At 42.3% G+C, this 72,089-nt stretch overlaps 2 non-coding genes across 2 annotated transcripts; one reads left to right on the top strand and one right to left on the bottom strand.

Moving 5' to 3' along the window:
- The first annotated feature begins 57,069 nt into the window (after window positions 1-57,069).
- Trnal-caa (transfer RNA leucine (anticodon CAA)) lies at window positions 57,070-57,144 on the top strand. Its single transcript has one exon. It is a non-coding gene; the product is annotated as a tRNA-Leu (tRNA).
- Window positions 57,145-66,727: 9,583 nt separating this feature from the next.
- Trnas-cga (transfer RNA serine (anticodon CGA)) lies at window positions 66,728-66,802 on the bottom strand. The gene has a single exon. It is a non-coding gene; the product is annotated as a tRNA-Ser (tRNA).
- Between the last annotated feature and the right edge of the window lie 5,287 nt (window positions 66,803-72,089).

Below are 72,089 nucleotides of genomic sequence, written 5' to 3'. Positions count from 1 at the left end.
CCACTGTCTTTTTTTCTGTGGACGAAATATAGTTTCAAGACTCAAAAAATTTGGTTTTTCAAGTTATATTCTTAATTTTTGTTTAAGGCGATAACATATATTGAAGAGAAACGGTACAGCTGAAATTATACATATCTGACTAAGTTTAAGATCATACGATGCATTTTTATCATGAATACACCTCGTACAGAGGAAAAATATGAGAAGTTCATAATCTACTGTATGCAGCTACAAGATTTCAAAGACTTTGCATTTATTTAAATTTTTATTCTAACAAATTATCTAATGTAGTCTTCTAATAATACACTATGAAATATTCTCTCCTGTTTCAGTGGGTGGGACTAATGCCGAAGAAATTCGAACTGCACTTGTACTTCACTACGGCAAAATCTTTTCAAGTCCTGCAAATGTCTGTATTTCTCAGTAGACATTTTAAATAAATAATCAGAAAACCTAAATTCAAATACTTGTATGCCTAATACTAAAAAAATAACCTACTTTAAAAAATAAAATAACTTCAAAATATGTTGTTAATAACGAATTACCGTAACTCCATATTGAGCAGATGGGAGGTTGAAGTCGCTTTTTTTTAAGTTGGTAACTCACCTTTTCTTTCCTTGGAAGGAGTAACGAAGCTTGTCATACGCTCCAATGTAGTTGCTTCGAAAACGAACCAATGCTGCATTATTTCGTGTGATTTTCAGTTCTCTTATTGGTCTGGCTTGAAAAGGGAGTTGCTTCTTTTATATTATCCAGATTATTTATTTCTGGCTGTTCCTCAATATCAGTGACACCAATGGCGGAGGGTGTATGCGTGAGTTTTGGAAAACCTGACACCAGTCCTTCGGCATTTGACATTCCTGAGCTAGGCCAATCATACCAATATTTCTATCACATACGAGATACGAATGACGTCTAATCGGTAATGTCATGATTACAAAATCCAATCGTTTTCCTATATGTGTTAAGTGGTAAAGGAATCTGAACACTGTGGCATTGTTGTTTTTCCATCCGCAAGTGTCACTAAATGTTCAGATGTGTGAGAATTCCTAAGGGACCAAACCGCTTAGGTCATCGATCCCTAGTCTTACACACTACTTAAACTAACATATGCTAAGAACAACACACACACTCATGCCCGAGGGAGGACTCCAACCTCCAGCGGGAGGGCAAGTGTCACAAAAGATCTCGAGATGTCTGACTTTTGGATCTAGAAAATTGTGTATAAAATGAAGAAGGAACGATGAAACTTCGTCTTCTCCTTTTCGGCCTATGATCTCTGCATACATTAAAAATAACTATTCCCTATTGCCAAAACATGAACATTGAAAATAAATACAGGCAACTGACATTTGTAATAAACTTCACTTGTCGTAATATTTGAGCAAGAGAAATTTTTGCTATAGTCCATCGTTACTGCAGCCTCTGATGGATTTTTATGACAATCTTTCTTTGCTTTTCTCTTCCTGTCATAGATCACTTTTTGCTTTCTAAGATGTAATTCATGAGTTATTTCATTTGATCGAACTTCAGAACCAAGTCTTACTTTATTTTCTGCAGACGATGTTAAAGTCAGTTCCTTCCGCCAATGTTTTCTTCTTGTCTAGCGTTTCATCACGGGAACCCCAAATATCAGATCGCGGATATGCAAAACTTATTGAAATGTAAGTTAAACTTCTCCTTGAACGTACACAAGATTTGTTTTACATTCAAAGACTCTGTAAGGTAAATTTTTTCAGGCTTCGTCAAACCGTAGTGACTGTTGCGACGTTCAAATGATTTAATGTGCCCTCTCAGTATTTCACGTGTTTCATCCGTTAAAGACTGTGGGCGCGTTTTATGTCTTCCTCGGCCGTGTAGCAGAGATGGGTTTCCAGATTATGTTTATTGAGTAAATGATCAACCTTGTCCTTCTTTATTCCACGTAATGACATAAATGCTTGCATTCACACATGTATTTCTTGGAGAGTTCCATTAAGGGCATTACGAATACAGAATTTGTTACAAGCATCACGAAACTCTTTCTGCTGCTCTTCTCTTCGATGACGCCTGCGATGTACAGGGACAACTGTGATTTAAACCACTTTTAGAGGTTAGAGGACTGTATAACATGATTTTCAAATTCGTTCGTGTAATTAATAAGATTCCTTTTTTTTTCATCGCTGACAACACCAAACAATTGTTTTCACACTTACATGGTTCCCTGTTACATTTGACTGCAGTCTTAAACGTTTTGAAGCATCACTAATGCGACCAAACTTCTTCCTATCCTTAGTCAGCTTTACAGATGACATTTTATATTTTTCTTCGTGAATAGATGAGTCACTGTCTTCTTTATTCATAGTACATTGACCCAACACAACTGTAGGTCGAACTTCCTTCACAATCTCCACAAAGCTAACTACAATGATCAAATTATAGACAACAATGACTGTGACAACAATGATAATATTAGCGGAAACAGACCTTCAAAGGCTAAGAATCATTACATTATAACATTTCATCATTGCATTCCCTGAATCTGTCAGGATATTCCCCTGTTTTTTATGGACTTGTAAGGCTTTTCCCCTGCACACTTTTACAAGATACTGAAATATAGATTTTTGATCAGTTGTGCAAAACCATCTAAAACTGCACTATCGGAATATTAAATTATGAAAAAAACAGAAAATTTGGAATTTAGGTCGTATCAGGTTTTTCCCGTGAACTCGTTCATTTGGCCAGAACACGTCGGACTGCGTTTTTCTACGTTGAAAAAGCAACTCTGACGAAATATGTAAAAATATTTTCTCGCTCCATAGTATGCATAATTAAGATGAATGTACCAAACTAACTTGTTGACCAAATCCTGTAGAATGCGAAAAAGCCACGTATCGCTGTCAGGTTTCAAATGTTTGAAGAGAATATTGTTCCCAGTCAAATACCGATGTTTAACTGTCGAGCTGTTTGTGTCTCGCCACAGCTGCTTGATGTTCTTCTGTATGAGATCTTTGTCTTGTTCTTCCACAGTGTCCTTTAAAGCATAAGAAACATAGTTTCCTGCGAATATAATGCCCATCCCCCCAAGCGATCATGAGAAAGTTTGGCGTTCGTAAGAAATTAGCACACGGTGGTCTGTGTATACTTCTGTATGTCTTCCAAATAAAAACTATCGAAATTTTGTGAAACCCCAAACGACAACTGATGCCTCAAGTTCTGTGACTGAATAATTTCGTTCAAAATTGTAACACGGGTGGCAAATGCAACGCTCTTAGTAACAATAACACCATTTTCCCCTATTTCTTGAAACATATGAACGCCAAGGGCCCTCTTGGAGCTGTCAGTCGTTATGCAAACATCGCATGAGAGGTCCGAGTGAGAAAGATGTATTTAGTAAAGCTTGTTTCAGTTAACCAAATTTCTTTTGTACTTGTTCGTCCCAAAACCTGTTTGAATTTTTGCCATTTAACTGACATAATCTTGGAATGTCCAGAGCTTTGTAGTGAACGAAACGGTGTTTAGTTGTAGGAATTGCAATGTCGCGAATGGCCTGAAGCTTGCCTGGATCGGGCTCAATACCAGAAGCTAAAATGATATGACTTAAAAATTTAACAGATGCTACCTCAAATTCAGATTTGCTTAAACTGATCGTAATTCCGTGATTTGAAAATGCTTCCAATAGAGTTCAAGACGCTCTTCTGCTGGTACAAGGTTTCCTCAGCAGCAAAAACGTCGTCGACGTAAGTAGTGATTCTGGCCTTTCATAGTGTTGGGAGAGTGTAGTTGAAACCTCTGGTGAAAGATGTAGATCAAATATTAAGATCGAAGGGTAGATTGCAAAATTGTTAACAAATTCCAAAGGACAAAAAGGCTGTGTACGAGGGCTGTTCGGAAAGTAATTCCAGATCTGTCGCTGTATGGAAACCGCTGTGAATATCAAAAATGTTTGGTTTACAACTGTAACCTGCAGCTTCCAGCTGTCGTAGCGTTTCGCAACTTTCCAATACTCTCGTCACAGAAGGCAATACTTTACGGTAGTTTACAGCTCACTGACTGTGCCAAAATGTTGTCTTCAATGCTTGCTGTTCATGTGAGCAGAAATGAAACTCAGGGATAGCCAGTTCCGGGCTGTTTTGTGCGTGATCACACATTTCAAATCGAAAATGCTGCAGGACCATCTCCATTGCCCCTGCAGAGCGCGGCCAAGAATTGTGTTGAAGCAGGAGCTGCATGACAGTTATGTTATGTGGGCTGCATGACATCGGGCAAAATCTCTCAACAGACCCTCTTACTTGGCGGGAGACGCTGTTTTCCTTAGTCTGCAATCTAAATCAAGTCTTAGAGAATCATCCCGTTTTGGAACAACGCGTAATGGACTGTCATAAAGGCTAGCTGCTGTTTCTGTTATGGCTTGTTAGACCATAGATTCAGTTTCTTGTTTTACTTTGTCTCTTTTATTGAATGGAATCTTGTAATGTCCAGAAACAAAAGTACTGTGGAATTTCACTTGAAATTCGTAAACAATTTCGAGCATAGTTCGCGGAACGTTGTCAAAAACATGAGAATGAACCTGTAGAACTACCTCTAATTGTTTCCTATCACTGTCTGATGCAGCTTCACACCTGTCTGTCTGCGCTTCTGTTGTCTGAGAAGTGTCAAAATTTGATTCTTCATTTTCTTGCGCTATAGGAAATTTTGCATCAGTGAAGAACGACGTGTACCAACCCACGTTTTTGGTTGACATGAAAAACTGCAGCCCGTTAATCTCCTGTACCTCCATTGAAAAACTCTTCTTAAAATGCAATGTAACCTGCGTGTCATTGTTTTGTAGTGAAATATATGAATTTTCAAAATTCAGTACTGCTTTTTGTTTGCTTAAGAAATTCATGCCAGTCATAATCTCTGTTATTAGTAGCGGAACGATCTAGAAAGTTGCAAGGAAAGTGTGACCTTGTACAATAAACAGTAAAAGTGTTTGCGATTTTACATTGATGCCTTTCCCTGAAACTGCTCCCTTAACTTTCGTTCTATGTAATGGTAAAGCAGGGCAAGTTTATTCTGAATTACATTTGTTGAATGCTGTATCACTATTTACTGAACCTAGAAAGCCTGAATCGAAAACTACCTTTAAAATATGTTTGCCTATTTGTTTGATGGTGACTGGATGATCAATTTGTTTTTGAGGTTCCTCTTTTTCATGTAACAACGTGTTCCTGATGTCTTCCAAAAATAATAATAGTAATAATATTTTCAGTAATGTTGGTGGGATTGGTAGTACATACTATTGTTTCTGTGTATGAATCTTCTATACTCTTCTCCTCTAGTCATTGCTGTCCGTTAGTATCGCCTCGCTGCGAAAGAGGTTGTGAAACTTGAGCTGTTTGTACAGAACGTCTCGGTTCTGCAATATTAGAATTAAATTGTCGTGAGTGAAAACTACTGTCTGGTCCTTCAAAAAAAATTGGTGTTGTCTGTAATTTCCATTTCTCCTATGCCCATATCTGTCACTTTGTCGGAAATGAGGTTTCGTTGTCTGTTGTAACTGTATGGTTGCTGCCTGTGCGTATGCAAATTGTTACTCCTTTGTAGGTAATTGTTTGCAAAACTGCTACATTGCTGTGGAGGATTGTTCATGGCGCCCCTTGAATTACGAAAATGCTGGTTGTTATGATAAAAACTCGGATTTTGTTGCTGGTAGTACTGTGGTGGTATATTGAAAATGTTATGTGCTGACAGTGTTTTTGGTACTGTTGGTTATTCCCATATTTTCAGTCTCTATTGTCATTGAGTGATCCGAATTGTCACCTATTCCGACTGTTATTGTAATTGCGGTTGTTGTTATAAAAGTTTATATTTTTGTACTTTTAGTCGGATTCTTGCATCTCAAGAACTTACGTCACGGAGTGTACTGATGTTTTCTTTCTCATGTCCTGTCAGCAAAGAAACAGGTAAAGATCTTGGAAGTTTAGAAATACGAAGCTGGATTAAAAAAGATTTGCTGTAAGTTTCTGTCAAACTTTGGCCCTGTTGTACAGGTTGGGGCAAACAAAAGTGGCCCGGAGAACAGAGTTCCAGTGCACAAAGAAACACAGTAGAGGAAAGGAAGTACAGTATTAACCCGACTATAGCAGATGTTGAGAGTGACCACCAATCACCTCTTGGCACTTTCGGGTCCTGGTCAGCAAGCTGCTGAAGGCAGATCGAAACTGGACTGCTGGAATTGCTGAAATCTCACCCCAAAATGTTCTGCTGCAGGGTTTGAAGACTATGAGGGTTGTAGCGATACGCTATAGACTTGAGGGCTCCCCACACAAACTGACAGATCAGTGACCGGGTGACCAGCTGGGGCAGCGACCAGATTGCAGGCCCAGGTGGGGTATACGTCCGCATAATCGACGTGATATGTCGATCTCTCGCGACGGGGATCTAGTTGATATGATAGGGCTCCGAAGCATTTTCTGGAGAACTGCAGCCACATCTTCTGGTGTACGGGCGCGTTTCTGAATGTTTTTTTTAAATTGTTCAACCCAGAACCTGTCTGACGCCATTTTCAGATTAAACGTTGCATGGCACTATTTGCTGACACTTGGACACCATGAAACTTCTCAGCAAACAACTGGAGACACTGTTTCCACGATTTTATAACTTTCCAACCGATAACTTTATGACCGACAAAAAACGTTTGTAGTCAAATTCGTCGTGCATTGTTAAGTCACTAAAGTTCCATCGGTTGAATTACGTGTTTGAATGTTTTCATTTTCAAAGTCTCCTTCACGTCTAAGTCAGCCAAAATGTTGCTCTTGCACGAATTTTTTTTCTCGTCCGTGATACCTCTCACAATCTCTTGTCTCTTGTTCTTCTCTCAAATAATTTTCAATATCAGCTAGATGTGTGCGTAACCTACTTATTTCTTGCCTGTATTGTTTGTTTGCTATCATCTGTCTTTCTTTCAAACGCTCTAAGGTTTGTAAGTCTTTGGTCTCTTTAAACTACATTGGTTCTGCTGAGTGATCGTCTGTATTTACTTCGATATGCTCAACGCTGTTTGAAATTTCATCGATCTGTGGTTTCAGTGGTTCGAACTGATCGTCTGCTATGATTTCAATTTTATTTGTTTCTGTATCTAAACTCTACATCTGTTCCGAATGCTTTTGTGATTTACTCTGCAATTTTGCGACTGCGGCACCTTTTTTTTCGATAATTTAAGCTTTCTCTTTTCGGTATGTACTAGTTTGTTTAAATTTTGTGTCAATCTCAGCCGCTCTCTGGGAAAACTGACGTCGTAATTTTGCCTGTTTTTCTGCAATTCCTTCTATTCTTGTATAGGTTTTGTTTAGGTTTAGTTTTCATCTCTGGTGTTGCATTCTTTACGATTGAATCATTGCTTCCTTGTTTTTGTTTCAACTATTTCTTGATAGTAGTTTCAAGGAGACTTCGAAAGGTCTCTGTTGGATTCCTTTCATGTTAATTTCTTAAATCTGTTGTCATTTACGGCATACATTCCACTTCTAAATTTACTGTGGTGTTTCTGACTCTATCTGGGAGGAGACTGAGCAGTGGAACGTGTTACTTTTACACATAATCAAGAACGATATATCACACTACTACACTCTAAAACACAGTTTATATGTAATTCATGTCTCACAGTCTCATACGGAAACTACATCCGTTTTCTTTTATATACTGTATATCCCCCTTCCCTTCTGTGTGAAAGGATGAATGAGCAAATGTATTTCTAGCTGCATGCTCGATGGTAGCAGACAAGCCGGTCTGCTAGAGGACAGTAGGAGCAACGTCGGAACAGGTAGCTACGCTTTCTAAAAGCAAAGAGGTTTCTATTCTTGGTATGGTCCTGTCCGTCCCTTGTCATGTTGGTATAGGAAAGCTGCCTCTCTGGTCACTTCCGTTTGTATCTGTAGGTTCGTATGAGCAGTTGACAGCGGTCTCGTGCGCATGCGCAGAGCTGAATTCGCGTGTGAGCAGTGCCTTCTTCCCGCTTCTAGCTACTTGAAGCGTGGCTGTTTGGTGTATGAGCAGTAGCAGCAAGTAGCCAGAAGCTATCCGGAAAAATTTTTCTGGCGCGCCCAAGCTGCCAGATTCGCGCATGCGCAGAGCAAGCTGAGTTATAATGGGGGGGGGGGGGAGGGTGTCCTTCCCCACGTGACCCGTGTATATGTTTTGTGTCTTCGTTTACAGCTACCGCGTCAAATGAAATCAAAACAGATTTCTGTGGCCGGGAGCCATCAAGTGAATTAATATACATTCTCATAACCATGAAAGACCAAAATAAGTTAGCAGTTTCAATTTTCTGATTTTATATTATTTTCATATTATTAGCAATCAACCGTTAATGTCTTGATGAAGCTATTTCTGTCTGTTTTATAGAGAAATTTGCTTCTATTAATTTTTTTCCGCTGAGGCAGTTAGTTTATTTGAAATGAAGTGTTTCATTCCGCACTATTGGCTACTTTCAACCTCGTTCAATTTTAAGTGCAAATTTTCATTTTCTGGGACGAATGACGTTATACCATAATAAAGAACCAAACATGAGAATACAGTACTGGACCTCCAAGAAAATTGGTATCACGAAAACCACATGAAAAGCTGAATATCAGGTACTTAAGAGTGCATGTGGACATAGAAATGTGCAATTAGAGTGGAATGAAGCATTTTAGTATGGTTTATGAAATTCCGATGCTGCTGGAGTAGTCTCCGATGGCCTGTTCCTTTTATGACACTTATGCTATATACGTATTTTAATGCTATATAAGTACGAACATACGTAAACATTGACTTGAAGCTGACTAAGTAGGCAAATTTGGTCAATAGTTTTGAACTAAATATTTTGTTTCAAATATAATGACAGCTGTAACAGAATTTTACAAATCTGCATTCTGTGAAAGTGTTTTTCGATCACAAGGCACTTGTCTAGTACTTCCTCTAGGCCTGAAGTTATTTCTTAATTTGTGTTTACCTCTTAAATTTGTAGAATGTCATTCTATGCTAAATTTTAGACTGGCAGCATAACGTGTTTAATAGTTTTAACTCCCCACATGGCTTCATATTTATTCCTAGAGTAGAATATAAACTGTCAGTTGTACAGTTTCTTTGCCTCACAGACAACCATGTTAATTTTTTCACATTTTGAAATAGTCATGAAATTTATTGTCCTTTATTCCAGTGTAAGCTACACAAGAAAGTGTGTCTTTTTTTTTTTTTGCACGGAATTTGTATTCCATCCTACCAGCTTTTTGCAGTGCTGTGTAGATGTAAACCTGTTGGAAATGCTACATAACAATATTGCAGAGTACGAATTTAAAAAAAAAAATGTGTCACCCCTTAGCAAAAGTTTATGGTACTTCGAGCTGTGGAGTCTAATTTTGAAATATTTTGCCAAGATCTGCATCCTTTATCTGTGTGGGATATGATAAAACAATTGCTCTAAGTACAACTCAGTATGTCCTCTCAACAACATGCTGTAGGGCTGCACATGGTCACGTGATGCCCCACCACGCACTAAATTCCACCAGAAATACGACGAAAAGCATATGAGCAGAGCAAGCACCAAGCACGGGCTGCCTATGTCATCGTAGCTGCGCATGCGCAGTACAGCCTGTTGTCTGGGCGGTTTCTGGTAACTGCTCAAATGAACCTTGTGAAGTACCCTCGGTAGGGGCCCATGCCAGTCTGTTCGCGGCGAGTGTCTGAAGTGGTAAGATCTGTGGCTAAGTGCGCCTCTGCTAAGTCCGTAGGACAATGGATTTCTTAAGTTCAGCCTAACTGGAAATTTAATCACCTTTGTTTCAGGTTTATATCTAAAATATCTTACGTTATCTTAAATTGCAACACAGTGTAATTCGAGTGTGAAGTTCAGAATATCTTCCAGTAGTTGCTTAGTCACTACCTTGTGAGCAATGTGGAACCACGTGTTGATGATCCGTAACTCTAACTAAGATCATCAATCGTAAATGGGAATGTGCATGAGATTATAACATCTCGCCTTGACAATATTTTTCAATATAGAAACTTCTCTTTATGTTCAACCCACGTGGAGTGTAGTTTGTGAGACCAGTACCACGTGCTTATATAATTGTTTGACCCATCAGGTTAATAGTATGACGATAGTAACTAGTTCAAGGTTTTTCTTTTCGATGTAATTTATTTTAATTCTCAACATTATTGTGGAGTTACACTCTTTGTGTAAACCAAGTTGACCACGTGAAGCTTGTGGTGTAATCATCAAAGTAGCCCTCAGCTATTCTTTTCGAGAAGATTTCACAGGCAATTAGTATAAATTTAGTATACCAGTGTGTGGTAATTTCATGACGGACAGGATTGCGCTACCACCGTATATATATATATATATATATATATATATATATATAGCAAATCAGTTAGCAAGTTATAAAGTTGATCTGAAAGCGGTGCTGATATTCAAGATAATAAAAGCGGGTTATAAGCTGTGAGCTATCTGGGAAAGTTATCCTTGCATTACTGAGCAACTGTTTCACCAGGTATCCAGTCTAGTTTACCAAATTGCCAACCAGACTAACATTAATTATAATCTTTTAATAGTCATCTTACGACAACCGGTGATATATATATATATATATATATATATATATATATATATTATTATTATTATTATTATTAGTCGTAAAGCTCCCAACATGGAAGACGCTAAGTAAAGATTGTTCACTTCTGGGGCTTCTTATTCTTCTTGTTTGCCCACCAGGTCTTCATTCTTTGCGAGAATTCAGCTTTTCTTTCTTCGCTCCATTTTGTTCCAGTTCTCGGCGCTTTTGTCTCTGGTTAGACCTCCCATTTGTCAACTTTAAGTTTGAAATTGTTTCTTTTGTTCATGTCTTCAGTAGTAATGTTGGCTAATTCCAGATCTTTCTTTACATTTTTGATCCATTCTCCTCCATTAACAAGGGATGCTACGTATCTTACTATTTTTTTTGTAAGTCTGTGATCGGGAAGTCTCATTATGTGGCCATAGAATTTTAGACGCCTCTTCCTCATGTCTATCTCTATGTTAGAATATTCTTCAATTTTAGAATTTTTCTGTAATCTATACCCCTCTTTGGTCCATCTTGGTCCCAGAATTTTCCTAATGATTTTCCTTTCCTCTTTCTTCAGGTTTTCCATATCTGTTTTCCTTTTAAGTGTCAAGGTTTCGCTGGCATATAGCATTATTGGTTTAATTACCGACTTATAATGTTTAATTTTTGTATTTATAGATAGACATTTTTTATTGTAAATGTTTTGGACCAGCCCTAGACCCCTACGAGCTTTTAATATTCTTTCTTGTTGTGAGTATTTTTCAGAAATTATCTCTCCTAAATACACTCCTGGAAATTGAAATAAGAACACCGTGAATTCATTGTCCCGGGAAGGGGAAACTTTATTGACACATTCCTGGGGTCAGATACATCACATGATCACACTGACAGAACCACAGGCACATAGACACAGGCAACAGAGCATGCACAATGTCGGCACTAGTACAGTGTATATCCACCTTTCGCAGCAATGCAGGCTGCTATTCTCCCATGGAGACGATCGTAGAGATGCTGGATGTAGTCCTGTGGAACGGCTTGCCATGCCATTTCCACCTGGCGCCTCAGTTGGATCAGCGTTCATGCTGGACGTGCAGACCGCGTGAGACGACGCTTCATCCAGTCCCAAACATGCTCAATGGGGGACAGATCCGGAGATCTTGCTGTCCAGGGTAGTTGACTTACACCTTCTAGAGCACGTTGGGTGGCACGGGATACATGCGGACGTGCATTGTCCTGTTGGAACAGCAAGTTCCCTTGCCGGTCTAGGAATGGTAGAACGATGGGTTCGATGACGGTTTGGATGTACCGTGCACTATTCAGTGTCCCCTCGACGATCACCAGTGGTGTACGGCCAGTGTAGGAGATCGCTCCCCACACCATGATGCCGGGTGTTGGCCCTGTGTGCCTCGGTCGTATGCAGTCCTGATTGTGGTGCTCACCTGCACGGCGCCAAACACGCATACGACCATCATTGGCACCAAGGCAGAAGCGACTCTCATCGCTGAAGACGACACGTCTCCATTCGTCCCTCCATTCACGCCTGTCGCGACACCACTGGAGGCGGGCTGCACGATGTTGGGGCGTGAGCGGAAGACGGCCTAACGGTGTGCGGGACCGTAGCCCAGTTTCATGGAGACGGTTGCGAATGGTCCTCGCCGATACCCCAGGAGCAACAGTGTCCCTAATTTGCTGGGAAGTGGCGGTGCGGTCCCCTATGGCACTGCGTAGGATCCTACGGTCTTGGCGTGCATCCGTGCGTCGCTGCGGTCCGGTCCCAGGTCGACGGGCACGTGCACCTTCCGCCGACCACTGGCGACAACATCGATGTACTGTGGAGACCTCACGCCCCACGTGTTGAGCAATTCGGCGGTACGTCCACCCGACCTCCCGCATGCCCACTATACGCCCTCGCTCAAAGTCCGTCAACTGCACATACGGTTCACGTCCACGCTGTCGCGGCATGCTACCAGTGTTAAAGACTGCGATGGAGCTCCGTATGCCACGGCAAACTGGCTGACACTGACGGCGGCGGTGCACAAATGCTGCGCAGCTAGCGCCATTCGACGGCCAACACCGCGGTTCCTGGTGTGTCCGCTGTGCCGTGCGTGTGATCATTGTTTGTACAGCCCTCTCGCAGTGTCCGGAGCAAGTATGGTGGGTCTGACACACCGGTGTCAATGTGTTCCTTTTTCCATTTCCAGGAGTGTATTTAAAGTATGGTACCCTCTTAATTTCTCCATATTTGGTTTGTAACTTAGAAATTTCTAGATTTGTTGTTGTAAACACCGTTTTCTCAAAAGATATTTGTAGGCCAACTTTTCCTGCACACTCTTTTAGGGTTTCTATCTGTTTGACTGCCATTTCACTAGAATCTGCCATTGTTGCAAGATCGTCTGCGTAGGCTAAGTAGGGGATTTGTAGGTCATCTTTTTTGGTTCCCAGTGATATTGGTTTCCAGTACTTTTCTTTTTTGAGTTCTTTTTCCCATTCTGCCATGACTCTATCCAGAACTAAGTTAAATAACAGAGGTGATATATATACACTCCTGGAAATGGAAAAAAGAACACATTGACACCGGTGTGTCAGACCCACCATACTTGCTCCGGACACTGCGAGAGGGCTGTACAAGCAATGATCACACGCACGGCACAGCGGACACACCAGGAACCGTGGTGTTGGCCATCGAATGGCGCTAGCTGCGCAGCATTTGTGCACCGCCGCCGTCAGTGTCAGCCAGTTTGCCGTGGCATACGGAGCTCCATCGCAGTCTTTAACACTGGTAGCATGCCGCGACAGCGTGGACGTGAACCGTACGTGCAGTTGACGGACTTTGAGCGAGGGCGTATAGTGGGCATGCGGGAGGCCGGGTGGACGTACCGCCGAATTGCTCAACACGTGGGGCGTGAGGTCTCCACAGTACATCGATGTTGTCGCCAGTGGTCGGCGGAAGGTGCACGTGCCCGTCGACCTGGGACCGGACCGCAGCGACGCACGGATGCACGCCAAGACCGTAGGATCCTACGCAGTGCCATAGGGGACCGCACCGCCACTTCCCAGCAAATTAGGGACACTGTTGCTCCTGGGGTATCGGCGAGGACCATTCGCAACCGTCTCCATGAAGCTGGGCTACGGTCCCGCACACCGTTAGGCCGTCTTCCGCTCACGCCCCAACATCGTGCAGCCCGCCTCCAGTGGTGTCGCGATAGGCGTGAATGGAGGGACGAATGGAGACGTGTCGTCTTCAGCGATGAGAGTCGTTTCTGCCTTGGTGCCAATGATGGTCGTATGCGTGTTTGGCGCCGTGCAGGTGAGCGCCACAATCAGGACTGCATACGACCGAGGCACACAGGGCCAACACCCGGCATCATGGTGTGGGGAGCGATCTCCTACACTGGCCGTACACCACTGGTGATCGTCGAGGGGACACTGAATAGTGCACGGTACATCCAAACCGTCATCGAACCCATCGTTCTACCATTCCTAGACCGGCAAGGGAACTTGCTGTTCCAACAGGACAATGCACGTCCGCATGTATCCCGTGCCACCCAACGTGCTCTAGAAGGTGTAAGTCAACTACCCCGGCCAGCAAGATCTCCGGATCTGTCCCCCATTGAGCATGTTTGGGACTGGATGAAGCGTCGTCTCACGCGGTCTGCACGTCCAGCACGAACGCTGGTCCAACTGAGGCGCCAGGTGGAAATGGCATGGCAAGCCGTTCCACAGGACTACATCCAGCATCTCTACGATCGTCTCCATGGGAGAATAGCAGCCTGCATTGCTGCGAAAGGTGGATATACACTGTACTAGTGCCGACATTGTGCATGCTCTGTTGCCTGTGTCTATGTGCCTGTGGTTCTGTCAGTGTGATCATGTGATGTATCTGACCCCAGGAATGTGTCAATAAAGTTTCCCCTTCCTGGGACAATGAATTCACGGTGTTCTTATTTCAATTTCCAGGAGTGTATATATATATATATATATATATATATAATTTATTTTAATTCTCAACATTATTGTGGAGTTACACTTTTTGTGTAAACCAAGTTGACCACGTGAAGCATGTGGTGTGATATATATATCACCGGTTGTCGTAAGGTGACTATTAAAAGATTATAATTAATGTTAGTCTGGTTGGCAATTTGGTAAACTAGACTGGATACCTGGTGAAACAGTTGCTCAGTAATGCAAGGATAACTTTCCCAGATAGCTCACAGCGGTGCTTTTATTATCTTGAATATCAGCACCGCTTTCAGATCAACTTAATGCATCAACTTTATAACTTGCTAACTGATTTGCTAGTGTTATGTTACCTTCTTGTAATAAGTGATGAAGCATAAGTGTATATTCATTTTTTGGGGGGATTTCGTGCTAAGTTTTTCGTGATGAACTGCTTCTTTGTCTGTGTTTTCAATCACATCTGCGTTTTTCGAAAAATTTTGCGTCGTCTGTTCGCTGATATTGTCAGATTGCGCGGAATCTAAAACTTTTAATCTCGAGTCTCGCGTCTCGTCATCAAAAGAAATATTTAAGCGCGGAAAAATATTGCCATCTGAATTCTGCGTGTTGTCCATATTCCTCGTAACTTGACTGTTTGGGAGGAAGATATCTACCTCAGGCTTTCTTGTCTCTGCAGCGTTAATCAGAGACTCATCAGAAATTAAGGTATTATTGTCACTTGAATTTTGCATATTGGCTGTCTGAGAATGACTACTATGCGACTTGTTATTTACTGTGCTGTGCTGCGTGCTAATTGTAATAGCAAAGAAAAATATTCAAAATAAATAAAGAAATTTTCACAAATTGTTCCAACGAGCTGTAAGAAAACACAAATGATTAGTAAATAGCGCATCAGAAAAACAAAACTGGAAGCAAATAGTGATCGAGAGTAGTGTAGTTTATCTAACTATTGCAGAAAAAAGTATCAGAAAATTCACCGACTCCCGAAACGAGAAGGAATGTTAACAAGTGAAAGTCATCTGTTTCAATTTATTGCAGTGAAAGTGGGCATGTGCTGTTGATTGTGGTTTTAATGTTAAATATATGTTACATGCTAAACTGTGGGTTTCCTGTTTTGAATGGTGGTCATACCAGACGATAAGGCTCATAACGTGCGTCATTGTAAATGTAGGTGACAAAATTCAAGTGTGAGAATGGATAGTGAGAGAATTCTTAGAAACGCAGCCTGAAATTTACCGTTATCCCAAAATCTGACTATGAGCTTTGACAAAAAAACTGATAACTTTGTAACTAAAGTTGGTCTCTGTGAAACGTAATTAAAGAAAGAATCGGTTTTCTGCTCTATTTGGCTAACCTGAGTCGCACTGAATAAAACGTTGAAACTGGTCTCGTAACAGTGCGTCTCGATAACAGATCTGCAAAACGCGGCTACTGAGATGTGCAAAGGTGCAGTGCGTTCTCTAGAAGAGTTGCTATCGTTCTTGGTTCATAATGTTTCATAATGCTTTTAAATAAACTGAAAATTAATTGACTCTTGGATTACGGACAACGACTCTGGGTTAAATTAACTCACAAGGGGAGGCCGCCAATTGTGAAATTCAGATTCGATTCATACTGCGCATAATAACAGCTCATGGCCAGAGGTGTAATGTGGCAAAGCACCAAGATGCACTTCTCAGCCGTTGTCGAGAAAATAGACAGTTAAAAGATAAAAGAAACCGTTGCGGTGAAATACTCTCTACGATTAATAATTTCACGCAGCATCGTGGGGCAGCGGTAAGCGCTAGGGTTTGTAATCCGAAGGTCGACGGATCGAATCTCGCGGCAAGCAAATTTTTTTATTATTTTTTTGTAATTAAAATGTTACACACACACACACACACACACACACACACACACACACACACACACACATACACACTCCCGCCAATCAGTTGCAATAATTATGCATATAATAAGTTGTTGAAAGTCGTTTGTCGTGGAAAAATAATATTTGAAATAAAACACAATATCACAAATAATATTCAAGTGGATACAATTTATTGAAAAGTTCGGTATACACTCGCACATAATTAACAATTACTGACCAGAAGTAGCTGGAGTATCGCACGAACCAGAGTGATAGTTATCATAGAAACACGGAAAGCAGAAAACAGCACGACATCGAGCACATCTGATAAACGATGCGTTTTTACAAGAACAATTGTTTTTTTAAATTATCTGTTGGGAAACACACCTGATTGACATTCTGAAAAATTGTTCCATCGTTCGTCAGGTTTGATGCATACCACGCGTATTGTATAATATCGGCAAAAATCGGAGAAGACAATTGGTGGTGGACGATGGATTGGATTTTTATACAATCGTCTCTGGAGTTGATGTCACGGTTTCGCTCGATTAAAAAAGCACAATTTTGAAGGCGCTTGATCAAATTTTTTACCTGCCGGTAAAAATACACGTCAGACGGTTGGACGAGAGGAGTGCACTTTGGAGGAATGACTTTTATAGTGCACGTTGGTAACTTCTTATTGTCCTGGAACATCTCATTATATAATGCCGGGTACGTTTGCCCACCCCAAGAGTCGATCAGAAGGAGAAATTCTTTCTTTTGTACGTATGGTTGCAAAGCATTACGCAAGAAGTCCATGAGCAAAACCGTTGTTAGTTTACCGGATTTGGAGGATGTAATAACAACGTTGGTATACTTCTTGGCGTACTCGTCGACTGTCTTCTGTACTCTGGGTCCAAACGTACCTGTGGACTCTTGGAGGCATACGAAAACAAGTGGCAAGACTCGTCCAGACATCGTGATTGAATATTGTGCCGTATACGAATGCGTCACCTTGTTCATGTCGTGTCGGGTTACCAGGACAGCCTTTGTGTGTGTGTGTGTGTGTGTGTGTGTGTGTGTGTGTGTGTGTGTGTGTATACATTTGTATTACAAAAAACAAATAATAAAAAAAAGGTTTGATGGCGCGAGATTCGATCCGGCGACCTTCGGATTACGAACCCGAGCGCTTACCGCTGCGCCACGACGTTGTAGAAAATTATTAATCGTGGAGAGTATTTCACCGCAAGGGTTTCTTTTAACTGTCTATTTTCTAGACAACGACTGAGAAGTGCATCTTGGTGCTTTGCCACATTACACCTCTGGCCATGAGCTGTTATTATGCGCAGTATGAATCGAATCTGAATTTCACAATTGGCGGCCTCCCCTTGTCAGTAGCAGTATTTCACAAGTATAATTTCTCCTTAAACGAAATTCCAAAATGTAATTCTTAAAACCATTTCTCTCGCAGTGATTGATAAAGAAAAATAATCCTGATCTGGATATCTGACGAACCAAGAATGCTGCAGTATCAAACCGCTGCCATAAGTAAAACAAATTTAATCACTAAGTTTATCTGTAATCCATTCTTCACACACAGTATAATAGTAGTAACGTAAAAATCAAGTCTTCTTCCCTTCACAGGTAAATCTAGCGCACATTTCGCAGAGTAAAGATTACCTCTAACTCATCTCTCTGCTACGCGAGCAAATCGAAGCAATTCAAACCTTACGAGTGCGAGTCCAGATATCCAAAACAAGAAAAATTCCTACGAAAATTTACAACATACCTTTCAATACTGTGTTCTTCCAAAGTGACGGACTATAGAATGGTAGTTCCATGTACTGCTGAGTCTATAAGTGACAATTTAAGATTGCAGATGTCCTACTCAGCGTGCTTATCGGGAGAAGTGAGCTGGAAAATTGGTAAAGTTTGAAAAAAAAAAAAAATGTGTTCCTGACTACGTTCCAATTTTTGGCATATTCGTTTATTAATTTTTTTATCATATGCCCACCAGTTCTGAAAATTAGAAAATTATAGAAAGTATTACCATTTACAGTTACCAAACTAATTTCCTAATTCGTAAACTGTAACAATAATTGTATTTGTAATACATTTGTCCAGAGCAACAGAACGAGTACTAGCAATAGATAAAACGCTTCGATGTTTTATACCCAAAGAATCTTCACAATATTTCCACTGAGCGAAAGAAGTGAAGGTCAGATTTTAATCAAGGATGTGATCGGGGGCATAGCATGGGATAAAAGTCTATTCGAGCTCCAGGCAAATTAAACTGCGATGACGTAAACGCCACATGACGTCATCTGAGCGTCGTTCTTGGGTTTTTCCGGTTTTCACATCGGTGGAGAAAAAATGCGTCGAGAAAGGCACCCCTGATTGTCAACGGTCATTGTAGCGTCCGATGCGTTACGCACGTGTGGGGTGTTGAATCCTGACAGGTGCTGAAAGTGACGCTGATGCACTGCGACATGCGTTTCAAAACCACTGAGCGGTGACGCGTTGAGCTGGTAGGGAGAGCCAGTCTCATCAGGTTAATATTTGGGGGCTTCCAGTTCAAAGGGCTGTCGATGGATTCCGCTCTTTAAACTCCTGTATTAGTTACGGCCCTCGCGAAGTTGCACCGCTGCATTGTATGTCGTCACTCATCACAGCACTCTGTAATCTTTGCTTTCCTGAATTTACATAGTTACACACACACAAAATATGGACACTGATTACTGCACATACACTGCCCCAAAAAAAAAAAAAAAAAAAAGAAGAAGAAAACAGCACCACCCTCATATAATGTGTTCAATGACACCACAGTATAATTAATGCATATTGAGGGGTTAGAGTGTTAGTGAATAATTTTCTACGGACATCGGCGGTGAGATAGTGCTCAAGACATCTGTCTGTGCTCCCTCTGTTTTGACTCCGCAGGCAGTAACTGTATTGTGTTTAGCAGAGTACAGTATCTGCAACATTCTTTCTAGGGTACGACCATCCCCCACCAACGAGTTCAAACTCCTGTCGAACAATTTCAGCCATTTGAACAGGGTCGCATTGAAAGTCTGGGGGGGGGGGGGGAGCTGAATGGACGTATCGACTAATTGCTGCACACCCTGATTTCAACAGTCGTCTGTGGAACATTCTCACAGCTGTAAACCAGGATATGGGAAAACGCGTAGGACAGACGTACGTCAAGATCGACGCGATATAAGAGCAACGGTCGCCGACGTAACATCATCCAGGGACGAAATCCGGGCACATGTTATAGCTGTTAAAAAAGGGCAAATTTCCCCAAATTTTAGGGTGTACGTATTTATGAAAACTTGTACTGGAAGAAGCATACTACTGAGCTTCTCAAACAACTTAGTTCAGTTGCTTTTGTTCTTGTACTACTCTTGCAGACAAATATATCAACCTCCTAACATACTTCGTACATTTCCATTCAATAATGTCTTACGGAACAATTTTCTGGGGTAACTCATCACCTAGAAACAAAGTATTGATTGCACAAAAGCAAGAAGCAACAATAATATGTGGTGTTCTCCCAAGGACGTCACGTCTTCAAGGAGTCAACGCTTTAGCCGTCACAGTACATATTTCCGCTAATGAAATTCGTTGTAAATAATCCATCACAATTTGAAAAGAACGGTGATGTCCATACATACAACACTAATCGCGACTTGAACTTTTTAATAATCTAAAAATAACAAAGCTGTATCGTTATAGATCGCACGGATGATGCCTTAGAACAAGAAAAAAGCGAAACGCGTCCGGCATAAATAAATTAAGTGGCAGCAGGAAAAGGCGGTTTTATTTACAAAACAAGTATTTCTGTGCTTGCTGTGGAGAATGGGGATGCAAACAAACTTGTTAGTTATAATATGTTTAGACAAGTAATGAATAGTGATGGGCGAACCAATAGTTCTCAGTATTCTTTGGGAATCAGATATTTGAAGATACATAGTTTTCTTTAGTTTTCTTTAAGGCGGCTCCATTTGCTCTCAGTTCGTAGTTCGACATATTGTGGCGTTTTCGTTATGTACGTCTTCACCGTATTTATACAATTTCATTTCTGTGTTCTGCTGTTTTCAAAAACTCTCGTTGCGTTGTTTCTACGTTCTTTTGTGTTTACAGCTAGCATCGTTCGTTTTCTGTCTGAAGTACTTCACATTTTTGCTCATTTGGCAGCGACAGTGCTTTTATAGCTATGAACTCTCTATTTGTTTTTTTTTTTTATTATTTGAAAACATTAAAGGCAAAATTATGATTGTACTGTGTGTTGATCTTGCACAGGTGATATGTGTATGCTGTAGTTGTGTTTTTTTCTGTTCATCCGAAGCCCGCTCCGCTGAATGTTATTACCTTTGACAGCAATGAAAAGATACTCCCCACGGTATGAGCTAACTAACCATGTGATACCATACTGAACGACTGTTACTCGATCGTTATTTAAAGGGGTAACCGAATACATGTGGCACGCTTTTGATCATGGCCCATGGACGCGTACATCAAGTCGATTTTGCATTTACAAATGGTCTTGAAATTTACATTTTCCAGTAAATTGCGAAAATTTAAAAAATCTATTTTCTGTACGTTTGTTGCTGCAATCACTCTCCCCGTTGAAAGTAATTATTTTCTCAAGACATTCATTGATGCCTCCACAGAAATGTTATTGTCCACTTGATGTATAACTAGTTCGCTCTTTTGGGGGCAGAACAGTGTAAGTGTATTTTCCATTGTTTAAATGGCCCTAAGCACTATGCGACTTAACATCTGAGGTCATCAGTCCTCTAGACTTAGAAATACTTAAACCTAACTAACCTAAGGACAGCACACACATCCATGCCCGAGGCAGGATTCGAACCTGCGACCGTAGCAGCAGCGCAGTTCCCGGACTGAAGAGCCTAGAACCGCTCGGCCACATTGGCCGGCTCCATTGTTTAATAAGAGACGAAAAACTGAAATTAGACCTGACCCTATTTTAGAAGCAAATGTTTCATTTTTTCTTCACTGTGGCATGATTTTATTATTCACATCTTCTTCGCACTAATGGAAGGTGCACTGTTAGAAACGTATTGCGGTGTATCGCGGAGAACTTTCAATTGTGATTCGTATCTTTCGGATTAAATCTGTGTCAACTTATGCTCTTTTGCCCTAACAGGTTTATTTTTACACCTATGGAGAAAGGCAGTGTATGGATGCGTCAGACTGATGACTATTGCTTTGGTACACCGCAGAGCACGAACAGGGTTTTTAGCAGTTCTTTAATACATCCAGCCAATCACGTGGCTGGTTCCCCATCTTTGCGTAGCAAAGATGACACAATGAGGCAGACCAGAATAGACAACTCACATGCAGATGGTGTACACAAATTTCTATATTTATCTTAGAATGATTGTGGAAGTGTCGACCTCCAGTAGGGACAGCTAATCTCCGGATTTTAATGAGTTAACACAGTGAAAAACTGAAGCCAGTTTATGTCCTAAGGATGTGGGGATGGCTGAGGCTGAGAAAGCCGATTTGGACAAGGAGTAGGGGAGACATCGTGTGGGGCCTTTTTTAAAGAAACATCCCATTACTCACGTGAAAAGTATAGAAAATCAACGGAAATATGGATGTCGGACGGGGATTTGAGTCATACCCCTTTGGACTAAGAGCCCAGTGTCCTACCCACATCTCTCCGAAAGTGAAAACTCACGTTCTGTCTCTCATAATTCTCTTGAAAAATGCAACGAAATATTTCCAACCTGCTTTGTGGTGTCAAAAGTGTGCTTCTCGACCGCCGGACGTGCGAGTGGCGACTTCTTGCCAGATGGTACCACAGCTGTTTTAATGCGAGCACATAATGCTATGTACATATCAAAAGAAGGGAAATGAATACCAAATGTGCACGGAGCACTTCACGCTGTGGGCGAGAGCAGGCGTCGCTGCCTTTTTATTCTCATTTCCAGCTGCTTTTCCTTTTTTTTTCTTTTTTTTTAAAAAAGGGCGTATGTCCCTTTGCTCCAGCTTAAGCTGCATTACGCTTGCAGATTTTGGCAGCACTGATCAGTGCTAGCGCGCCACCAGAGGGGCATGGCAGCCCTGATTAGAGGGCGGCTCGCATTCACACGCGCAAACGAGGGTTAATGCCGGGGAAAGGAAATCTTTGTGTTAACACGGGAGTGCCCGGGGAAAAAGGGGCTCCGCGCAGGAGTTGTGAGGGGGGAGGGTGGCGGGGAGAGGAGGACATGGGAGATAGCAGGAGCGCATTCAATGCGCTCGGGGCTTGAAAGGGAACCCCTACAATGCGGCTGACGAATACAAATGAAACGTCGGGCAGGTCCCGCTACGACAGTTACGCGTCTCTGTTGGTAAACGCTACGTGCAGCGTATTTCAGGGAAGAAAGGGCGGATCCCCGCAGGCAGCGTGGTTGAAAGTCCAACTCCGAGCTAGGGATATTTGCAGTTTGCACCCAATAGGTCACAGCTGCGGCAATTGAATGCTAACGACGCTAACAACTTTGTCGGCTCTCTCGGAGCATCGGTGGAACTCCACCAAGTGATCTAGAGAGACTATTCTTCACTTAAGTTACAGTGGTAAGAATGGCTTGGACCCAATTTTCTGGGAGCTACAAGCGAAGATTGTTTAGGAGTTTCAATTCTCTCAGGGGTGTTGCTGATACATGTGCTGCTAACTTGTACTCGATTATTATAGAATAGGCCAATAACTGGAAACTTGAAGGGGGGGGGGGGGGGTGCTTACTGTCGTAACCGATAATTTGTATGTCGAAAAGGTAATGGAGGAGGTAAATCATTATCTCGATATAGAGTTGTACTGAACAGAAAACAATCGGCATGGTACCGATAGCTAGTGATAGAGCAATACAGTAATCGCCAAAAGTGAACAAGAATTGTGATATATGAACAGGTGGGCTTTAAACTTCAAATCCACAAAGGGAGCATGCAGCAAACGTCAACTTGGCATGAAGTATACTAAATGCTTCGATATGGATATGATTAGCGGTTTGCTGCAAAATTCTTGAACATGTTCTGAGTTCGAATATAGTAAGTTTTCTTGAGACAGAAAACCTTCTGTCCGTAAATGAGGACGGTTTTAAAAAGCAACGTTCATGCTAAACTCAGTGTTATCCTGCAATCATGGATGCAGGGGCAACAGCCAGATTCCACATTCCTAGATCTTAGAAAATGGTTCAAATGGCTCTAAGCACTATGGGACTTAACATCTGAGGTCATCAGTCCCCTAGACTTAGAACTACTAAAACCTAGCTAACCTAAGGACATCACACACATCCATGCTCGGGGCAGTATTCGAACCTGCGACCGTAGCAGCAGCGCGTTTCCGGACTGAGGCGCCTAGAACCGCTCGGCCACATCGGTCGGCCCTAGATCTTCGAAAATCGTTTGAGACGGTGCTCCACAGCAGACTGTCAACGAAGGTACGAGCCTACGGAATACTCCCAGGTATGTGAGTGCCTGGAACATCCTAGTACGTTGTCCTCGACGGCGAGTGTTCTTCAGAGACAAGGGTATCGTCAGGAGAACCCCAAGTAAGTGTGACAGGATCGCCATTATTCTCTATATACATGATTGATCTGATGGACAGGGTGAGCAGCAATCTGCTGTTGTTTGCTGATGATGTGTCATCAATCAGTGACTGTAGATGGATAAAAGATGACTTAGAAAAAAATTTCTATTTCTTGCAATGAATGGCAGCTTGCTCGAAACATAGAAAAATGTAAATTATTGCTGATGAGTAGCAAAAGCAATCCCATTATATCTGAATATAGCATTAGCAGTGTGCTGCTTGACTCAGTCACATGGATTAAATATCTAGGCTGCAGGTTTCAAAGCGACATGAAATGGAACGAGCATGTAAGGGTTGTATGTAGACTTCCGTTTGTTGAGAGGAGTTTAGGAAAGTGTGGTTCATTTGTAAGGTAGACCACGTGTAGAACACTGGTGGGACCCATTCTTCAGTACTGCTTTAGTGTTTCCGTTCCCCATCAGGTCGGGTTAAAGGAAGATACCGAAGCAATTCAGAGGCAGGCTGCTAGATTTCTTACCGGTAGGTCTGAACAACACGCAAGTATGATGGAGATACTTCAGGAACTCGAATGGGAATCCATGGAGGGAAGGCTGAGGTTCTTTTCTAGGAACACTACTGAGGGAATTTAGAGAACCGGAATTTGAAGCTGAGAGCGGAACGATTCTACTGCCGCTAACGCACATTTCGCGTAAAGACCACGAAAAGGGAAATTAGGTCTCGTATGGAAGCATAAAGATAGTCGTTGTTCTGTAGCTCTATTTCCGAGTGGAACAGGAAAGGAAGTGACTAGAAGTAGTACAAGGTACCCTCCGCCAGGCACCATATGGTGGATTCAGGAGTACGTATGTAGGTGCCAATGTAGACTAGAATTTTAGCGCGATCGCACGTGGTGGGTAGGTGTAAAGCAATCTACATTCTGTACGTAAGGGCAGATTACGCAGCGACTTTCTTATTCAGAAATTGCATTTGAATGTTATTTCAGCGTTACGTCTTATGTAAGAAAGGAAACGTCTACCAGTTGCAGTATCGCGGCCTATCGTGACTGCAGCTTATCGTTCCACGATACTACTGCTCGAGTTGGTCCTGGTCTCAAGAATGCTAAGTGAATATGGAATCCATTAGTTCAGGAGAACCATACTCAACACCATGCTAGATCAAAGTGACCCCACGCAACTAGCGCCTGAGAGGACAGGCACCTTGTTTGGTCTGTATTGCTGAATGGTACAGTTGCGTCACATGTCAAGAAACGGATTTGTTTACAGCAAGACGAGCATCCACACGATGATTGCGAAGATTTGCGGAGCACGCGAACTGTCAGTACAGCGGCTGCTGCTGCAGATTCCCTTGAGACGACAACAGAGAGGTGCGCCGACAGTGGTGCAATAACTATACCACCAGATTCAAAAAACTGGCACCACGTCTAAGAAGGCGAGTGCCGGATCTGTGTACAGCGTCAAGACGGACGTGTCGGTGTATGTTGGGACCGCGGATAGCGAACGTTGCCAGGCTGCATCCGTTGTTGTCATACAGCTGCTGTACGCGGCCTGATGGTGTGAGGTGCCATTGGGTGCACAACACAATCACGTCTGGTTTGCATAGCAGGTAATCTCAACAAGATGACGCAAGATTGCATATTGCCCCTGCTGCTCTGTCCAAACTGAATACAGAGAGTGGTAGACGATTCTCACGGTCAACATGTTCTTCATGTCTGTCGCCCACTCAAAACGTTTGGTCATCGGTTACTGGGAGACTGACACGCCACCAATCACCTTCCACTACGAGTTATGAACTCTGGCATAGACATGAAGCAATGTCACCCAAACGGTCAACCAAGCTCTTTTCCATTCAATGACTAGCGAATTCACAAGGACGACGGTTCAGACCCACTTCCGACCATCTAGATTTAGGTTTCCACGTTTTACCTAAATCTCTCCAGGATTTTTCTTTTGAAAGGCCACGGCCAATTTCCTTCCCCATCTTTGAATCATTCCGAATTTGGGTATGCCTCTAACGACTTTACTGCCAATGGGACGTTAAACCCTATCTGTCTTCGATGACTAGCCGGGTTGAAGCAATTGTTGCTGCTAAATCAGGCAGCTCTGTCTGATAAATTTTGCACCCCCTGTTACCCCAGAACACCTACAAATTTAGTCATGAGTTCTTTCTACTATGTTACATGCGCACAAAAATAACATTACGTTGTTTGGTGTACTGATGTTGCATTTTTAAAAGACTTATTTAACGAAATTAAACGAATGTTTCCTGAGACTACAACACGGTCAAAAGCAAAGAAAAAGTATTTTAATTGTTTGCTCAACAGATGGGCATGGAGAGTGCCTAAACGTTAAGCGTAGACAAGAGGCTCTTGAAGAGGTGATGAGTTTTGCCATCTTAGAAGCAGAATACATTGAGAAATAATATAAACATGTAAAATGGAAGAAAGACGTAGTAAAAACGACGTCAGAATGCAAAATGGGTTTCTCAAAAGAAATTCAGCGGTTCACATCTAAGAATACAATCTTATCACTGGAAATTATGTACGAAAATATACACACTTCTGCTCCAGTGCGACACATGTGTATCGGCAGAAAGAAATGAAAAGATTAGAAGCCTTTGAAGTGGTGTGTTACAGGGGACTGTTGAATATGGTTTGTTCGATTAAGGAATCGAGACATACTGCAGTGAGTCAGCTAGGAAAAAAAACCCTAATAAAGAACAAAAAGATAGGAAGAGAGAGACTGGTGCGGCACATATTACGACATGAATCGTTGCTGAGCACTACAGTTGATGAAATGGTGGAAGGAAGGAAACGCCAGCCTAGTGAGATCATCGATGAATGGGGTAGAGCAGATATAACGAAAGAGGATAACTGGTAAGTGACAGAAATGAAGAACAACATCAAACCATCCTTAAGCTTGATGACCAAAATGAAGATTAGGGTTCACATGACTTTCAGTAATGTTTCACCTTAGAGAGTTCTACAAAGGAGAAATATAACCGATGTTATTAAAATGGTAATACTGCTTTTTATTTGCTTTAGACCGACTTGAGTTTATGTACAAAACGAACTTTTGAGGAAAGCTTAAATATTTCACAACTGCAATGATAGTACCACGACTGTGTAAATACGCTTGCGGATGCTATTTCCCGTAATCAACTGCTAAATAATACCAAAAATCTAATCATAATGTCCGAAAATACGTCATGTAAAAAATGAATGGCGTAAGGCACAAACAAACTAACCATGCACGATTATAAGAAGGGTAGAAATTGTGTTGACAAGATCTTTATTGTAATGTAACGTTTAAACTCCATATTTTCCCAATACACTAGGAGTACTTCGTTATATGTATTGTTTACCTAGAACACATGGCCCAAAAGCATGATGGAACAAGACAGTGATGAAACTAGCCAAGGACAATGATCGACAAGGATGAGATAAAAGGACGGTACCTAGAAAATACAATCTTTGACAGTGAAATAAAATCATTTATTAGAATAAGGGCGTGCACGCACACACACACACACACACACACACACACACACACACACACACTCACGCACACACACACACACACACACACACACACCCACACACACACACACACACACACACACACACACACACACACACACACACGCCCACACAGATTTCTTAGCGTAATACGCAAGTATAACTGCAAAGATCTCCAACAATGAACAAGAATTCGAGCTTCGCACCAAAATAGAACTGGGTTAATTCTCAAAACATGCGATATACTGATTAAAAAACACATATGCTACTTTTGGGACGACTACTGATTTAATTTAGAGGTTAAGTAGCGTTTGTGAGCGTTCATTGTTCGATCTTTGTATCACACAATGCAAGCACAATGAAACCTGAAATTAATTATGTCCACTTATAAATTTCCTGCATTATTTATTACAATTCACTAAGCTCACTTATTGGCACTAATGAAATTAATAACAAGTTAATCAAAGAGGATTGTTCGATCTTTGTGATATGCCTTAAATTTATCATAATAGATAACAAATTATTCTATAACACTGTAAAACGCACATGAGCATTACTGCTAATCCAATTTACACTGTCAAGTGCACTTTTCAACGAGAATTATCAAAGTAGACAATGTTATCCACATATCTAAATTCGTCAAAACTCGCCTCTGATATCGAAGACAACTAAAAATTATAATGACCCCATGTTTGGCTATTAAGTTCATCTTGCAGCTCAGAACATTTATCTCTGCTGTCATACAGATGTGACTTCATGGCACTTCTGCGAAATAGCATACAGATATGTACTAACACACATTTCCACAAATATGAGGTGAGGGTTGTTATACCTTCAAAGACACCCAAATATTATAGCGGCCCATGCCAGGGTATTAACTTTATCTTGCTGTAAAAATCGTTTTCATTTTCTGGTGATAGTGTCAAACATTAAGCTACTGGATCTTAAAGCAATATCGTAACACGTGTAGCTAACAGAGTGTATGTGCAGTGGGTATCAGCTGATGGGTTGCCCTCCATGTTACAGCAAAACTATAACGAGTTGCAAGTTACAGTGAAACTGTAATTAATTGACTCCTGATGATGTGTTAATGGCCAGTAAAAGACATAGTAAATGGGGCATGGGTTATGATGCTGTGAATGGGATACTGAACTGTGCATGTCACATCATGAATTTAACTAAGCATTTTGCTTGTTGGGACAAATCTTGACTTGCTGCCACCGATAAGTCTCATCTTAATGACTCATCGCCACTGAATGGCGGAACAAGTCGCAACTGAATGGCAGAACAAGTTGCAGCGTAATAGGACATATCTCAACTGGCTTCGTCAATATCATGATTAGACTTGCTGATGGGGCTGTGTGTGCACATTGATACAGTATCCAAGCAAGTCATATTTTGTCAGTCTGAGGAAAATTAACTTGTAAGGTGATGGCAGTCACCTTGTCAAATGGTCATCACTGGGAGCTAACAACAGTTGCCATGTCAACTGCCCCTCATTACCCTAACATTTCCCACCATGCGTTCCGATGGTTCAAATTTTACCGAGTCGAAGCAATTGCATGTCTGGGGAAAGACAGCCACCAAGTCAACTGACGAACATTTCCACATCCAGTAATATCTGAGAAGGTGGTCACCATATCGCCAAACCATCATTCCTCATAACTGCATTCAGGTATTGGCATCCCATTTTTTAATTGTATGTGTGAGCTACATTCTGATCCGTTCCTTTACATTCTGGTACTATCTCACTCAGCAGCACCCAGTTGAATGTCAATCACCCGCATATTTGCTGTAATATGGTAATTTGACTTATCAGGTGTAAGTAATCGAAACTTTTCAGAACTATTCGGAACTTATGAATGATTTAAGAGAGGAATTGCTCAGATGTGTAAGTGTCCTCATCCGTGGCCTGTTTCATTACGATCCGTTCCATTCCATTCCAACCCGTTTTTGGATTAAAGGAGGGCGATACGTTACACTGTTACAGCGGGTAGCTGGCAGCCTGAGTAGCTGGCACCCACTGTACGTACTCACTGCCAGCTACTGGCGTTATGCTACAATTTTAAGATTTTATAGCTGACACGCGCTGTCAAGTTATGGCACATACATTGTCAGCTCCTGGTTTTGCAATACTGTTTCAGTACTGGATGCCTGTTTGCTTTAGTCAGCTATCGCTGCCTTGTCTGTCTAGCTTTATCAGCAGGAGTATGAACGTTTTGTACTGAAAAGAAAAAATTAATACCCTATCACGAGGGTTACCGTAATGTTTGGTATTATCTGTAGAAGATGGTAAACATTTTGTACTGCAAGATAAACTTAATGCCCTGGCAAGGTGTCGCTCTAATGCTTGGAAGATTCTGAGTGCATAGCAATCTTTGTATTACCTATACGAATGTGTGTTACTACTGTTCAGTATTCTATTTCATAGAAATGCCATGTACTTTCCACTGTGTGACAGCCGAAGATGACAGTATTTCGGACTGCAAGATGAAGCGTAGAACCACTCTTTATGTATTTTGATGAATTTAATGCATGGTACAAAGCTCGAGCTGCATTTGTCGACTTACGTACAATTTCAATAGTGCCAATAAGTGAATTTAGTGAAGTCACTTATTGGCACTACATAACACAGTGAGTTTAGATGTGGAAATATTGAATTTGAGGGTTCATTGTGCTTGCAATTGAGTTCATACCCAACTTTGGATATGAACTGTCCAACTGGCACTATGTGTATATATAAATGGTTTTCACGATTTAACTTCTATTTGCTACACTGAAGACGGCCACACAGTGAATCTGGATATGCAATAAACATTAACTGCGGCTCATTGCTGCAACCTTTACTACTTGAAAAAAGTGTGTAAATAAACATGCCATAGAACTTTCATCTCAGTAGGAGAATTCTTCAACTTCTTTCTGTACTTTTTCGTTCACTATTTTGATGTTAAACAAGCCATTGTTATCCTTTTTACTACTCTCCATGAGTTTGTCTTTCCTGTTTACCTGTAATTTATATTCCGTGCTAAGTATGTTATGCAAACAGGTTTTCTAAGCCCTTTTTACATCCACCCACACGGGCTATAATATAGTATGCAGAGATCCCCATGTTGGTCATTCTAGGAGAACGTCAATTTTTTGTAAGTAGTAAATAATCTGCACACCTGAAGACATCGTAGTGACAGACGTTAAAAGGTTGAGAGTTTTAATTTATTTAATGCAGCTTCAAAAACGCTTTTTTGTTTATCTATTGTGTGTTTTCCCAAATCATATTTTTCTTTTGATGTGTTATATACTTTGTATATTCTTTACAGACGAATGGAAAAACTAGTAGAAGCCAACCTCGGGGAAGATCAGTTTGGATTCCGTAGAAACAATGGAACACGTGAGGCAATACTGACCTTACGACTTATCTTAGAAGAAAGATTAAGGAAAGGCAAACCTACGTTTCTAGCATTTGTAGACTTAGAGAAAGCTTTTGACAATGTTGACTGGAATACTCTCTTTCAAATTCTAAAGGTGGCAGGGGTAAAATACAGGTAGCGAAAGGCTATTTACAATTTGTACAGAAACCAGATGGCAGTTATAAGAGTCGAGGGACATGAAAGGGAAGCAGTGGTTGGGAAGGGAGTAAGACAGGGTTGTAGCCTCTCCCCGATGTTGTTCAATCTGTATATTGAGCAAGCAATAAAGGAAACAAAAGAAAAATTCGGAGTAGGTATTAAAATTCATGGAGAAGAAATAAAAACTTTGAGGTTCGCCGATGACATTGTAATTCTGTCAGAGACAGCAAAGGACTTGGAAGAGCAGTTGAATGGCATGGACAGTATCTTGAAAGGAGGATATAAGATGAACATCAACAAAAGCAAAACAAGGATAATGGAATGTAGTCTAATTAAGTCGGGTGATGCTGAGGGAATTAGATTAGGAAATGAGACACTTAAAGTAGTAAAGGAGTTTTGCTATTTGGGGAGCAAAATAACTGATGATGGTCGAAGTAGAGAAGATATAAAATGTAGACTGGCAATGGCAAGGAAAGCGTTTCTGAAGAAGAGAAATTTGTTAACATCGAGTATAGATTTAAGTGTCAGGAAGTCCTTTCTGAAAGTATTTGTATGGAGTGTAGCCATGTATGGAAGTGAAACATGGACTATAAATAGTTTGGACAAGAAGAGAATAGAAGCTTTCGAAATGTGGTGCTACAGAAGAATGCTGAAGATTAGATGGGTAGATCACATAACTAATGAGGAAGTATTGAATAGGATTGGGGAGAAGAGAAGTTTGTGGCACAACTTGACCAGAAGAAGGGATCGGTTGGTAGGACATGTTCTGAGGCATCAAGGGATCACCAATTTAGTATTGGAGGGCAGCGTGGAGGGTAAAAATCGTAGAGGGAGACCAAGAGATGAATACACTAAGCAGATTCAGAAGGATGTAGGTTGCAGTAGGTACTGGGAGATGAAAAAGCTTGCACAGGATAGAGTAGCATGGAGAGCTGCATCAAACCAGTCTCAGGACTGAAGACCACAACAACAACAACATACTGTGTATGTTTGATATTGCGTCAATCGTTGGGGGTGATCTAAAGGTTATACAAGGTCTTCGGATATTTCCGTTACGAACTTCTAGAACTTGTAGAGGGGACTGAGTAGATAACATTCTGAATTGGAACCCACGTCCGGAACGTACCGCTTCCATACTAGAACCATTTGAAAGCAAGTTAGTGACGCGATCACTTTTACAAGTAATGATTAGGCATGGCCCAGATCATCACCTGTTTTACAGTTCCACTCATCAATAGCCAAAGAAACTGCTCGTGCACTCGTTGACGGGTTCTCTTCAACGTGGTGCCGTACGGCGTCTTACAGTTCGGGTGTGCGGCGTCTCCTTGGATTATCTTAGTCACGCCTGTTGACGGTGAAGGTAACCTTTCTCGAAGCCGTTGCATAACTGTGGCGAAAAGGGTATGCGATGGAACCGGACGTTGTGAAGAACAATATTGATAAAGGCGACGACCAGCTTTTCCACTGCCGTGAGCTTCGCCATTCGGAATGATCATGTCGGTATGTACTGCAAACGAAAAACTCAGCCATGTTGCTGTAACACACACTGTAAGTTGGCTGTTTAGGTTTTCTTATTGGTAACGCCACGTAGCGCTCTGTATGAAAAATGACTGGCTGTGCTATGTGCAGTCCGTAGTTTGCATTGTTGTCTGCCATTGTAGTGTTGGGCAGCGGCAGCTGGATGTTAACAGCGCGTAGCGTTGCGCAGTTGGAGGTGAGCCGCCAGCAGTGATGGATGTGGGGAGAGAGATGGCGGAGTTTTGAAATTTGTAAGACTGTCATGAACTGCTATATATAGTATGACTATTAAGGTGAATACAGTGTTTGTTCTCTATTAAAATCTTTCATTTGCTAACTATCCCTATCAGTAGTTAGTGCCTTCCATAGTTTGAATCTTTTATGTAGCTGGCATTAGTGGCGCTCGCTGTATTGCAGTAGTTCGAGTAACCAAGATTATTGTGAGGTAAGCTATTTGTGAAAAGCATAGGTTAATATTAGTCAGGGCCATTTTTTTTGTAGGGATTATTGAAAGTCAGATTGCGTTGCGCTAAAAAATATTGTGTGTCAGTTTAAGCACAGTCATGTATAATTTTTCAAAGGGGACGTTTCAACACAGACACGTGAATGAGGCTCGAAGCGGGTCAGAGAGATAAGATAGACGTCACATGACATCACCCGATGCGTCGTAACCACTTCCCACCATGACTACCCTGTTGCATACCTATATAACAAATATGTTTTCGGACCGCTGTAGCATGGAAACTGTACGTTTTCTAATAATACAATGAAGCTTTCACGACCGGATGGTACTGTTGTTGATAATTCTTCCGGGACCACGGCCATATAACCCGGAAGAATTATCAACAACTGTACGTTTTCTGACATCGGTTCCTGTTCATAATATTATAGCCCACTTACCTTTACAAGTCATATACATCTGTAGCGGGAATTTCCAAAGACCTTGTACTATTCTTTGAAGAATCAAGTTCCCCAAGATTGCCATAATTCTTTTTATTACTCTTCCCGGTTTCGACGGATCCACGCTGTCATCATCGGATCTTGTAATATTATTAGATGCACACGCTTTTTACAACACTTAAAGTCGCATTGTTCTGTTGTATGACATTGTAATAAAAAGTGGCAGGGAAACCAGCATGTCACAAATAAGATCCCACACAATAAACCATACAACACGTTGTGCTGATGTCCTAGCACACACTAATCACTTGACACTGAGAGCGTAGTTCTGTCGAAAGCGGTAATGGTATTAAAAAGAGTTACTAGCGATCTTGGCACACTTGATTTTTCGAGAATAATATATCGTTTGCTATGTTTACGCAGACAATTGGAATGTTATAAATGACACACTTTCATTTGATGTCGATTACGTCACTGCCTAGGAAATGGAAAAGAATTCTGCCTCATCGAATGTTTTGCAAGAACTTAATTTATGACGTGAATGTTTCAAGATACGAAGCATGATTTGTGAAAATGATTTCTTTATGTTCCCTAATTTAACTAAAGCACACCACAATCTGACGGTTGGCAAAGTATGCATTTTTTTAAAGTACAGATAATAAGATATTTTAAGTACAGATAAAATGTAATGTAATCATTACATATGTAGCAAATCTAGTATAGATACGAATATGACATTTGACAGCCGCAACTGGTCATGAGTAAACGTGTAATTCCGACGCGGACAAAGAATACATATTCAGTATTTTAAATGTAGTCGAAAGGGTAGCTGTAGGTAACGACGGATACTATGTTACCATTTGTTCTTTCTGTTCAAAAATAACGAGGGGAAGAAAAAGGGTGCCAGTGTATACGTTAATATTGATCTAGTATATCTATTTGTTATCCCTGTCATTGGAAGCTCTTTTGTGGTTTCATCTAAATTGTTTCGATGGTCATCTCGACGACTGGAAGATGTTTTGTAGTTTTAATCTGGATAGAGTCTACCGAGATGTGTATTCTTAAACCGCCGGGTTCCAGTTACTACGAGATACCTAAGTTAGACGTTTAGCCTACTTTTGTTGTCTTCAAAGAGTAGAGCAGTACAGATTTTTGTATTAAAATAAATTTCTCATGTGTAAAACTAAATGCTTTGAAAGGAAAAAAAGGTGGAATAAGAAGTCATGGAAAATACGCAAAAGAAGTAAGAACGTCCATCACTTGCTGAAATTACAAGCAAAATTACACAGTCCTTTGCCGTCTTTCGTATTTAGATCGTTTCGCAGCATGAATGTGAGTACAGATAGTTGTGAAACTACACGGCGCCATATTTCGCCATTGCGAGTGAAGTGCGACGAAACAGATACACGTTTATTGGACATACTGTTTAGGGTAGCGTCGTATTTCGCACCGTTATTTGTACCGCGGGGGGTACGATTTACACCCTTGTAAATAAGGTGGATAGGATCGAAATATATACAGCCGTCACCGGTCGTATCCTGCATTGCCGAATGCATAATTCATGCCAGCGGCAGATAAGGCTGCCAATGCTGCGCGTACATCCTCCTATTTATCGCGCCGGCGGCGGCAGCAGCAGCAGCAGCAGCAGCAGCAGCAACAGCAGTACTACTCTCGCTTCCAGCGCCGCTGCGCTGCCCGTGCATCCTGCAACAAGATATTTATTGTAAACAATTTATGTTAAGGGCGCAATGAAATACGGAGATAGCCGTGAACTATTTGTTCTGCGCTGCTCCACGATCGATGGCACGCAAGCACAGAAAAAAGCAGCGGGCGGATCTATTGTTCGTACCGTTCCGTGTTACTTCTGCCATAAATGCCGAGGTGACGGGCTCCGTAAGTGGTAGTAATTTGGTTTTTTGAGTTATAGTTTATTAGTAGAGCAAGCGGACTATGAATAATTCTCTCTCTCTCTCTCCTTCCCCCCCGCCCCCCCCCCCACCCACTCTCTCTCTAAGAGGTTGGTTTCCAGCAGTGCGCCGTTCCCCTCTTCTGTCTGCCTTCCTCTCCATTTCAGCGTATGTAGTGCATCACTCATTATTCATAGTCTGCTGTATATGTGACATCCTTGATCGTACCTGGTGATTCCTTCTCTCAGCTGTAAACACCACATGATGCGAGGGGCCATTTATTACAGTTTCCGCGGGAGCCCGTCACGTTTGACCCCAAACTGGTGCGCGGGTAATGGAAAGTCCGACCGAGTAATGATTTATAAGAAACAGCAATCCAGTATATTTCTCTTCACTATTACATTGAAGTACAAGTATGCAAACTGTATACTGTTGGCTAAAGAGACAATAAGAAAAGAGAAACTAAGAAAGGGGATTTCGAATAAAGAAATGGAAATTCGACAACATTTTACAGATGATTAGCCAATCAGAATTCATCAGAGGATACATTAACATAAATATGTTGTAGGTACGGTAAGAACAGTGGGTAGTCTCTCATGCAGGTCTTAAAACACTTAACCCTTGTCCTAGGGTACAATAGAGATTAAACTAACACAGTTTTTGCAGATGTTGTACATACTGCCCCTGGCGCCTGCCCATCATATTGATGCAGGATAGGGAAAAGGCTTATGAGCGGTTGTAAATACGATGCTCTTGAAAGAGTGCCAGATATCATAGTACTGGAGTTCACTATATACACTGCTTGTCATTCAAATTGAAACATCGCGAAGGCAGCGTGCAATGAAAGTCCAATAGGCATGAACAACCTCCAAAAAGGGCAGTAGAGCAGTAAATCGTAGGTTGCCATAGCCTACACTGAGGCACATGCAGAAGACCAAGCCAAAGTGCCTCAAACAACTCAGTAATGAGGCTCTGCTGGTCCTGGGACAGGAGAGCCACTGTTCTCCTTGTGTTAAAAAACCAGCCACTTGCCCTAGCTCTCATTATGTAAACACTTGTTTTATTTATTTAGGACGTAATTAATGGGCTATAACTGTCATTAAAATCACCGTAATTTATGTTCAAAACGGCGGCTGAGTAGCACACTTGCACTCAGGTTTACCCAAGTGTTAGTTAATGGTCAAATGCTTTCAGTCTAAGCTGATAACTGTCGTAATAAAGATGGTAAATGAAATCTCCCCTCCCCCACTGTTGCAGCGTGCTTCGATTGGTTCAAAGCTGTATCACTTTTCAACATAATCTCCCTCACGCTCAATGCAAGTCCTCCAGCGCTTACAAAGTGTGTAAATTCCTTTATAAAATAATTCTTTTGGTAGTCCGCGAAACCACTCATGAACCGCGTGGCGTACCTCTTCATCAGAACGGAACTTCTTTCCTCCCATTGCGTGTTTGAGTGGCCTTTTGGTTTTGGTGGTGAGGAATGGCGCTATTCCTTGCTCGCTCTCTTCTTTTCCGTTTGGTGGAAGTGAACCCAGGTTTCGTTCCCAGTAACGATTCTTGCAAGGAAGCCATCACCTTCTCGTTCAAAGCATCGAAGAAGTTCTTCACAAGCCTCAACACTTCGTTCTCTCATTTCAAGAGTCAGCTGCTATGACACCCATCTCGCTGACACTTTGTGAAACTGGAGCACATCATGCACAATGTGGTGTCCTGACCCATGACTAATCTGTAAACATGCTGCAATGTCATTCAGTGTAACTCGGTGGTTTTACTTCACTATGGCTTCAACTGCTGCAATGTTCTGTGGAGTCACAACTCGTTGTGCCTGACCTGGACGAGGATCATCTTCCACTGAAGTCACACCATTTGCGAACTTGCTACTCCATTCGTAGACTTGCTGCTGCGGCAAACATGCATCACCGTACTGAACCTTCATTCGCCGATGAATTTCAATAGGCTTCACACCGTCACTACGCAAAAACCGAATAACAGAACGCTGTTCTTCCCTGGTGCAAGTCGCAAGTGGGGCGGCCATCTTTATACTGCTACTGCGACGGTATGTGTGCATCTGCACTACGCTGCCACCTACAGGCGGTTGTGCACGCTGTTTGTAGCACCCTTACCAACTTACAGGATAACAGCGCGAAATTGCGATTTGTTATTACATATTTACGGTTTTCATTTGACTCACCCTCGTGCAGAAAAAAAAAGAAGAATAAAAAGAATTATAGATCTTTTATTTCCTCTTTTCATTTCGGATAGCGTTTTGCGATATGTGAATGCAGTTAAGTATGCACACATGTCTTGGCCACAACAGGTCAAGAAATCCGTAGGTATAATCCCACCACCCAATATGGACATTGTAACGCACTGGACGCCAGAGCTAGCACGCACATAGTTTCTGAGTGTTACTTCCTGTAAATCAGTGTATGCAACCTATCCTCGCTGTCGTAAATTTTTAATTGTTTTTGGGCCGTTACGAACACACACTGCGTGACGGCCCAGTAACACTGGGAGGGGGGGAGGGGTGACGTTTTATCGTTGAGCAGAGAGGCCACCTTTGAAAAATTCAGACGTAACAGCCACCATTCATATGACGAAAGCATAGCGTTGATGCCAGTAAACTGAGAATTTTCAGGCGCTATTTAGAGTATTGAACTGATGACGAGAAGACATACACACAACTAAATACTTACTCCAACTCACATTTAGGCTGTACATAACTGTGAATAGAAATACTGTAATACGCGAGGTGTGGCACTGAAACCTCAGGGGGGGGTGGTACCGACGACAGTGATAGTGGGAACTCACGGTCATAAAATTACATTTCTTTTGCATCGTCCTGCGATATGTTGCTGGAGGACCACTGCTGCTGTACTGAAGGCTCAACGTTGGAAGAGAAAGACGGTGGACACCTGAAGTCCGAGAAATCACGTAGATGCTGTGGAAAGTATGTTTCATAAATCAAGCTGGTCGACTGCATCATCATCATCAGCGTCGTCATCATCAGGAGTCCGCTACACCATAATACATAGAAGATTTTACTAAATGACAAATAATAGCAGTAATAATAATAGTGAGAGAGAGACATGAAGGCATTAATACTTACTTTGGAATGGAATACTATTCTTCGTTTTACTCTCGCCAGAGGTGGTGGATGATCTCTGACACTTCTTGGTGGTGCTGTGGCTCGAGCGAGGTGCAGATTACGAATACCAAGCCCTCTCTTAGCAAAGCCGGCCGGAGTGGCCGTGCGGTTCTAGGCGCTACAGTCTGGAACCGAGCGACCGCTGCAGATGCACACATACCGTCGCAGTAGCAGTATAAAGATGGCCGCCCCACTTGCGACTTGCACCAGGGAAGAACAGCGTTCTGTTATTCGGTTTTTGCGTAGTGACGGTGTGAAACCTATTGAAATTCATCGACGAATGAAGGTTCAGTACGGTGATGCATGTTTGCCGCAGCAGCAAGTCTACGAATGGAGTAGCAAGTTCGCAAATGGTGTGACTTCAGTGGAAGATGCTCCTCGTCCAGGTCAGGCACAACGAGTTGTGACTCCACAGAACATTGCAGCAGTTGAAGCCATAGTGAAGTAAAACCACCGAGTGACACTGAATGACATTGCAGCATGTTTACAGAATAGTCATGCGTCAGGACACCACATTGTGCATGATGTGCTCCAGTTTCACAAAGTGTCAGCAAGATGGGTGTCATAGCAGCTGACTCTTGAAATGAGAGAACGAAGTGTTGAGGCTTGTGAAGAACTTCTTCGGTGCTTTGAACGAGAAGGTGATGGTTTCCTTGCAAGAATCGTTACTGGGAACGAAACCTGGGTTCACTTCCACCAAGCGGAAAAGAAGAGAGCGAGCAAGGAATAGCGCCATTCCTCACCACCAAAACCAAAAGGCCACTCAAACACGCAAAGGGAGGAAAGAAGAATCCGTTCTGATGAAGAGGTACGCCACGCGGTTCATGAGTGGTTGCGCGGACTACCAAAAGAATTATTTTCTAAAGGAATTTACACACTTTGTAAGCGCTGGAGGACTTGCATTGAGCGTGAGGGAGATTATGTTGAAAAGTGATGCAACTTTGTACCACTCCTGCAAAGTAAATAATATTTAAAAAACTATTTGAGGTTTTCATTTGACTCATCCTGGTATTTCAAGCGAAGTTGCACTCCCCCCATAGCTTGGTCAGTTTTGTAATTGTACGAAGAAATATGCGAGTGCCTCCATTAATAACTGAGTGTTCTATAATTGGCTATGTATTTTTACAGGGAGTAGAACTACCCAAATATCTGGATATATTCTTTTTGTAAATAGAAAGATCAAGAAAGAATTATATATATTTGAAACTTTGTGGTATATTCATTGAATGTACAATACTATGTTTATTTATTTTGTAGACAGATACAGTGACTAGAAAATACAGAGATACATTTATCTTTGGTATATACCTCAACGAGTAGATACTAACGACTATTAGAAAATTACAGAGGTGCGTGTTTTCCTTAGGTACATGTGCTTTAATGACTAGAACGTTTTCCTACCAGTATACTGCACTTCCCATTTCAGTCTAAAATAAATGTCATCATCCTTTTTTAGACGATGTTGGAGATAATCTCATCTGACTTATATAGTTGTATTTTTTATGTAGCTGGTACAGTTATCATCTTTCCCTGGTGTTCCACAACAGACTTACAATTTCAAAATGCAGTGCGGATAAAAAATTGGAGAAGACGGTGTCTTGATTCATTGTTGATTGATGCATCCAGTCGCCTCCCGCTTGGCAAATGGTGACACAGCGACCGTGACCCACTGTGGAAGCCCTGTGCCAAGTCCCAGGGTTCGGTACCGTGCGAGTTGGCGCAGTGGTTAGCACACTGGACTGCCATTCTGGAGAGCCATGGTTCAAACTCGCGTCCGGTCATCCAGACAAAGGCCGGGATTTTCCTTTGGAAGGGCACGCCGATTTCCTTCCCCATCCTTGACTCAGTCCGCGCTTGTGCTCCATCACTAACTATCTCGATGTTGACGGTGCGTTATACCCAATCTTCTAACTTTCCTTCCTTCTCAGCGTTCGGCTGGCCCCGCGATGGTGGCGGCTCTGCCTTCGTGTATCAGAGGCGGGCTGCCCTGGCACGGTGTCGAACTGTGGACCCCATACACCATTCGGGCCGTGCCCCAAGTGTCACAGACTCGTGGTGATAGTACAGCGATATTAATGCAAGATGATTTCAGTACGAAAGTGACTTGGTATTTATACGCCCACGGGCTGCGCTTGCTTGGGCTTTGCTATGCCATGTGGCACGTATATTAACTTCTGCGGTTGCTGGTGTGGGAAGGCCTCCGACTTCTTCCGCTTAGGTGCTCCTTTATCAACTGTTTCCACACCTCCTGCGGCCATCTCGCCTCGCAACGTATGACAGCTTTGTTGTTTTTCGGGGGACATAACATCTGCACTCACCTGCTGCAGGCTCTGCTGTAATCTTGTTCCAATTTGTCCCTTCCTGACAGAATATGGTTGGTGTCGTGCACTGTCAATCCTCTTAACAAGATCCGGTCCTTCAGGTTGTCTTAACTAGACTACCCTTAAACACTAGAATGAAAAATCCTAGCGCTGGCTCAACTGGTTCCAATCCGCTCTTTAAAGATTACTTTTATCATAAAATTCCCTTAAACACTACTTATAAGTTCCTTAATTTTCTGCTCAGCTTATCCTACAGTTCCTGCTACTGCCTCCTAGGCTCTATGAATTCAAAACACTGGATTTTGACTTGGCCCCCTTTTTGTACACGTAATCAAGGATTACGCTTATCAGAGCAAGTGTCGCTGCGGTAGTTGGTATGACAATGGTAACTTCGTTTCCCTGCGGTACTGATTGTCTCTATACTAACCCAAATCTTGCAACAGTGCCTCAAATGAAATTCGACCCTCCTGCTCCCTAACGAGTTTGTCTACGCACTGTGTTAACTCGGGTTCCAAAGTCTGATTTAACATAGCCAGATTCGCGGCTGGCAACACTTCCATCGACTGCGTTTTTGTTGTACAACTGACCTGCTTCACCCAAATCTCGTCCCCAGTTACGATACTATCGGTGACGTTATTATTTTTCCCGTGATATTCGAGAAAGGTCAGTGCTGCAGCCAGTCTCTGTTTTTTGTGGTCTTCTGTTCCGTTATGATTTTGGGAATCCTAAATGCGTTACACCTGACACTGTGGTAGGTAGATGGACAGTAGGTCCCACTATTTCACATTATGTCCTTTTCATTAATAATGCAGTCCTGTTTAACGTTTTTGCTGTGGTGAGGTTCTCGTGCTCGAAACAACTGGGTACTACTATCACTTTATCGAAGGTAGAGTACAACCAATGTGCCTTAAACTGCTAGAAGTACAAAAAATGGTTCAAATGGCCCTGAGCACTATGGGACTTAACATCTGAGGTCATCAGTCCCCTAGAACTTAGAACTACTTGAACCTAACTAACCGAAGGACATCACACACACCCATGCCCGAGGCAGGATTCGAACCTGAGACCGTAGCGGTCGCGCGGTTCCAGACTGAAGCGCCTAGAACCGCTCGGCCACTGCGGCCGCCTGCTATAAGTACAACTCATGCCTAACCTCCTCCTTCTTGTAACCCTTCTCCGTTTTCTGACACAGCACTAATTTCACGGCAATTTATGACCCTCTCTCCCAACCCTGTTTGGACAAACCGTAATCTCACCCCTGTAACAGTTCCGCACGCCATTTCTTCCACAAGTCTGCTCTTGTCTTCCGCAAACAACAGCAGCCGATGTACCACCTTTGCTCTGATAAATCTCTTCAACATGCCCCACTTAACAGGATATGCGTGGACTACATAACATTGGTACCATGCCTGCTTCCCTGATACTGAAGAGGAAACTGAAACGTACACCTTTGCTCCATGAGTCCTTCCTTCCTTCTTTCTACTGTGGCTAGATTAAAATAACAGGATAAAGTTTTATGATTGGTTCCAAGACCAACCCTACCTCCGATGGTAGCTATGTTTTCACTTTCCGTAGCTCCTCCAGGTACTGTTCCGGTGACAAAAAGTTTACTTGTTGCTGGCTTCACGCAGTTTACTGCATAGCTTCACGAACTCTGCTACTACTCTTTGTTCTTGCCCACACTATTTTCCAAGCACTGTAACCACTTTATTATCAGTACTTCCTTGTCCGATGTTTCTACTTCAGTTTGCAACATCTTAATCTTCCAGTCCCTTGATCCTTCTTGAGTCTTTGCGTAGCTCATCACTTCCCCAGTCAGCTGGCGAAGTAAACGAGTATTGTACAACACATCTTTCCCCAAATTTGCGATTTGCGTGGCGTCCCACTCACTTGCTGCCTTGTTTCCTTTCCCCCGTTGTTACATCACTCCAGTGTGTCGTCCGCCCCCCTGACGCCCTCCTCGTCCGCTGTCCCAAACAGTTTTTAGAAGTCGGCCTCCCGCATCAATCAGACATCTCCTCCTTCTCGTATACGGTACAATCCCCAGCAGCCGCGTCATCTCATTCCTCTAGTGATCATACGTTCCATACTTCGTTTAAGCACTCCGTGATTCTTTGTCCCTGCCGAAAATTATCGAAGGCTTCTTCTAGTCATCATACTTTATTCCATGTCTCCTATGCGTTAAGTACCATCTGTATCTTACAGCGATGACGGGTGATCGCCACATCTTCTTGCTTCGCGAACAGCACTCACCTTTGCGGGTTCTGCTTTCGCTCTGATGTCCACCATTAGCCCAATAGCGAACCGCATTATCTTGTCTTCCGGCGTTTCTCACCTGAGGAAGAGGATACCTATTCCGCTTTCCTTCCCCTAAGCTGTCAAGCAGCACTTCAGTTCGCCCATACTAAATTTTACGCTACACCTGTATCTAACATAAAGAAAATGTTATTCTTATCTCCTTGGTCTTAACTCATACAGATTGCTTCGCCTACAACCTCTCGATCGCTCCTCCGCATCTTTTTTTTCCAATTTCTCTTTCTAATCCGGCCCTCCAATTGCTGGAATAACCTCCGGACTCCCTCGAAAAGATTTCATTTGCGCAATTTTCGTTCTCGTCGACAGCTGAAACTTGATGTTCACTGATGATGTAGTTTACACAACTAGATAAAGGCCACGACACCTCGTAAAAAATTTCTTCGTCTTCCCCTTTGGGGTGTATCAAGTCGAGCATTGGCCGTTGTTCTGCGGCTTTCTTGCTGTACGTCTCACTGCATCCTCTGTCTTTTCCAGTGCCAGTGCGTTCACCATATTCACCCCATATTTCTCTTCCTACGTTGAAAATTCATCATCCGATATTTCTGACATCCCCTTCTTGGTTCTCGACATGTCGAATGGCGACGGCATTTTACGGCCATGTACTACCCCATACGGCGATAGTCCTATACTCGTGTGCTGCTTCGAGTTGTATGCTGAGACCACGTATCTTAAATAAAAGGGCTATTCAGAAAGTATCAGACGTTTTGGTCTATCGCAGCTGTGCCTAACAGCCGCCATCTTGGTGCCATAACGTCCCTATGCTCAGCATCCAATCAGCTGTGGTACCGTGTGGTCCACGTATCAGCTAGTTTTCTTTCTGTGACGTGCTGAAATGTGCGCCGGAATAGAAACTCCCACCACTTGTGAAAAGCGTTCTGTGATTTTGATGGCAAGAAACTGCAAATCAATTGGATTTTATCGTGAGCTTTGCGATGTGTAAGGAAAGGTATAATTAGTGAAAGCTGAGTGGGGCAATGGTGCATTAATTTTATAAATGGTCGCGCCGATGTCCACGATGAATGTCGGCAGTGGTAGGCCTAGACTTGTGACTGATGAAGTGATGATGAAAATCAGCAACAAAATTCGCGAAAATCATCGTTTCACGATTACGGAACTTTCACAATCTCCTCCCAAAATTCCTCCGAGTTTGATGCATGAAACTGTGGAGGAGAAGCTTGGTTACAACAAATTTTGTACTACGTAGGTTCCCAAAATCCTAACGAAAGACCACAAAAAACAGAGATTGACTGCAGCACGGACGTTCCTCGAAGATCACTGGAAAAATGGTAACAATGTTACCGACAGTATCGTAACTATGGACGAGACCCGAGTGAACCAGGTCAGCTATAAAACAGAAAGGCAGTCGATGGATTAGGGACACACAAATTCTCTCAAAAAACCGAGAAAGTGTTTTCAAACGCTGTCAGCAAGGAAGATCACGGCTACTGTGTTTTGGGATCCTAAGGGAATGATTCCGGTGATTACCTCGAACGTGGCACAACAATTAACTCAGAGAGATATTGTCAAACATTGAAAAAGTTAAAGCGGGCGATACAAAACAAGCGTCAGGCAAAACTTGCAGAAAATTTTAATTTTTTTGACGAAAACGCACGTCCACACACGGCCAATCGTATCCGAGAGCTCCTCTGGGGTTTTTGATGGGAGGCGTTTGATCATCCACCATACTGCCCGCATTTGGTGCCAAACTACTGCCATCTGTTCCCAGAAATGAAGAAATGGCTCGCTACATAACGCTTTGATACTGACACCGATATGCACGCTGATACAAACCTGTGGCTGCAATCGCAGACGCCAGATTTCCACAGAGACGGTATTATAAAACTTGTGCCACAATATGACAAGAGCATCGATTTGAATGGTGATTATATAGAAAAAGAACTTAAGGGTTTTCCACATTGTTAATGTTTTAATTCAGAATAGCTGTTACTTTCTGGATAGACCTCGCGATATCACAATTTTTATGTCTCATCCTAAGTTTTCTGAAACATGAAACGCAAACTTCAGCAAGGAAACACATTTTTAAGAGGTGAAGTAATCCCAGTGCTCCTAGTTCGTCAAATTCTAGGCTAGTCAATTCACACAGAATATGTTGGAAAAATGAAACTGAATTGCGAACTGATTTTGAGTCGTGCATTGCTTTTCCATCAGCATCAAAACACTGAACTTCAGTGTATACGAAATTATTGCACTACTGGTAAAAAAAATCTTGCTGTTGGGTGGAAGTATGAATCTAACTATTGTTGTGAAACATTAATGTAGTAAACGGTCTGTTTGAAAAATATTAACTTTCATCAAATTCTCTGGTGCAGTGAACATTAAAAAAAATCAAGTTATTCCAGAATCTTGCAGATCCGTGAAGTTATAACTCCCTTATAGCTAAATAAATTGATGGATTGATAGTCTTGTCTTCTGATTTTACAGATAACGTATAGTTGTGGCTGCTTCATATGGAACCTTATTATGGTCTTCGTATTATAAAAATCACCTGAACGACTATCTTCATTCAAATGCCTAAGACTTATTACAACTCCAGAATTGTTAGAAACGGGGATATGGGATTGCTTGGGAAACCAACGCTCTAACATGATTGTTTATTGGCCAGTTTGTGGTGTCTAAGTTATTTTGTTTCAAATATGTATGTATCTCATGACATACTCTATACATTCCTCTTCAGCTTATCTAAGTTTCCGAATAATTTAGATTTTAAGTGCATATGTTGATGCTTGTCTCTTATAACATTAACAGGTTTTAATTATTTCTTCACTAGTTACAGTTTCTTATCTGTCATCCGTGGCTTCCTCTTTCTTGCTTTTTTTCACTCTCAGTAGTTCTTCTGCGGCATTTACCGCATACAATTTAAGGCCATTCCATCAACAATCGTCCACATCAGAAATTCCTTGAAGAGCAGTTATTTCTTTGGCAACATGTCCATCTAAAGGGTTTAGAGTTTTTGGGTTCTTCAACTCCTTTAGATGCCAATCTTTCAGCAGCTTTCATTTTAACACCTTAAATTTGAAATCATATTTTGTTAGTATTAGATTGTGGTTACTATCACTGTCAGCATCTGGATAAATTTTGTTGTCATTAACTTGATATAAAAAAGTATGTTTTACCAAAATATATTCAATATGTAACTTATTTGACCCTTTGGCATCTTCCACGTACACTTCTTTCTCAAAGAGTACACGAAAAGTCTATTTGCAGCCACTAACTCTTGCCCATCACAGATTTCTATTAACCTTCACCTGTCAATATTGAATTCTGCCATTATTTTCTGTTCCCTGCCTTCACTGATAACTGCATTCCAGCTTCTCATTGAGATCAAATTAAAGTCCCCATTGATATATTTCTGAGTTAATTAATGTTATCAAACACTTCTACTTTATTTTCACACACATCTGTAAAGTGTACATGTACCTGTATGACTGCAATTCCTGTTGGATATCCACTCAGTTTCACCGTCAACGTTGCTTCTATTTGCCATAGACAGCCCTTCCTCCTCTACCATTATTTGACCTTGTATGAATAATCTTACGACCTCCACTTCCTGTTGTATTTCACTGATTCCTAAAACATCTATCTGCATCGTCTGACTTTCTCCATTCAGATTTTACAAGTTACCACACTGCCTTAGCATTCTAACGACCCAAATCACCAACGTGATCAGCTTTGTATTTCTGTCTAATAACTCCTCCCGAGTAGTCGCCACCCGGACGTCTGAATACGCGAAAGCCTATAAACCAATAACGATAAAATTTCATTTTTTCATTTTAATGTGCTTTCCGGTTCAGCCAAGTTGGTGTTTTCATTTTATGCATAAAACACCGGAAGAGCAACATTAATCAATCTCGCCGAGAAAACGTGAGATATCAGAATTTCATTTTCTTTCATTGTTGCGATCATTAATTACTTCAGATGGTTCAAACGGCTCTGAGCACTATGGGACTTAACATCGGAGGTCAGCAGTCCCCTACAACTTAGAACTACTTAAACCTAACTAACCTAAGGACATCACACACATCCATGCTCGAGGCAGGATTCGAACCTGCGACCGTAGCAGTCGCGCGGTTCCGGACTGAAGTGGCTAGAACAGCTCTGCCACCGCGGCCGGCAGGATATTATTTATTATGAAGTCGTTTTACTTTTTCCTTCTATCAGCATAATGAATGTGGAGTGTTACTGGAGTATTTAAGAGCGATATTTACTTAATTTCAGCTTGACAGATAGTGTGTTACCTGCTTTTCATCCCTCTTACATTGTGTCCGACTATAGATACAAGCTTGTGTAGCGATCGATATGTAGTCTTCAGCTATTTGTAACTAGCGTAGTGATGCGCGATGCACAAGTTATAAAATCTGTGACCAGGACCAACATACAATTCACTGGTAGCAACCATCGGTCCATGCGCGACAGTGTACGATACCAATATGTCCAAAATGCCACACGTGAAAATGCTGTTTTTCAGGGGGTCAAATCTCGGGCTCTATTGACCATAGAGATAAGGAGTCAAATGTTTTGGACAGCACTTGACCTAGCGATTATTTGTATGGCTATGGTGAGAACGAGCATAGTGCAGCCATCCTACAGAAAAGGGTCAAAATTTAAACATACACACTTCCTCCAGCCCTGGTAAATTGACCAACTCGGTTGGTTCTTTTGTATTAGATGCGGTCTAGTGTGGACCTTAGGCAGCTTATAAATGCACCATTTCATCATGGGCAATTCCTGAGAAAACTCCTAAAAATCATGATCTTCGGGTACGAAAAGTATCAATTGTGGGCATGACCACTTCTATAGTTCGTATTCATGGTAGATCCTCGAAATTTTTACCATGTGTTCTTCAGATGATGATCTCGGGCAATTTAGAAAATATTTTCGATATCGTTATTCGTTACCGAGATCAAAGAGGTGCAAAGTTACCATACTTATGCAGGAAACATCAAAAACTGGGTTTTATCCGTTTGTGCACTGTGGCCCACAATTATCTAGCTAGCTAACCACAGAAAATAGCTTAACTGGTAACTGTACATTCCATAGACATTCATCTAGAAACGCCATTTCCCCTTTTTTGAAAATCTGTGTCCGTTATCAACATAACCGTAACACCATAATTTTTGGGTATAAAAAGTATCATTTGTGAGTCACATCTGTAATTTCTATTCACGGCAAATAGTCGAAATTATGTTTCTAAGATGATGATCTCGAGGAACCTCGAAAATTTTCTAGAGGTTCAAGGTGACCGTTCTTACACATTTAAAATATGCACGTAATACCCGATCTGAAGCATAAATGTAGTTTCAGCTGACGCATGAACACATAGCAATGGTTCTAGGATCACCGCAACAGATCTGAAGTCACCAAGCTATGTTTGTATTCAGCATTTTTTCACCAATAAAAATTTATGACGTGATGTTCCCGTGTAAAAGGCACTTCACACCTATACAGATATGCCCAAAGTGGTATTGCAGTGACAAAAGATTGGCTAAAAAGGGTCTTAACATGCTGAAAAATACTTAAAATGATCGCCAAAAATAATGTAAAACTGGAAAGACTGCAAATTCGGTAAAATACTTCTAACATCATTTTAATTCTTTTAAGATGCAAATAAAAGGCAGGGCGATTTCGATGAATTGTGATAGATGAGCAAATGATCAGCCGGCCGGAATTAGCGAGCGGTTCTAGGCGCTTCAGTCTGGAGCCCCGCGACTGCTACGGTCGTAGGTTCGAATCCTGTCTCGGGCATGGATGTGTGTGATGCCCTTAGGTTAGTTAGGTTTAAGTAGTTCTAAGTTCTAGGGAACTGATGACCTCAGATGTTAAGTCCCATAGTGCTCAGAGCCATTTGAACCATTTTTAGCAAAGTATCCAGAAAACTGTAAACTAAACGATTTTGTTAACCTTGTATTTATACATACTTGTTTGATGTTTGTCAGAGTATATAAGTTATCGAAATACATAAATAAACTGTAAAAACTTTATTGACATGTAGAATTAGATCTAAATAAGTAGCACACCCTTCTGTAGCAGGGAAAAGAAGGGAACCAACGGAAAAATACTTCTGTCAGAGCACAAAAAAGGCGAATATGATCCAGCTGCTTCAATTCTCATTCCGCCTTTCTCACCGAAAATTTTGGCTTGCCAACATATTTTCACTTTTTTATGTTGAAGGAGAGTAGCAGAGAGACAGTGACGGTGGATGAAGGAGGAGGCAATACCAGTTAGAGAGAGAGGAGACAATGAAGGTGGGAGAGATAAAGTGCAGTGATTGAGAAAGAGAGGTGGATAAAGACAATAGCAGTGGCAGCCAAAGTGAGAGACAGTGACAGTAAGAGGGAAAGAGGGTTGGACGGAGATAGAAGCAATGGCAGCAAAAGAGAGAGAGGAGACAGTGGAAATGAAAAAATACAGATGAGTAGAGACCATGCATAGGCTTCCAGTGTCTGCACCTTCCCAGACCGGCCAAGTATAAGGGCGGGCGAATTTTGGACCGAAATTTTAGAAACGTGTGTATAAGTTCAAATAGCCCTAAGCACTGTGGGACTTAACATCTGAGGTCATCAGTCTCCTAGACTTAGAACTACTTAAACCTAACTAATCTAAGGACATCAAATGGTTCAAATGGCTCTGAGCACTATGGGACTTAACTGTTGTGGTCATCAGTCCCCTAGAACTTAGAACTACTTAAACCTAACTAACCTAAGGACATCACACACATCCATGCTCGAGGCAGGATTCGAACCTGCGACCGTGGCGGTCACGCGGTTCCAGACTGTAACGCCCAGAACCGCACGGCCACTACGGCCGGCAATCTAAGGACATCACACATATCCATGCCCGAGGCAGCACTCGAACCTGCGACCATAGCAGCAGCGCGGTTCCGGACTGAAGCGTCTAGAACCGCTCGGCCACAACGGCCGGCGTGTGTATAGGTGAAAAATATGTTGGACCCCCCCAGAATTTTTGAGCTGCCGAGGTATGGAGGATACAGTAGCAGTGGGAAAGTAAGAAATGCACACAGTGTGAGTGAGAGAGACAGTGACAGTGGGACATACCGTAAATAAAGGGGGAAAAATGAGGCAGTAGTAGAGAGACATATATAGACAGTGGCAGTGAGAGGGAGACGCTGAGTATGAAGGCTTCGCTACATATTCTGGGTAAAGGAATTTAGACTGTTCTGTGTTAAGAGAGCGCGATTTTTGGTGAAGGCAGAATGAATACTGCAGCTATTGGTTCCCACTTTTCTGTAAGAGTCTTTTAAAGAAGAACATATTCACTTCTTTTGGGCACCGGCAGGAGCATTTTTCCGCTGGTTTATAAATACATAAAATTTGAAACTGACATCTCTCACGTCACTCTAGTCAGCTTCCTGGAAAATGTACTCAAAACGTTATGTTGTCTCTTCATTAATAGCTCTAACTGATCCATGATACTACTTCATTGCACGAGTAAATAATAAGTTATTTTGTATGGCCAGTTGTGCATCATGATCACAGAGGCTATTCACAACTTTAAACATTTATACCATTTATTAAGCCAACACCTACAAAACTGTTGTGTCCTAGTGCATTGCTTTCCTATGTAGTCCTGGTGGGAAAATTAATAACAGAACTCTTATTATGTCTGTTAAATAATATTTCCAAACGCTTCCTATTATTTGAACACTTCAGAAAATTAATATAAAAATCTCCAGTTGTTTTCTTTCGAGTGTTAGCTGCCAAAATAATCAGTTAAATTTTTCTGAAAATATTTTAAAGTTTCCCAGTGGGGATCTATGTACTGTAATAATTAGTTTTCTGGTAGCAGCAATTCACAAGCACAGGCTTACAAATGTTGATCTAAGGAAAAACTACTGGTTTCAATAGATTTGAATCTTAACTACAGCTGCCTTGGGTCTGTATGGTTTGACCTAAATGACCTCAGTTTGTCTTTTAAAAAAGATTCCTTTCCGTGGCTATCACCCGTGTAATAGACACACCGTCTTCAAAACCTACCTATTTGGTGACGCCCTCATAGCGACAGGGCCCGTTTGTTGACATGAGATCTAAAATACGTCTTTTGCACGTGAGCTGTCGGATAAGTTGTTCGAGGAAGCTATCGTGTAACAGTAGACTTCAAGAGAAGATGACAAATACGATGCATCAGAATTCATCAGTGCTGTTCGGCTGGTATCACGGGCACAATTCATCAGTTAAATACACCGAAAAACTCTCCATTTGAACTGTGCAGTCATCACAAAGAGAAATGAGCCAGTATTATTACGCTTATGATCCTATACTGCAGCAAACTTCCCATTTCATTTCAGTTTCTCAATGACATTAAATTGCGAGAGGGCTTGTCATTACTGTTATTAAAACAGATGGCAGGATTTCCGTTTGTCATTGCTTCGGACATGAAATGCATGTAATCCCAGGCAGAATACAGATGCATACTCGTAATAAGGCCGCTGTTCCATATGTCTGTTGCATTTTTTTTAAAAAAAGTTGATTTTCCTACATCTACGCTAAAGGTTTTTCATAATATCCGATTTCTCTCTTTTGCAAGCTACTGACGCTTTTTTCTTAAATATTTGGCTCTCTACACAGTACAATTCATCATTATTGATAATATTGTGCTTTGGAATAACTGAAGTTATCGATTTTTTCTGCAAACAGAGGAGCACAGCGTCAATGTATTCAAAGAAATGCATGACAAAACAACCAAAAGCTGTTGCTGTGAATATTTCTTTACATACTACTAGTTTCGGTCAAGCGTCCATCTTCGCGTACATACGCATAAAAACGTATAAGAAATATTACATGGCAAAAAAGTACGGATGAACCACTGTTGGTGCTGTGTCATTAACTCCAAAGACTGTTTTGATTCAGCCCTCCACGCTAACCTGCTTCGAGCAAGCCAGACGAAATGCTACGCCATCACCTACGTCTTAGTCCGAGCAGTGATGGCAATGAATGTATACCACAGATACCTGAGGTAAACATTACTACAAAATTGAAAATTTCAACCACATATAGAGGAAGAATGCAATGCCAGACACTGGGCCTGAATAAAGAAGGAGCTGTTACGCCAAGGAATCTAAGAAATGCGTCAGTATGATGATAATGCGTAGCACACGAGTGCAGGAGAGAAAAATTGTTCAACCCATCACAAGTAATATTACGTTCTAGTTTGCCATTGGGGCCAGTCACAAAACGGTAGCAACTAGCTGGGAAATACTACAGTAGTGTATTCAAACCCACGTTGCGTGTTCACTACGTTTAATCGCAATGGTCAGCAGTTAGAAATACTTTTTCCATAAAGTCAGTGCCTCGCTATATTCATGACTTATCATAATGGGTTCTTCTTAGACTGTGGTATATTAAACTAATGGGAAGCCAAAGCTTGTTGTCGCCAAAAATTTTCGCTTCGTGCTGAGTTTTCGGAAGCTATGGAAACCCACAGAACAGTGAATTTCTGAATTTGCTGCTCCAAAGATACTACGTAGGTAATTTATTACAGCCAAACGTGTTTTTGATTAACTTTCGTAAAAATCAATAAATATGTTCGTTTAACTAGAACTGTTCACTTCTTGTCTTTGGTTAAAATGGCAGTTTACAGAAAATCAATTCCCCAAAGATAATTATTAACACTTTGAATCGGAACAATAAAAAAACAAAAAAAATTAAAATTTTCTATAAAATTGACCATCATTATACATTGAAGAGCCAGACAAAGTGCCTAATATCGTGTAGGGCCCCCGTGACCTCGCAGACGTGGACTCAACTAATGTCTGAAGCAGTGCTAGAGGGAAATGACATCATGAACCCTGCAAGGCTGTCCAAAAATCCGTAAGAGAGGGTGGAGATCTCTTCTAAATAGCGCGTTGCAAGGAATCCCAGATGCGCTCAATAATTTTAATGTCAGGGGAATTTGGTGGCCAGCAGAAGTGTTTAAACTCAGAAAAGTGTTCCTGGAGCCACTCTGTAGCAATTTTGGACGTGTGGATTGTCGCATTGTCCTGCTGGAATTGGGTCCCACATCATTCCATCTGAACATATCCCTCACCCTTACAGAACCTCCACCAGCTAAGAGTCCCCTGCTGACATGCAGGGCCCATGGATTCATGAGGTTGTCTTCGTAACCGTATACGTCCATCAACTAGATACAATTTGAAAAAAGACTCGTCCGACCAGGCAACATGCTACCAGTCATCAACAGTTCAGTGTCGATGTTGACGAGGCGTAAAGCTTTGTCATGCAGTCTTCAAGGGTTCAAGGGTACACGAATGGGCCTTCGGCTCCGAAAGCCCATATCGATGTTGTTTCGTTGAATGAGTCGCACGCTGACACTTTTTGATGGCCCAGCAATGAAATCTGATAGAATTCGCGGACGGTTTGCACTTCTGTCAAGTTAAACGATTTTCTTCAGTCGTCATTGGTCCCTTCTTGCAGGATATTTTTCCGGCCCCAGCGATGTCGGAGATTTGATGTTTTACCGGATTCGTGAAATTCACGTTACACTCATCAAATTGTCGGACGGGAAAATTCCCACTTCATCGCTACCTTGGAGATGCTGTTTCCCATCCCTCGTGCGCCGACTACAATACCACGTTCAAAGTCACTTAATTCTTGATAACCTGCCAATGTATACCAGTTTCTTTGGTGCTTCAGTGTACTAAGCAAAAAATACGATATGATTTAAAAAATTTTTAAAAATGTTCCTGCCGTGCGCCCGCGTTTGTTTTCGCATAATTCCCGTGGATTAGGAATCCCTCTAGCCGCAAGTGGACATGGAGCGCTACTGTCGCCAGTAGAGGGCAGGTCGGAGGAGAAGGCAGTTAAGGGCTGCGGCGACCTGGAGAAAAGGAGAGTGTGACACGGGCGGCGAAGACGAGTGAGGCGGCGTGTTATTGTGGCCAAGCGTCGGTCGTGGCCCTTTGGCAAGAGTGGTGCCTTTGCTCACTGCGGATTTAGCGCAGCCGGGTGTTGGTCGCAGCCGTGAACACTGCTCGTTAAAGGCTACTTCTGTAGGACACATAACATTCGGCGTGTCCTCTGCTATTGAAGTTGCACGTAGTTTGTGTCCGTTGTGGTGCTAGGCTGGAGTTCGGTCTGACCTCTGCAAGTACTGGACGCAGTGGCGTCTGCTGGATGATACCCGTGGGTTTCCGACTACGAGTAATCTTCGTTACATCCTTCTTTCGTCACTCTCTAAGCAACCGTTTTTCAATGGGCGCTGAGCATCGGATTAGTCTGCACGTCACTTGGTGTCGCGTGGTGGCTATTTTGACCCCGTATCCTGGTTACCCGTTGTTATACAGGATGGTCCATTGATCGTGACCGGGCCAAATATCTCACGAAATAAGCGTCACACGAAGAAACTACAAAGAACGAAACTTGTCTAGCTTGAAGGGGGAATCCAGATGGCGCGATGGTTGGCCCGCTAGATGGCGCTGCCATAGGTCAAAAGGATATCAACTGTTTTTTTTAATAGGAACCCCTATTTTTTATTACACATTCGTGTAGTACGTAAAGAAATATGAATGTTTTAGTGGGACCACTTTTTTCGCTTTGTGATAGATGGCGCTGTTATAGTCACAAACATATGGCTCACTATTTTAGACAAACAATTGGTAACAGGTAGGTTTTTTAAATTAAAACACAGAACGCAGGTACGTTTGAACATTTTATTTCGGTTGTTCCAGTGTGATACATGTACCTTTGTGAACTTATCGTTTATGAGAACGTATGCTGTTAGAGCGTGATTACCTGTAAATATCACATTAATGCAATAAATGCTCAAAATGATATCCGTAAACCTCAATGCATTTGGCAATACGTGTAACGACATTCCTCTCAACAGCGAGTAGTTCACCTTCCGTAATGTTCGCACATGCATTGACAATGCGCTGACGTATGTTGTCAGGCGTTGTCGGTGGATCACGATAGCAAATATCCTTCAACGTTCCCCACAGAAAGAAATCCGGGAACGTCAGATCCGGTGAACCTGCTTCGACGACCAATCCCCCTGTCATGAAATATGCTATTCAATACCGCTTCAACCGCACGCGAACTATGTGCCGGACATCCATCATGTTGCAAGTACATCGCCATTCTGTCACGCAGTGAAACATCTTGTAGTAACATCGGTAGAACATTACGTAGGAAATCAGCATACATTGCACCATTTAGATCGCCATCGATAAAAAGGGGGCCAATTATCCTTCCTCCCATAATGCCGCACCATAAATTAATCCGCCAAGGTCGCTGATGTTCCACTTGTCGCAGCCATCGTGGATTTTCCGTTGCCCAGTAGTGGATATTATGCCAGTTTTTGTTACCGCTGTTGGTGAATGAGGCTCCGTCGGTAAATAGAACTCGTGCAAAAAATCTGTCATCGTCCCGTAATTTCTCTTGTGCCCAGTGGCAGAACTGTACACGACGTTCAAAGTCCTCACCATGCAATTCCTGGTGCATAGAAATATGGTACGGGTGCAATCGATGTTGATGTAGCATTCTCAACACCGACGTTTTTGAGATTCCCGATTCTCGCGCAATTTGTCTGCTACTGATGTGCGGATTAGCAGCGACAGCATCTAAAACACCTACTTGGGCATCATCATTTGTTGCAGGTCGTGGTTGACGTTTCACATTTGGCTGAACACTTCCTGTTTCCTTAAATAACGTAACTATCCGACGAGCGGTCCGGACACTAGGAAGATGTCGTCCAGGATACCGAGCAGCAGTGGGCATTTTGATCACAATAGCCATACGTCAACACGATATCGACCTTTTCTGCAATTGGTAAACGGTCCTTTTTAACACGGATAATGTGTTACGAAGCAAATACTGTCCGCACTGGCGGAATGTCACGTGATACCACGTACTTATATATTTGCGACTATTACAGCGCCATCTATCACAAAGCGAAAAAAGTAGTCCAACTAAAACATTCATATTTCTTTACGTCCAACACGAATATGTAATAAAAATGGGGGTTCCTATTTAAAAATACGCAGTTGATATCCGTTTGACCTATGGCAGTGCCATCTAGCGCGCCAACCATAGCGCCAACTGGGTTCCCCCTTCAAGCTAGATGAGTTTCGTTCTTTGTAGATTTTTCGTTTGATGCTTATTTCGTGAGATATTTGGCCCCGTCACTATCAATGGACCACCCTGTATATATGAAAATGTGCTATTTATGAAGGTTTTGTCTGGAACTATTTGAGTGCATTTCTGTCAATGTTCGTGGGCTTGTGGCTGTCACTATTTCAATGCACGCACTCTCATCCAATACTTTCCCCTGTTTGGGGAAGTGTGTGGGGCCGGCCGCGGTGGTCTAGCGGTTCTAGGCGCTCAGTCCGGAACCGCGCGACTGCTACGGTCGCAGGTTCGAATCCTGCCTCGGGCATGGATGTGTGTGATGTCCTTAGGTTAGTTAGGTTTAAGTAATTCTAAGTTCTAGGGGACTGATGACCACAGATGTTAAGTCCCATAGTGCTCAGAGCCATTTTTTGAAGTGTGTGGGGGAGTTTGTATCCTTTCGGCTTTTACTCCACTGTGTACTTGTGTGTGCGGTTATTTCTGTAATTTTTCGGTGTCTGCGTGATGTGATGATTGTTCTGTGTGTGTCTGGTACTTGCCTGAGGTTGACGAGATGATTGATAACATGGGGGAGGGAGGAGGATTTGAACTGGATACTGGGCAACCTTCAGTTGGTAGAGCACTTGCCCGCGAAAGGCAAAGGTCCCGAGTTCGAGTCTTGGTCGGGCACACAGTTTTAATCTGCCAGGAAGTTTCATATCAGCGCACACTCCGCTTCAGAGTGAAAATCTCATTCTGGAAACATCCCCCAGGCTGTGGCTAGCCATGTCTCCCCAATATCCTTTCTTTCAGGAGTGCCAGTTCTGCAAGGTTCGCAGGAGAGCTTCTGTAAAGTTTGGAAGGTAGGAGACGAGGTACTGGCAGAAGTAAAGCTGTGAGTACCGGGCGTGAGTCGTGCTTCGGTAGCTCAGTTGGTAGAGCACTTGCCCGCAAAAGGCAAAGGTCCCGAGTTCGAGTCTCGGTCGGGCACACAGTTTTAATCTGCCAGGAAGTTTCATATCAACGCATACTCCGCTGCAGAGTGAAAATCTCATTCTGGTACAATTCAATAAATTTATTCAGAAGTATTTATATTAGAAGTACATACTGCTCCAATGGTTTCATTTCAAGACCACTCATACCAAACTCAAATTTAGGTTACAGTAACGTTAGATATACACTGAAGCGCCAAAGAAACTAGTATGGACATGCGTATTCAAATACATCAACAAGTGTCAACGTGCGAACCATTCAACGAAACATCATCGAAATGGGCTTTCGGAACCGAGGGCTGACTAGCGTACCCTTAATGTCTACACGACACAAAGGTATACGCCTCGTTTGGGCCCGTCAACACCGACAATGGACTGTTGATGACTGGAAACATGTTACCTGCTCAGACGGGTCTCGTCTCAAATTGTATCGAGCGGATGGACTTGTACGGATATGGAGACAGCCTCATGAATCCATGGCTACAGCGTATCAGCAGTGGACTGTTCAAGCTGGTGGAGGATCTGCAATGCTGTGGGGCGTGTGCAGTTGGAATGATATGGGGCCCCTGATACGTCTAGATACGACTCTGACAGTGACAAGTACGTAAGCATCCTGTCGGATCACCTGCACCAATTCATAGCCATTGTGCATTCCGACGGACCTGGAAAATTCCAGCACATCAATGCGAGACCCCACACGTCCAGAATTGCTACAGAGTAGCCACAGGAACACTCTTCTGAGTTAAATCACTTCCACTGGCCACCAAACTCCCCAGACATTAACATTACTGAGCATATTTGGTATACCTTGCAACGTGCTGTGCAGAGGAGATCTCCACCACCTCGTACTCTTACGGATTTGTGGACAGCCCTGCGGGATTCATGATCTCAGTTCCCTCCAGCACTACTTCAGACATTAATAGAGTCCATGCCACATCGTGTTGCGGCACCTCGGCGTGCTCGCACGGGTCCTACACGATACATACAGGTGTACCAGTTTCTTTGGCTCTTCAGTGTACTTATCCCATTGTCAATGACTTGCTGTATATGATCAGTAAAAAAGAAAAGCCATATGTCACAATCTCACACAATCACGTAGTACAATATGCGTGCCGACTGTTGCTTTGAACGCTGTAAGTGACTGCTACAATGCGCTGTATTCGTAGAAGTATTTCAGTGTTCCACTTGATGTCTCTGTCTTAGAATAGCATCGGTGGTTTCATGGAAAGGCGCTGTAACTCGAAAGAATATATTTGCAAAATGTGTCTTGGATTCAGGCAGAAAACTGCTACTCCAACATTTTTCCTCATAAATTTATGATTTTTCCACGCATATTTCACTCGTCGTATACAGTAAAAATCTTGTGCCTTAGCTTCATTACGTCTTTCACAACTGATCACTCACAATGTGCAACACAGCTTCCTGTTGCAATGAAATACTACAGGGTGTTACAAAAAGGTACGGCCAAACTTTCAGGAAACATTCCTCACACACAAATAAAGAAAAGATGTTATGTGGATATGTGTCCGGAAACGCTTAATTTACATGTTAGAGCTCATTTTAGTTTCGTCAGTATGTACTGTACTTCCTCGATTCACCACCAGTTGGCCCAGTTGAAGGAAGGTAATGTTGACTTCGGTGCTTGTGTTGACATGCGACTCATTGCTCTACACTACTAGCATCGAGCACATCAGTACGTAGCATCAACATGTTAGTGTTCATCACGAACGTGGTTTTGCAGTCAGTGCAATGTTTACAAATGCGGAGTTGGCAGGTGCCCATTTGATGTATGGATTAGCACGGGGCAATAGCCGTGGCGCGGTACGTTTTTATCGAGACAGATTTCCAGAACAAAGGTGTCCCGACAGGAAGACGTTCGAAACAATTGATCGGCGTCTTAGGGAGCACGGAACATTCCAGCCTATGACTCGCGACTGGGGAAGATCTAGAACGACGAGGACACTTGCAATGGACGAAGCAATTCTTCATGCAGTTGACGATAACCCTAATGTCAGCGTCATAGAAGTTGCTGCTGTACAAGGTAACGTTGACCACATCACTGTATGGAGAGTGCTGCGGGAGAACCAGTTGTTTCCGTACCATGTACAGCGTGCGCAGGCACTATGAGCAGCTGATTGGCCTCCACGGGTACACTTCTGCGAATGGTTCATCCAACAATGTGTCAATCCTCATTTCAGTGCAAATGTTCTCTTTACGGATAAGGCTTCATTCCAACGTGATCAATTTGTAAATTTTCACAATCAACATGTGTGGGCTGACGAAAATCCGCACGCAATTGTGAAATCACGTCATCAACACAGATTTTCTGTGAACGTTTGGGCAGGCATTGTTGGTGATGTCTTGATTGGGCCCCATGTTCTTCCACCTACGCTCAATGGAGCACTTTATCATGATTTTATACGGGATACTCTACCTGTGCTGCTAGAACATGTACCTTTACAAGTACGACACAACATGTGGTTCATGCTCGACGGAGCTCCTGCACATTTCAGTCGAAGTGTTCGTACGCTTCTCAACAACAGATTCGGTGACCGATGGATTGGTAGAGGCGGGCCAATTCCATGGCCTCCACGCTCTCCTGAGCTCAACCTTCTTGACTTTCATTTATGGGGGCATTTGAAAGCTCTTGTCTACGCAACCCCGGTACCAAATGTAGAGACTCTTCGTGCTCGTATTGTGGACGGCTGTGATATAATACGCCATTCTCCAGGGCTGCCTCAGCGCATCAGGGATTCCATGCGACGGAGGGTGGATGCATGTATCCTCGCTAACGGAGGACATTTTGAACATTTCCTGTAACAAAGTGTTTGAAGTCACGCTGGTACGTTCTTTTTCTGTGTGTTTCCATTCCATGATTAATGTGATCTGAAAAGAAGTAATAAAATGAGCTCTAACATGGAAAGTAAGCGTTTCCGGACACATGTCCACGTAACATATTTTCTTTCTTTGTGTGTGAGGAATGTTTCCTGAAAATGTGGCCGTACCTTTTTGTAACACCCTGTATATTTTCGGTACTGTTAACATGTTGGCAGAATGAAATTTTCACCCTGCAGCAGAGTGTGCGCTGATATGAAACTTCCGGGCAGATCAAAACTGTTCGCCGAACCGGGACAGGAACTCGGGACCATTGCCTTTCGCGGGCAAGTGCTCCACAGCATTTTGGCAGATGGAACACACTTTACAGTTCGGCAGACGGACATACACTAATGATTTACACTCTCACAGCATACAGAACATACTTCCAGAATGAAACATTTCTTTGTTCTTTAACAATGAACAATAATTAAATACCAGTGAAGCAGAAGAAGCCGGCTGCTGTGACCGAGCGGTTCTAGACGCTTCAGTCCGGAACCGCGCTGCTGCTGCGGTCGCAGGTTCGAGTCCTGCCTCGGGCATGGATGTGTGTGATGTCCTTAGGTTAATTAGGTTAAGTAGTTCTAAGTCTAAGGGAGTGATATCCTCAGATGTTGTCCCATAGTGCTTAGAGCCATTTGAACCATTTTTTGGATTAAATTTCAAAATTCTCCACAGTCTCATGGATTAAGGGAATGCGACAATATTGATGGTGGTCCGTCCGTTCATCGGATGGCGAAGTTAAGCTCGGCGGGCTCCCTTGTTGCTGTACAAGAGGAGTAGGCTATGTGCCGACACTGTGTTTCGTCCTCTCCCTTCTCTCATCGTTGAACGACGCAAACAAGACGCCGCACTTCACGCACACTCATTATCGTAGTCCACACGTATCTCATACATTAGCTAACACATGACTGCCACATTTCGCGAAGAGAAGGTGACAGCACGCGCGGGAAATAGGACGTACCTTTCCAATTAGGTGGCTGAATCTTCCCCTCTTTGTCTCCCAGTCTACAATGCCGTACGATTTTGGTTTGCGGAACATCACTGAGCTCCTCAACAACTTGGTGCGCCAAGAAATTTAGTACTCTCCACTACGAAACACTGTGCTACTTTTTTAGATCATAAATGAATTTACTTGATGTAGTTACATTTTGATTCAGTGCACTTCGACCTGTGACTTTGCAGTGAATTAAATGCATTCTTAAATTGTTATTCAGAAAGGAAGGTTCGTAAAATACCCATCTTGGACTACAGATGTCCTTCATTGGACTCAGCGGTTTTCCAGCCAAAAATTTCGAGTGATGTGGCGCTAAATCGGGTGCATACAACCGATGTTCCATCAGCTCTCGCTTAGAATATCTAATTTTTCATGCTGTTGAAGCACCTTTGTGGACAATTGTATTACTCTGACTTTTTTTCAGCTCTTGCAATACAATTCTTTTCTCGCGCAGTTTTCGCACCAAGCTGATACAGATGGTTGATAATGGCTCTGAGCACTATGGGACTTGACTTCTGAGGTCATCAGTCCCCTAGAACTTAGAACTACTTAAGCCTAACTAACCTAAGGACATGACACACATCCATGCTCGAGGCAGGATTCGAACCTGCGGCCGTAGCGGTCGCGCAGTTCCACACTGTAGCGCCTAGAACCGCTCGGCCACTCCGCCCGGCCGCTGATACAGAACATGCAAAATTCGTCATTTGTATATAGCACTCCACATTTTATGAGATGCTGAAAGGGACTAACTCTTTTGCAGCCCTGAATACAGTAGCCATTACTTTCTCAGCAGATTAAGCTGCCTTCTTTAGGTCGAAGACACTGATTGCTTTGACAGTTGATTCATTTATGGTGGGGTTATTTTAAAAAGATTGCGGATTATTGCAATTCCGTTAACTTATAGTTCTTCTGTCCGCCTCCGCAGCTCAGTGGTCAACGAGTCTGGCTGCTATCCAGAGGACCCGGATTCGATTCCCTGTATTACTCGTACTAAGGATTTTTCGTCGGTGGGACGACTGGTGCAATTCAATTACCGCCGTGATGCCAACTGAGAAGCTTCTTGGGTCAGAAGTAGCTGCTCCAAGCTCAAGAAAGCCTACAACGGCAATGAGAGCGGCGTTCCGACCTCAGGCTACTACATACCGCGTTCAGTGACGCCACTGGCAGAGGATGACACGGCTGTCGGTCCCGATTGTCCACTACGGCCAGCTATTTCACGAACCTTCAATCGTCAGTCGTACAATACCGTCTTGTGCATTTCACTGCAGGGAATTTCTTAACCACCGAATTTACATAACACACATTTCATACGGTTCACCATCTTTCGACAACGCTACTTTTTGTCACAAACCATCGAAAGCACTTAAATTTTATGATGAAATAATATTCATTTTATCGATTACAACGGATTTATTTTAAAAAATCTGCAGGTCATTTACATCTGACAACAATTATAAACATCAGACAGAAATACAATTTTATTAATGTGAACGAACCAGAGATTTCCTATTTGTCCTAATATTATGCAACAGCGTCCTTTTTTAAAAAGTTTAATACAGTATATAATTCTGAATTAGTTCTCACGTTGAAATTACATGTAACATTATGTAGTAAGTAGTGCAACAAAAGAAATACAACTGTTTTAAATCCAACAACAGCAATGAAGATAGCACAAAATGATGGCGGCTTTCTGACGAGAACATCCCCTTTTGCCATATTGATGTGGCCTGACTGAACAGACTAAATATTTTATACAATCGCAAGTAATTGATTATTGCGAAACGTACAATAAGTTCTAGCTAGCAGGAGAATAATGTGAACACAGTCACGTGGAAAGAATGTGTAGATGAGTTAGAGGCTGGTGAAGTATGCTAAAATGAAGCCACCAAACAGACTGAGAGACTACACAGTCGGTTACTTACCCCATAATTGAATAATGTGATAGATACTGAATCGAGGAAGACGTCTTGGTCGCTGGTATAGAGACTTGTGCCGTGCAGACGAAGCATTTTACGTCCGTCCTTTCCAACACGAATGAAAGGCTATAAAAGTACGTCGTAAACCTAATTTCCTCGCGGTTTAAATCAAAGTTCATGCTGCTCCTCTGCGAAGGAAGCAACGAATGTCCTTTGTTACTATTACTTCTGCTCCACAGACGATCTAAAGAAGGAAAATCCCGTATTGCTAGTAATGTGTGTGGTTCTACAGGACGCTGAAATATCTGGGGTTAAGATCGTAAATCTGCTAGATAAATTACACTGCGATTCATCTCTTTAATCAAATTAAGTCAGACACATTGGTTTCCGTACTTGAAAGTTAAAGTAAGAAATATTCCCCTCGAACGACGTAATTGTTTACTGTCGAATGTGTAGTGTGTGTGTGTGTGTGTGTGTGTGTGTGTGTGTGTGTGTGTGTGTGTGAATTCCTAAGGGACCAAACTGCTGAAGTCATCGGTCTCCAAATCTACACACTACTTAAACTGACTTATTTTAAGAACAACACACATACCCATGCCCCAGGGAGGACTAGAACCTCTTGCGTGAGGGGCCCCACGGTCCGTGACATGGTGCCCCAAACCGCGCGGCTTGCTGTTGAAAATACTTGTCCATCAGACCATATGAACCCTTTATCTGTGACAATGATGTACCTGAACAACCATATATTATAAATAAGAACCCGTTTTGTGTCTTGGAAAACAGACACTGTTCCCAGAACCGAACTGGGGTCTCGTGGTTTGGTGCCGGGTGGAAAGATTTAAGCAGACGCTCCGTCGGTTATTTGACAGTCTAATGGGGAGAATTACAGATTTGTGGAGAATTGTACACTACCCATTGATATGTCAGGTGTACAGTACAATCAGCAAACAAGTACTGGGATACCAGAGCACGTGGCGCAAACACAAGTACTTTTTGTGCATCTTCATATTTTCGCGGCCTAAAGACTGTTCAATAAGATTTCGGGCATGCAGCCGCATAAATTCAGCTTCTTCTTATATTTCGGCTGCATACCGTCCAACGATATTCAGAGTGAGCCGTGGTGACTAATGCTCCAGCGCTTGCTCCGTCCCTTTACACCGGAGGACCGAACCACTGTGTATGCGGCCAAAGATACACAAGGCGCCAGAGACGTAGATAGGCGGCAAAGATGTGTAACGTATGCATGGAAATTAAATCTATGGCTGCGCAGTCGTTCCACCCGGTGATATCGATGAGTCAAGGAGAGCTGCACCTCGCGACGTCTTTGTGATTTAATTACAGAAATTGCCGGATTCCATGATTTGTCCAAGCTGAAACTGCTGTCGCTATTAATTAAATTCGTCACCAACAGAATTTCAATTGCTTCTTTCACTACTGAGTCCCAGAAAGATGAAGTCGAGGCTAAAATTTCGACATTATCGTACACCATAGAGTGGCCAGTGTCAATACACGGACAGACGACACGCACAGTGCAGGAGAGATACACAGAGCACCGCAGATACACCCGTCTCTTACAACCTAATAAATCTGAGGTGGCCGAGCACTGTATTGACACTGGGTAGTCTGTGGTGTACGATAACGTAGAAATTTTAGCCTCGACTTCATCTTTCTGGGACTCAGTAGTGAAAGAAGCAATTGAAATTCGGCTGGCGACGAATTTAAGTAATAGCGACAGCAGTTTCAGCTTGGACAAATCATGGAATCCGGCAATTTCTGTAATTAAATCACAAAGACGTCGTGATGGTGCAGCTCTCCTTGACACATCGATATCACCGTGTGGAATGACCGAGCAGCCATAGATTTAATTTCCATGCATATGTTACACCTCTTTGCCGCCTATCAACGTCTCTGGCTCGTTGTGTATCTTTGGACGCATACGCAGTGGTTCGGTCCTCGGGTGTAAAAGGACGGAGCAACTGCTGGAGCGTTAGTCACCTCGGCTCACTCTGAATATGGTTGGACGGTATTCAGCCGAAATATTAGAATAAGAAGCTGAATTTATGAGGCTGCACGCCCGAAATTTTATGGAACAAGTACTTTTTGGCCAGAAAAAACTTCCGTTGTACCAACCAGCAATTTGGTATTGAACGCTGCCAAGTCGGGGGCGTCTCATGTGTTTGCGTTAATGGCGTACTGTATGTCTTCAAAGTGTCGTAAAAAGAAGATGTAGGATAAACGCAATATTAGGCAATACCAGGAGCATTCCGGCTAAGCACGCTGGATTATGCGGTATCATAATTTATTTGTTTGTTTGCCCTGTCAAGGTTAGGGTATTCAAGCCCTATCTTGTTTATGACCAGACAGCTTCCAGGCTGTAGTTGGGATTCTTATTTGTACGCGACAAATGCGATACATTATTGTATGTAAATATTTTCTATAATAGTAGATATCTTATCACAGCGACAACACGTTCAGGTTACATTAAAAATAATAAAACGCTAAAGGAAATGGGAAAAACTAGACAACGAAATAAAATATGTCTAACGATACTGCTGGTGACAATACTGAAACTGCTGAATATGTTGTGTGTGTTTTCAGTGAGAAGTAAAGGGAAAGCACATTATTTCAAGAATTAAGCGATTAGCTTATTTTTTTAACCGGGAAATACGATGTTAAGGGGAAGGTTAATCTGTTTTGTTGGAGTGGGAATATTATATTTTAGGATAAATGTTTAGATTTAGAGGAGTCAATGAGTCGATAAAGTGAAGAAAGCTTTTGGTCATTGAGTACCAAGGCTAGATCTAGGGAGGAAAGGGTAACGTGATCAAACAATGGTGTGTAAGTTATGTATCATATACAGATATTGGAGGCGAGATCGAGGAGTTGTGATAAGTTAGACCTTATTTAAGGCCACCATAATAATTAAAAATGAGCAGTCTAGCCCGTGAGTTATTTTTCATATATGACGAAAATTTACGGTCGGTCTATTGATGTACAATGTTTTTCTCCTTGAAGATGACTGTAGCAATCTAAACCCGCAGAGAACAACCATAAAATTATGCTGTTACCGAATTATTTAACAGCTGTAGACAATGACGTACGAAAAACTCTATTAATTTGTGGCTTAGCTGACAAATAACAACTATGTTTCTGGACGTTTGAGCAAAATCGGATACAAGACTCACCCATATCAAGAGTCGCTCTGGTTCATAAAATTTCTCGGTACTTAGAAAAAATTGGCGTCTCACTTATAATTACATGTGAGATTTCAATTACGAAAAATATCGCGTATATATTGAAAGTGGTACAGACAGTACCCATTTAGAGAAACTTTGAGCTATTACGAGCTAAAGTGGACTCTGGTTTCTTCCGCGCCCTGAACGATACCTGTCAAGCGACGAGGTCTGTTCGCCGCCCGCGCTGTTCGTAATTAGCGGAGCACAGGGCTTCCGGAAAACCGCCACAAGTTCGGCAGCTGCAGGCTGCGATGACGCCAACGAGCTTGCCAGAGGAAACTTGGCGGCGTGCCTTCCTGCTGCCACTCGTGACTTCGAGAGCGACGAACGTCTGGTGGATTCCATCGAGACAACTTACAGTATTTCGGATGACGCGTCGCGTAGTGCTAGGAGATGTGTTGCAAAGTAACCGTTATGTTCCGTAACCTTTCACGATAACGATGGTATACAATGCTTGCCGGCTAGTAATTTCCTCAAACTATAACGATGACTAGAATGAGATTTTCACCCTACAGCGGAGTGTGCGCTGATATGAAACTTCCTGGCAGATTAAAACTGTGTGCCGGACCGAGACTCGAACTCGGGACCTTTGCCTTTCGCGGGCAAGTGCTCTACCAACTGAGCTATCCAAGCACGCCCCGTCCTCAAAGCTTTGAGGACGGGGCGTTTTATAACGATGACATTTTTTTAATCATCTGTCTTCTGGATGGTTTGATGCAAAACAAGAATTGTAAATTTGTGGTAAGATCTTATGGGACCAAACTGTTTAGGTCATCGGTCCCTAAGCTTACACACTACTGATTCTAATTTAAACTAACTTTCGCTATGGACAACACACACACACACATGCCCGAAGTAGGACTCGAACCCGCGACGGGGGGAGCCGAGCGGACAGTGACAAGGCGCCCCAGACGGCGCGGCTACCCCTAGCGGCCCGCCACGAATTCCTCTCCTGTGCCAACCTGTTCATCTCAGAGTAGCACTTGCAACCCACGTCTTCAATTATTTGCTGGACATACTCCAATCTCCGTCTTCCTCTCCAGTTTTTACCTTCTACAGCGCCCTCTAGTACCATGGAAGCTATTCCCTGATGCCTTAACGGACGTATTATTTTGTCCCTTCTTATTGTCAGTATTATCCATATATTCCTTTCCTCTCCGATTCTGCGCAGAACCTCCTCCTTCCTCACTTTATCATTCCACCTAATTTTTAACATTCTTCTACATCTACATCTACATGGGTACTCTGCTAATCACATTTAAGTGCCTGGCAGAGGGTTCATCGAACCACCTTCACAATTCTCTATTATTCCAATCTCGTATAGCGCGCGGAAAGAATAAACACCTATATCTTTCCGTACGAGCTCAGATTTCCCTTATTTTATCGTGGTGATCGTTCCGCCCTACGTAGATCGGTGTCAACAAAATATTTTCGCATTCGGAGGAGAACGTTGGTGATTGGAATTTCGTGAGAAGATTCCGTCGCAACGGAAAACGCCTTTCTTTTAATGATTTCCAGTCCAAATCCTGTATCATTTCTGTTACACTCTCTCCCATATTTTGCGGTTATACAAAACGTGCTGCATTTCTCTGAACTTTTTCGGTGTACTCCGTCAGTCCTACCTGGTAAGGTTCCCGCACCGCGCAGTAGTATTCTAAAAGAGGACGCTTCTATAGCACGACATGTCTAATGCTCCGAATCTCTTCATTTCCAGTTTTCCTACAGTCATTGTTTCACTACCATACGATTGTGTTCCAAACGTGCATTTTCAGAAATTTCTTACTCAGATTAAGGCCTATCTTGATACTAGTAGACTTCTTATGGCCGGGAACGCCCTTTTTGCCAGTGCTAGTGTGCTTTTTATGTCCTTCTTCCGTCCGGCATGGATCATTTTGCTACCTCTCGCTATTGTCATGTCTGCTACTTATCATTACTTCTGTCTTTCTTCGATTTAGTTTCAGTACATATTCTTTACTCGTTAGACTGTTCATTCCATTCAAAAGATTCTGTAATTCTTCTTGAACTTTTGAACTCCTGAACTTTTCTCTTATTTCCGTTATCGCTTCTTCGATGTTTAGATGGAACAGCAGGGGTGAAAAAATATATATCCTTTTTAATCTGTTCACTTCGTTCTCGGTCTTCTGCTCTTGTTCTCTCTTGGTTCTTGTGCGTATTGTATATTCCCTATTTTTGTCAGAATTTCGAACATTTTTCATCATTTTAAATTATTGAACGCTTTTTACAGCTCGACAAGTTCTACGAACGTCTCTTAATTTTTTTGTCTTACTTTCATTTTCGTCCGCAACGTCAGACCTGCCTCTCTTGTGCGTTTCCCTTTCCTAGAGCAGGCCGCGGTGGCCGCGCGGTTCTAGGCGCTTCAATCCGGAACCGCGCGACTGCTACGGTCGCAGGTTCCAATCCTGCCTTGGGCATGGATGTGTTTGATGTCCTTAGGTTAGTTAGGTTTAGGTAGTTCTAATTCTAGGGGACTGATGACCTCCGATGGTAAGTCCCATAGTGCTCAGAGCCATTTGAACCTTTCCTATAGCCAAACCGATCGTCATCTAACTTAGATGTTGGGATTAAATGGACAAGCTGAAGAACGGGGTTAGATGACCACTCAAGCAGACGAAATTCATACTTCTAGATAGCATCATCGCAATGATCCTTCCAACATTTCACACAGTGAGGCTCTAAAAGTCGTACATTGAAACCGCTTCCATCAGGTCAATGTATGTACGAATACCGTCGTATACACTGCTTCATATGTAGATAATTTTCAAGACCGCAACGTAATCGGATGTACAGCAACGTAATATATTTTATTAATTCACTATAACACTGACTAAAGTGTCACTATTTATTCGTGTTTTACGATCATCCTACCCCAAAAATCACGTTTAACACCGACGACTGGGTCAAGTTGACCATCTCGTTTCACAGGGTGTCCCAAAAAGTATGACCCGATTTTAACTTCTAATAATATTGAGACAAATGTCACTAGGCCTTAGATGTAATCGGCATGGTCTAGAGTCTCAGAAAAAATCCGCTGGATGTTGCTACGCGTGGTGACCTGGAGCATGCAGCCAGTCTCGCGCTATGTGGCGTCCGCGTAACAGAAGGCGTACTGTATTATTGAATTTAGTCGTACTCAATCAGTGATCGCAGTTCAGCGTGCGTTTCATCTTCGATATCGTGCTAAACCACCATCACCAAAGAACATTCGACGGTGGTATAAACAGTTTGAAGAAACAAGGTGCTTCTGTAAAGGCAAAAGTCCTGGCCGGTTACGCGTTCCTGAACAAACAGTGGAACAAATCCGACGAGCGTTTGAGCGGAGCCCCCGCAAGTCTACGCGTCGTGCTAGCCGAGACCTTGCGGTACCGCGCATGACAAGGGTGGCGTGTGTTACGGTGTCGTTTAGCCCTCAAGCCATACCTATTATAACTGGTACAAGCTCTTCGAGTGGACTGTAGCAATGCTTTTCCAGAGGTCATGGAAGATGACACTTTTATGTCATGTTTGATATTCAGCCATGGGGCAACTTTCCATATTAGCGGTAAGGTTCACCGTCATAATGTGCATATATGGGGGCTCGAAACCCCATGAAACAATTGAACACGAACGTGATTCACCCAAAGTGAATTTTTTTGTGCTGTTTCGCAAAGCAAGGTTTATGGACCTACTTTTTTGAGGTAGAAACCGTAACAGGACAATCATATCTTGCAGTGCTACAGAACTGGTTATTCCCGCAACTTGACTCTGATAATTCCATCTATCAGCAAGAGGGGGCACCACCGCCCTGGTACAACAACGTGCGCAGTTTCCTCAATGCCAATGTGCCTCAACGTTGGATAGTGCGTACAGGACTGCGAGACAGGCTTTACACTCTTAGCCTCCTAGGTCCCCTGACTTAACACCATGTGATTTCTTCCTGTGTGGATATGTTAAATAATGTGTTTACGTTCCTCCCTTACCTCGTAACATTGATGAATTGAAAACTAGAATATCAGCTGCTGTAGCTTCAGTGACAGGAGACACCTTACTCTCAGTTTGGGATGAATTCGGCTATCGGCTAGATGTCCGTGCAGCCAATGGAGGACATATTGAAGATTTATGACGGATTTTTATAACTTCTGTCTCTTCTGAGTAATTTAGTATGTAATTTGTTGGTGTTAAGCCCTTCTTCCTAATAAATAATTCTATTCAAAATCAGGTCATTCTTTTTGGGACACCCTGTATATTGAGCACTGCTTATTTCCGAGTAGCTACTGCTGGTAGAGCTTAACTGGTTGAAAGAATATGAGATAGAATCTAATGATCCATTGTGTTTAATAAGCATCATTTTGCTACAGTGAAAACCACAGGTAGGGTTCTTGTTGCTGACAATTTCGAAAGTGACAATGCTCGTACTCAGGCTACAGAACCTAAGGACCAATCCTCAGGAACTCCAGATGAATCTCTTGATATGTGGTCAGGAAGAGCATAGTGAAGAACCAGAAGCTTTGGCAAATACTTCTCCCATTATACCGATACTTTACCAAAGTAATATGCGTATTAAATCATTGCCTAAAAAAGTCCATATGCGAAGAAAATGGAAAACTCAAAATACTCAAAGTGTAAGTGCTTTAATAAACTCCCCTGTAAAACCGATTTGAGAAGGCGCATGAGGGGAAATAAGATTGAATATAAAACAGTACAGCGTCCTATGAAAGATCTATGTCGCCTCTCAGTCACAAGACAGTATAAAATGTATCATTTGTCACCAATGATTGGATGAGGGAGTTCAAATTTCGAGCGAGGAAATTTATTCTGCAACAAACAAATAGCATTACGGTATTTAATTAATTAATGTACTGTCTTATATATTACAAGAGTAAAACTGTATCCAGATTTCATCGCTATTGTAATATTCCTCCATTGCCACAGTCATCGTCTCTCTTTTAGCATTTTTTTAAACTCAACATTTTAATTTTCAGTGTATTAAATTAAATTTTTAAGCAAATAGGTACGATACAGTAGGAGGCCAATTTATTAATACGTGTAAAGGAAAAATCACACAGGCGGTTAGTTCAGAAAACAGTTAATAACAAGTAATGCGGGTTTACTAGACTCACCTGGCCGGTTGCCTTAGCAAAATAAATAGCTTTCTACAGACGTTTGAAGAATTTACATTATAAAATTATTTTCTGAGTGCCACAAGACCAGTTAAAGCATAGTATGTTGCATCTTTCTGGGTTAACGGCTGGATTCGATAAGTAAGATGGTAGAACACTTGCCCGCGAAAGGCAAAGGACCCGAGTTCAAGTCTCGGTCCGGCACACAATCTACCAGGAAGTTTCATATCACCGCACACTCCGCTGCAGAGTGAAAATCTCATTCTGGTAACATCCCCCAGGCGGTGGCTAAGCCATGTATCCGCAATATCCTTTCTTTCAGGATTGCTAGTTCTGCAAGATTCTCAGGAGAGCTTCTGTAAAGTTTGGAAGGTACGAGATGAGGTACTGGCAGAAGTAAAGCTGAGAGGACGGGGCGTGAGTCGTGCTTGGGTAGCTCAGATGGTAGAGCACTTGCCCGCGAAAGGCAAAGGTCCCCGAGTTCGAGTCTCGGTCCGGCACACAGTTTTAATCTGCCAGGAAGTTTCAAGACATTAAATAACGGCTAGTCTGTTCTGTAATACACGAATATAAGCAGAATTAAACATTGTTTTAATAAAATACGAAACACCAATGGAAAAACACGTTTTACAGCACTAAAAGTGTGAAATACTATTCTATAAAATACGAATCACTAATAAACAAAACAAGGCTGGTAAGTAATGAATGCAAGTTGCCTACAGTTAACCTAAACAGTAAGCGCATGAACGCTGTTGTGGGTTGGCAGGAGAGCCAACACCGTATTATCAGAGGAAGCCGAAAGGC

The sequence above is a fragment of the Schistocerca serialis genome, chromosome 6 (assembly GCF_023864345.2).
Source record: "Schistocerca serialis cubense isolate TAMUIC-IGC-003099 chromosome 6, iqSchSeri2.2, whole genome shotgun sequence".
Taxonomy (NCBI): Eukaryota; Metazoa; Arthropoda; class Insecta; order Orthoptera; family Acrididae; genus Schistocerca; species Schistocerca serialis.
Note: the sequence above shows the minus strand (reverse complement) of the source record. Positions and strands in the feature narration are given on the sequence as shown.